This window comes from Ambystoma mexicanum, chromosome 4p (assembly GCF_040938575.1).
Source record: "Ambystoma mexicanum isolate Mex_15411 chromosome 4p, UKY_AmexF1_1, whole genome shotgun sequence".
Classification (NCBI taxonomy): domain Eukaryota; kingdom Metazoa; phylum Chordata; class Amphibia; order Caudata; family Ambystomatidae; genus Ambystoma; species Ambystoma mexicanum.
This window is the reverse complement of record NC_090927.1, coordinates 474,711,036-474,782,839: the sequence shown is the minus strand read 5'-3', so window position 1 is coordinate 474,782,839 and position 71,804 is coordinate 474,711,036. Positions and strand designations below refer to the sequence as shown.

At 51.4% G+C, this 71,804-nt stretch overlaps 1 protein-coding gene and 1 non-coding gene across 4 annotated transcripts; one reads left to right on the top strand and one right to left on the bottom strand.

Annotated features, from left to right (window-relative positions):
• Positions 1-24,153: 24,153 nt before the first annotated feature.
• LOC138453308 (uncharacterized) lies at positions 24,154-46,004 on the bottom strand. Of its 3 annotated transcripts, XM_069606007.1 has the most exons (8): positions 45,854-45,975; positions 29,532-29,610; positions 28,549-28,651; positions 28,117-28,231; positions 27,556-27,810; positions 27,111-27,253; positions 26,328-26,574; positions 24,154-24,389 (listed from the first exon to the last, which is right to left on the bottom strand). In XM_069606007.1, exons 2-8 carry the CDS (start codon positions 29,552-29,554, stop codon positions 24,250-24,252), a joined length of 1,026 nt encoding a protein of 341 aa, XP_069462108.1. In that variant the 5' UTR covers positions 29,555-29,610; positions 45,854-45,975; the 3' UTR covers positions 24,154-24,249. The 3 variants fall into 3 exon arrangements, with proteins under 3 accessions (XP_069462108.1, XP_069462109.1, XP_069462110.1); XM_069606008.1 differs by lacking the exon at positions 29,532-29,610 and having other exon boundaries at positions 45,854-45,982; XM_069606009.1 differs by lacking the exons at positions 28,549-28,651; positions 29,532-29,610 and having other exon boundaries at positions 45,854-46,004.
• Positions 46,005-54,595: 8,591 nt separating this feature from the next.
• LOC138459965 (5.8S ribosomal RNA) lies at positions 54,596-54,746 on the top strand. Its single transcript, XR_011262744.1, has one exon. It is a non-coding gene; the product is annotated as a 5.8S ribosomal RNA (ribosomal RNA).
• The last annotated feature ends 17,058 nt before the right edge of the window (positions 54,747-71,804 follow it).

Here is a 71,804-nt window from a genome sequence, read left to right as displayed (position 1 = left end):
CTATTGCAGGGCTATTATGGCCAACAAAAATTCTTGAGAAAGTTGTAACCATACAACTTCAAGATCATCTGGAAGCTAACAATATTTTAGATCTCCACCAGTCTGGCTTTAGACCAGGCCATGGAACAGAGACCGATTTACTAACGGTCTGTGATGATCTACTCAAAAATGCCAACAAGTGGGATATCAGCATGCTAGTCATGCTTGACTTGTCGGCAGCTTTCGATACTGTGGACTTTAATATACTTAGCTCTGGGCTAACTTCTTTGGCACAGGTATTGGAAAAAGCAATGAAATGGTTCAACTCATTTCTAACTAACTGATTCCAACAAATAAAAACAGGCCCGTACCTTTCTGAAATGCTGACAGTACCCTGTGGAGTACTGCAGGGGTCATCTTTGTCACCCGTACTGTTTAATCTATATATCTGCCCATTGTTAAAAATCTTTGCTGTTTGACCTTCAGTATCACTCCTATGCAGATGCTATCCAGATCATGTTACCTTAAAGCAACCGTTGGAGGCAGCAGAGCGTATCTTGGCGTGTGAGGAAAGAATCCGACTGGATGCTTAAGAATAAACTTCAGTTGAATCCAACCAAGACGGAAATCATTATATTTGGCTCAAAAAACTAATTGGCAAATCTTTTTCCAATAATCCCTTGTCCATTTATTTATTTATTTTTTACTTGTTTTACAGCCAATTAAGGCTTTTACAAGACATAGAAAGAAAGAAATAGAAGAGTCTGAGGTTTACATGACTTATTCTGTATGTCTAAAACGCAGAAGGACAATTGGACTGAAAAGTTGAAAGTTGGTATAAAAAAAAAGAGAGATCTGGAAAATCGGAAGAGAAGAAGAGTGCTTATGCGTAATTTGCAGTAGAAGATACGTGTTAAAGATATGCAATTTTGTCCATTGCCAATTTTAGAATTTTAGCCGCTGCGATTGTCCATTTAGTGTTGTCACCAGCCAGAAGGCGAGTCCACCAAAGGTCCTCCTCCCGGAAATCAATGTCCAAGAACAATGGCGAAAGATAGGTCTTTCTAAGAGTTAGCGTAGCTGGACATTTCATCATTAAGTGGTAGATAGTTTCCAGCTGATTACTGTCCAGTCAAGGTCTGTATGCGTTTGTTACCACTTGGGACCGAATTTTCAAAATTTCCCCTGTGGGTAAAAGATTGAAACATGCTCTAAGGAAAGTGCCTCTCAGGGTCTTGTTCGGGAATTTTTTTACATATTCCGGGACTTCCTTTCTTTTACGCACTATTTGGGGTAAATGAGCCAAAAGTTTGTTTGAAGACGCCTGCTCGAGGGTTGTGATCCAGTCTAGATCCTCCATCTTAGTTTTTATCCTCAGCGGGTTGGCCATCAGCTCCTCTTCTGTGCACGCTATTGAATCCAGCAGAGCAATGTTTCTTTCACACCAGCCAGATAGTTGGGGACAGGTCCCTTTTATGGCTTCCTCTATGATCTTGTGATAGAGAGTCGGACTGGCCAGAAGCAGGAGTTTTCTAAACAGTTGGATTCTGCTGTTTAGTAACGCCAATAGAGAAAGCAGACCAAGTTCACGTCTAAGCACAGAAACAGCTGTTGACTTAGGGATTTTCAAGACTGAGCGCCAAAAAAAGCCCTCCATTTTTGGCCAAATAGTCTCTGGCATTGACAGAGAAGCATCCATGCCATATATCATTGACGCAATGACTTTTGTTTTGTTAAATTGGATGGCCGGCAACAGGGAAAACCTTCCATACTTCTTGTCGAGCGTTCTTGCTTGGGTGGCGAGATTGCGGATCTTAGACCAGAGCACTCGCTGCATCTGGGACTCGGATTTGGAGCAGTCGAAGGTGACACCCAAGTATTTAAAATGGTTGACTGACTCTAGCTTTGAACCTTCCAGGAACCAGACCGATTTTGTTTTTTTTTAGCGGGGCTTTTTCAGGATTTTAGTTTTGTTCTTGTTGATCTCCAGATTGTTTTGAGATAAATATGCCGCCAAATTGTCGAGCTTACGCTAGAGCCCGATCGGGGTTTGATCGATCAGGATCACATCATCCACGTACATTAAGTACAGGATCTCCGACCCGCCAATTTTTGGCGGAAAAGCCCGAACTTGAAGAGCCGAGTCCTTATAATCCCCCAGAAAGGCAGTGAAAAGTGCAGGAGCAGAGGGCAACCCTGTTTAACCCCTCTGAATGATGGAATCTCTGCAGACAACAAGCCATTTTGGCTTAGGTGGACTTGCATACTAGTTCCTGTATGGAGAGCTCTGATAGGGGCCAAGATGGATGGAGGGCAATTCCGTACTGCTAATTTCTCCCATAGCTTGTGGTGATCGACCCGGTCAAATGCTTGGGTTAAGTCCACAAAGGCGAGGTACACTCGCGAAGCACCTGCTCGAACTTTGCTTTTCAGAATGTTGAGAGTCATGATGTTGGCCGATGTATTGGCATTTTTCAAAAAGCCAGTTTGGAGCGGGTCCGCAAAGGCTGCCGATTTGGCCCAATGTTGGAACTTTCCAAGCAGTAGCGAGGCAAAGATCTTACCGATGATATCCAAAAGTGCTATTGGCCGACAGTTGGATGGATCCTCTTTCAGGCCCTTTTTAAAAATGGGCACCACCACCGCCGTCATCCAAGATGGAGGAATGGTTTTAAATTCAATACAACGTGCGAAGATTTGACTGATCAAAGGTGCCCATTCCTCCGGGTACTGCTTCAGGTCCAAGGAGGCCGTCTGGGCCCGGTGCTCTGGAGACTTAACTTCTGGATCTTCCTAAGGATATCCTCCTTGTCTGTTACCTCTTCCCACTGGACCAAGATGGATTAATTGGACCATGTAGGGACGTCTGAGATTTGGGCAAAAAGATTTTTGAAGTGAAGCACCCACTTCTCTTCGCTTACAGAATTGGTAAGGATCTCTTCATTTGAAGGCCCGAGGGCCTATCCAGCGACCAAAATTCCCTAGTTTTATTTTTTAGCGACAACCTGGAGCATAAGTTCGGCATCTTGGGGGCGTGGCCAACCGCCATGTGAGGAAGCCGTACCTTGGTAGAGCTCCGAGTAATACGCTCAACGATCCGCCGCCAACTGAAGATTAAAATTGCAAAATACTTGAGAATAGCCTCATCGGACCGTGAATGACTGGGGAACTGGCAGCTGCGGCTTGGAGCAGATCCGTTCCCTTATTCCGACACTGCGACGCATGAGAGGGGAGAGACGCCGACGCCGGAAAATGGCGGCCGCATAGATGTCCGCCGCGCTGTGAAAATCAGCGGCCCGAATCGAGCCACCACCAGATCCGAGGAGCCCGGCTGTTGCCGGGGGGGAACGGGTGTCGAGCGATCGGCACTGGCGTGCTGAGGTGGGGGACCGGCGCTCCGGTGCACCCGGTCGGCGGAGCGGAGGAAGGAGCGTGGGGCCGGCCGGCGCTCCCCTGATCCCCCGGCACCCCGAGACGAGGCTCCGGGAGGCATTACGGAGCGGCCAAGGGGCCCGGGGGTGAGAGGTGCTGCTTACGCCGGCTGGGGCGCCCCGCCACTGGACGTCCTGTTGGGCGCCGCGGCCCCCACAACAAGGTCCCCGGAGGAGACAGCGGAACGATCGAAGAAGGGCGGTAAGGAGTCGTGGGGGGAGCGGAGATCTCTATCCCCCCAGCTCCCAAAGCCGAGGGCCCGGCGCCGGGGGGTTGAGTGGTGCGCTGGTGGGGGACGCCAACAGGGCCCAGAGTGAAGAGCGGCCTACACAGGGTGTGGGCTCCCCTAGTGACTGGAGTGGAGCGGAGAGTCAAGGGAACGGAAACAAACGAGAACCCCCGGGGCGCCCTGGCTGTAGCAGAGGGCCTTTTCCCAGGACTTATACCCAAGCCCAACCCCTGAACGGCTGCTTAAACCAGCCTGCAGAGGCCTCCGCGCCACAAGCGCCCTAACGCCCTGACTTTGCCTCGGAGCACCCCTACCCCCTTAGGGATAGAGGGCAATGCACTCGGTCATATAGCGCAGCGCTGCGCTCCCACGAGACGGACCACCCCGACCACCACCTGGGGCCAGCAGAGCACTCGGCGGGCCGCCACATCATTTAAACCATGTCGGTGAAAAACGCCAGAGGCAAACATAGACAGACCACTATGGAATCCTTTGCCGCCTCCGGGGCACCCGGCCCGGACGCCACCCACGCCACCCACGCCAGCAATAAGGCACCAGACGCAGAAGCGCCTGAACCATCGAATTCGCAACTCCTGGAGGCCATCATGACACTCCAGAAAACCATGGAAAACAAGATAGACGCTGTGGCCATAGACGTGAATCTGTTACGTCAGGATGTGCGATCCATTGCCGATAGAACAGACACCCTAGAAACCCAAATAAAGGAACACTATGAGTCCAAAGCTAAGCTCTCAAAGGAAGTGGACGTCCTTGTACAGAAGGTAAAGAACCTCGAAGATAGAGCCGAGGAGGCAGAGGGAAGGGCCCGCAGGAGTAACATCAGGATCATCGGCCTACCCGAGGGAATCGAAGGCAATGACCCCACGAACTACGTCGAAAACCTACTTATACACGAGATCGGCGCGGGGAAGCTGTCCCAAGGCTTTACTATTGAGAGAGCCCACCGATCCCTAGCCAGACGGCCGCCACCTGGAAATCCGCCCAGGCCTATAATAGCCAAAGTACTGAATTATAAAGACAGGGAGGCAATCCTGGCATTCTCCAGGCTGGGCGGTTCCATACAGCGAGACTCCGCCAAGGTCACCATTTACCCCGACTACACCCTACAGGTCCAGAGAAGCAGGGCTATGTTCAACCACACCAAAGCCAGACTAAAAAATGCTGGATTGCGATACATGCTCCTATACCCGGCCAGATTGAAGGTCCTTCACAACAACAAGGCCCATTTATTCGACACTCCCGCTGAAGCGACTGATTGGATGGACAGAGCACAGGTCCCAGACTGGGAACCGAAACAGCACAAGCCTAAACCGCCCATCCCATGAGATCGCTCATACCATTCCCAAGCAACACCTGCCACATACTCAGAACTACCAGATGAAGAGCGGCAACCCAGATGCGACCGGAGCCACACTCACCACGGAAGTACTTCACACTTGTTACAATCAGGAGGTGAAGCCACACCCGCCCCAGAACTATCTCTGTTTTTTCGGGTAATTACCCACCCGTAGGGCACCTAGGGACTTAGGTCCATGGAGCAGAAACGGGAATGTCAGAACGGGGGATACCCCGCTAGACGAGTTATGTTACAAGTTCAGTTAACAGTTAATGTTTATGGGGACAAAGAAGATCAAGACCAACGAACACACCGCAAACCAATCATACACCCAAAGATGCCAATGGAACTGATCAGATTCACTTGCCATATGATAGGCCGCCGAACTAAGAGCCAGACGCTGCTGGACGGCCCACCCAGGTACTCTCACCCACACCACATTCATGGCTAATGCGATCAGAGTAATGACATGGAACGTTAGAGGATTGAACAGTTACATTAAGCAACACAGAGTCTACACCTTCCTCAAACGCCATAAGATAGGCATTGCCTTATTACAAGAGACCCACCTGAACGCACGGAAATTAGCAGGGCTGGCCGGGGTGTGGAGGGGGACCCTAATAGGCACCAAGTACTCCAGCTACGCCAGAGGGGTGCTAATATGGATAGCCCCTAACATGCCTATCAAGGTGATGCACACTAACATAGATGACGAAGGTAGAATGGTCCAGATACGTTGCACTATAGAAGGCAAGGAACTATGCTTGGTGAACACTTATGCCCCCAACCATGACGCCACGGTCTTCTTTAGATCATTGTATAACCGATTGAGCCCAAGCCGGAATGGCACGGTCATATGGGGGGGGGATCACAACTGTACTCTAGAGCCGCGCATGGATAGATCAGACAGTAAACACTCACAGCCCTCCCCGCCTGCAAAAATATTAAAGGCCCTTACACAACAATATGCCCTATGCGACCTCTGGAGAGCACAGCACCCCGAGGGTAGAGCCTACTCCTTTTATTCACCACCGCATGCAGTGCACACTAGAATAGATAGCATACTGGTTAGCGACGAACACTTAGACGCGTTTGAAGACACCCAATACCTGGCCAGAGTGCTGTCGGACCACTCCCCTCTGATGACCACATGGTCCCTAACTGCGCCCAGACCCCCTATACCCACATGGAGGCTCCGGAGTGAAGCGTTACTAGACAAGGCATTCTGTGAACAGATAGGGCAATGCACATCCACCTACTGGCAAATAAATAGAGACAGTGTCCAGCATATCAACACTGCCTGGGAGGCATACAAAGTAGTGATAAGGGGGGACATGATAGCCGCCGCAGGGGGCGCCCAAAAATCCATCACCTCCCAGCTAACGCGTGCAGAGGACGAGCTACAACACCTAGAGGCTGCAGCCTCATCGGACCCTGCCCAAATATGCAGAGCAGTCGAACTAAAGCAGGCCTGCCTGCTGCACTGGGAGGCGCTCGGGAGGCTCAGCTATGCCAAACACATAGAAAGAAGCCATGCCCTAGGCGACAAACCTGGGAAGTTGCTAGCGTGGCTATATAAACGAGAGGCCCCTAGACAACCCATCTGCCAAATCCGGGATGCAGCAGGGCTAGAAACATACTCACAAATAGATATCAACCGCACTTTTGCAGAATACTACCAGAAACTATACACTGACCCCTCACCCCCCACTGACATGGCAATAGAGGATGTGTTAGACATCATTAGGCTACCACACCTCGAGGAACAAATGGCAGAGTCCCTGGAAGGACCTGTCACCCCTGAGGAGGTAGCGACCGCCATCAGATCGCTGCCCTCCGGGAAAGCACCTGGACCAGACGGACTCCCAGGAGAGTTCTATAAGACCTACGAAGATACACTGGCCCCGTTATTGTCCCAGGTGTTCAATGAGGCGTATGAGTTAGGCTACCTCCCGGACACCATGAGAGAAGCAACCATCATCCCATTGCTAAAGCCCAACAGGGATGCCACAGACTGTGGGTCATACAGGCCCTTGTCCCTATTAAATGTGGACAGCAAGATTCTGACGGCAATATTGGCCATGAGGTTGCGCAGAGCCATCCCGATCCTGATCCACCAAGACCAGACAGGGTACGTGCCGGGTAGAACCATCACGGAAAACCTGCGCAAACTGCACCATGTCATTTACAGTACCGAGGGTAGACGAGAGAAATACGCAGTAGCGTCCCTAGACGCCTCAAAAGCGTTTGACTCGGTTCGCTGGAGGTGGCTCCTAGCTACCTTGTCCAAAATGGGGATGGGGCCCAGCTTTATTAAATGGGTTACACTCATTTACACTAACCCAGAGGCCAGAGTGCGCACCAATAAAACTTATTCGGACAAATGGAGGTTATCCCGAGGTACTAGACAGGGCTGCCCCCTGTCCACCATGCTATACATCCTCGCCATCGAACCCGTGGCAGCATACCTCAGACAGGAATATGAGGACGTTGGCATCGAGATAGATGGTGTATCCCACCTGCTCTCTTTGTACGCAGATGATATGCTCCTCTATCTGAGGAACCCAGAACACACACTGCCCTACATCCTAGAGACACTGGAGGGGTTTCACAGAGTCACTGGCATTCACATCAACCATAGCAAATCCTGCTTGTTCCCCCTGGCGGCCTTGAGCGAGCTTGCAGCCGACGAGCTCCCTACACTAGAATTGAAATGGGAACCCACCTCCTTTAAATACCTGGGCATCGTGATCCACAGAGACCCTAAAACGGAACACATCCTTAACACAGTCAGGGCAAAGGAAAGCCTAGTGAAATCAATGAACTTTTGGAGCAGGCTGCCGCTTTCGGTGGCTGGCAGGGTGGGGCTGCTCAAGATGGTAGCATTACCCAGGCTTCTTTACCACTTTACCAACGTGCCATACAACATCCCACATCAATTCTTTAACGACCTACATAAGCTCTGCAGGAAATTCCTGTGGCAAGAAGGAAGGCACAGAGTGGCCCTAGACACGATGCCAAGACCCTATGACAAGGGAGGCCTGAGGGTCCCCAACCTTGAACTGTACTATTTAGCCGGTCAGCTAAAACATGTGATCCAGTGGATGGCGCTTCCACAGACACCCGCCTGCTGCAGCCAAGCATCGCCCCATCACTACTGAGAGACCTGCTGTGGGTCGAGCCATGCCAAAAACAACGATACCCATACTTAGTCCAACTCGGAACTCAGATTTGGAAAAGAGCCAGCAAATCCATGAGCCTCAAGGACCCCTACTCCCCACAGATCCCGATAGCTGCACTCATGGCAAACAGACCGGGGAGTCGGAAAATAATAAGAGACACATGGGAGCTGTGCGGCGTTGCCACCCTGGGGGACCTAGTGGATGACCAGGGCATCCTGACATTTGCTGAACTGCAGGAAATCTCTGGCCTACACACGGGTCAATTCCTGCTGCACAATGCTGTAGCGAAGGGGGTGGCTGCCCGCTGGCCATCTGTAGAAAACTTGGACACAGGACATGAAGGGATCGAGAGCCTGCTGGCGGCGGCGGAAGGGGGCCATGAGACCTCCAGGGTTTACGAAACGTTGCTAGACAGTACTACCCAGCACAGCCTCAAGTGCAAGGCAAAGTGGGAAATGGAACTTGGACAGCAATTTGAAGATGCTGAATGGGAATCCATTACAAGATACCACAAAAAGGTATCCAGAAACGCCAGATTTCAGCTCATACAGTTCTACATAACAAACAGAGCATATCTCACCCCGGCAATCATTTCCAGATTCAACGAAGTCAACAGCAGGGGATGCCCCAAGTGTAACGAACCCCACGCAGATATGACACACATGTTCTGGGGGTGCCCCGCAATACAAACCTTCTGGACACTAATCAAAACCAAAGTGGCGGAGGCTGACGTCACCCTGGAGGTGCATACGCCCACAGCATGCATCCTGGGAAGATACCCCAGGAACCGGAAGAACAAGCCACTGAATAAGCTAAAAGACCTAATGTACATTCTTGCGAAGCGACGCATCGCCATGTGCTGGAAACGCCCCCAGGCCCTGTGTTTAGTGACATGGTGGGAAGACCTCCGGAGATGGACACAGGCTGAAACGGAGGCCTGGGAAAACGCCCGAAGCCAGCAAAGGCTGGACACCTCGGCCGACCTACTCCAATGGGTGGAGCTCACGGTGACGCTGTTCAGCCCCAAGATGGTGGACTCAGCGAGCGACAGTATGATCACTGTGGAATAAAGCGGAAAGGACCTTGCGGTGCAGAGCGAAATGGTCTTGCGAGTTGGGAGGGAGGGAGGGAGGTGCAGGGTAGGGGCGGGGAGTTCAAAAGGTGTTGTATGCGGCCAATTCAAGGCCCCACTGTTTGTATGTTTAACTAAATGTAATAAACAAATATTAAAAAAAAAAAAAAAAAAGTTCGGCATCTTGTTGATATAAGATGATCCTGTGAAATTTAAGCCAGGAGCTGTAACTCTTCCGTTCAGTGGCAAATTGGCACCAAGCTTCAGCAGTGTTCAGTTTCAGAGTAAGTCTTTTAAGCTGTTTTAGCTTGCGACGTCGTTCCACAAGAATAGTATTGTAGACGTGCAAGTTGATGATGGTAGCTGATGATAGCTTGAGTCTTGTTTGTTGGCGATTAGGTTTTATGGTAATGTTCCATGAAGGGTTTTGGCTACGCCAAGCAGACCAGGTTATGGACACCAGGTTATGGTCACTTCATCCATCCTCAGCACTTTAATCGAGTCCAGTCTGGCCAATAAAGCTGTAGAGACAAATATATAGTCCAAGGTTGCAGAAGAAGCTGCTCATTCCCATGTAGGAATCATTTGGTCGGCTCGGGAAATGGACGAGGCATTGTGCAGAGATCTAGAGCTCATAAGCAACTGCCATTCAGTGCCTCTTTCATCTGATGCTGACCTTGCTGATGTTGGTGTTGGTCTAATGCATGAATTGGCGCAGGTAGCGTTCAAGTCGCCACAGATGAGGATATTGGATAGTTGGTGCTTAGACAAGAAGTCGTCAATCACTTCTCCTACGGTTGCACAAAAAGCTTCAGTAGTTGTTCTCTGGGGTTTCCAATAAACGGTGATTACCCCCAATTTTATTTTCCTAGGCTCCATTTTCAGATTGTCCTAGGCATCCCAGGTTAAGAGGGCGGCTAAGTGGCTGTAGGATTCTGATGTTTTCTCGATCAGGGTTATCCCCGAGCCATTGCGAACAGCTAGAAGCAGGCCAGACGAGGGTCTGCCCATGAAGGCCTCTGGTTGCCAGAGAAGTGATTACTGTGAAGCCATTGAGGAGAGGGATCCCTTCCAACCAAGTTTCTTGAAGGCATATTACACCAAGGTCCATTCCACCTGGTTGCGTGAGGTGTTGGTGTCCTCTTGTGTTCCATGATCCGAGCTTTAGTCGTGACTGCTTTATTTGGTCTTTGTATTTGTCAAGATTTTTGGCGAGGGGGTGACGCAGCAGCAGTGACTGCTATTTCTTGATCGTTGGGTCAAGTGATTTCGGAAGCCATGCCCATATTCCTTTCCTTGAGCTTACTTCTCGATGATTTTCTGGAGACGTTGGTTCTAAAACCTTCTGGTCCATGGACCTGTCTGATCTTTTACGCAGGTACGGGCTCCTATTCCGACGTGTTTGTGGGGATCTTGACAAATGATCAAAGACCTCAGGTTTTGTGCACGGAGTAGAAGGGACCTGCAACTCACGATAGTCTACATCGCTGTGGTTGATCTCTGTTGGCTTAGAGACTTCTCATTGATTTATAGAAGACTTGGAGTCCTTTGTGGCTCTATGGGGGCCTCTTGGAAGTCTTCCCCACCTTGAGTTCCTGTATAGCTCTTCAGTCTTTAAAACGAACCGGTTGTTTGTTCCACTTTTGGGGGTGTCGTCTCTTCCACATGTCGTAATCAATCTGCTGTTTTGTAGCTCAGTGAGTCAGAAACCTCGGGATTCACAGTCATGATAGGCATCCGAATATTTGCTAACAAGAGATGAAGCTTTAATGTGTAGATATGCTTTGGCTCGCTCTTCTCTGTGGTAAGGTTCGATAAGCATGAAAATCCTCCGTTTTCAAAGTCTTCATCTTGGCTGTTTTGGAAAGGATGCATAGAATAGTCTGCCTATTGAGAATCTAATTCTCCTTTATCTTTGGGGTTTGTTCCAATTTAAAAAGGCGAGTCGTAGGATTAATCTTTTCGCCCTGCTTTCGGTCCTTATGTGTTTTTGAAGTCTCATAGGTTCTATTGGGATGGTGGTCGTAATTTGATCTGTCTTCTTTCCAGAAGGTTCCATAAATTGATATTTTTTTTCCATATCGGTCTCTCATGGGCGATCTTCGTTGCTCAGCCTTCGGTGAGCTCTCTGTAGTAGAGGAGTGGCATCTTCGGTGGACGGTTGAAGTGTGGGCAGATGGTCTCCAAGGAGTTTCTTTATTGTGCTTCTCAGGGAGCGCTGGGGTTGAACCTTTGAGAGTTGGACCCGGAAGGAGAGGAGCTCCCTGTTGCTCACAGTCTTTGCCCTTGGTGTTAGACCGAAGTTCAGAGATTGGCGTCTTCTGTGCTGATTTCGGGCTTTCAGCAGATTCGAGATGGGTGGTTAAATCCATTCAGTCGGTCCTCCAAGAAGTCATTTATTGTAACAGGCGAAGATGACAGTGATCCCCTGTTGGGGGCAGAGGCTATGGCCTTTGCAGGGTCTTGTCGATTAGTGGTTGAAGGAAAAAGGTTGAATGTTAGAGGCTCCTGGCCACAGAAGGTCCTTTCTGAGGGTGGCAGGAGTTTTGTAGGAATTTGCAACACCACTTGTCTCAGGTTTTCAGTAGGTTTTTTCAAGTTGGCATTTGCCTTTTCAAAGATAGAGTAGCCTGCAGAGAGACCACTAGATAGAGCCAAGTCAGAAGGGTGGGCCCTCGGCGGTCCATCCTCAAAGGTTTCCGTGGCAGGGCAAGGCATTGGTGGTGCGTTGGTTAGGTCAATTGTCATGACCGACTGCTGTTTAACTTTTGAAAACTTTGGAAGGGTAGGGCCAAAACCTGCCTTCTCCTCCAAGGACAGATTGCATTGCGTGCCTTTAGAGGACTGACAGCTGTGGGTAGAGACGTTGCAGGATTTCTTTAAGTCAGCCATTTTGAGGTTGAAGGTGGTCAAATGTTCTTTCGACTTCGATTCCATTGCAGTAATATAGCCTTCCAGGTAGATCATTTTGGAGTGGGTCATCGCAATAATAGTGGTCTGATCTTTAAGTGAGTCATTTAGGGCTGCGTACAACTTACTGAATGGTGCTAGGGCTACAGTTACCGTTGCCATTATCGACATAAGGGCCGGTTTCTTGTTTGGTGTAGAACTTGGCGTAGCAGAATTGAAATCGCTTACACGTCTGGCAGATTTTGGGCTGGAGCCACGAGACAGCCGCCTGGGTGGTGAAGAGAAGGGGAAGTCTACATGTCCTTTTCTGGTTGATTGCCCCTGGGTCGGCACTCTATTGGAAGTAGGTTCGTATTCCAACAGCTGCGGAATGACAGTCTTGTTGTTGAGGGTCCAGAGACTCTTGCGACATCTGTACTTCCTGCCTTTCTGAAGGATGGGTTGGATCTAAAGGCCTTTGCACTCCTTGGCTTTGTGAAGAGATGGGAGATCTAGGCCGGAAGGAACCTCCCTCGCCGTTAACCTCTGCGATCCTCGTCTTAGGAGAGGGGGGCTCATGGGTAGGTGCAACCGGGCTATGCATGTCCCGAGAGTCCACAGATGTTTTTGAGGCAAGGGGAAGGACGCCAGCACTGGGCACGGCCAGCGTTTCCAAGTTTGAGTCATTGGTAATCTGGCCTATTGTTTGGTTGTTGGCTTCCAATGGACGTGAAGCACCTAGTGCTGGAGAAGGTTGAACAGGTGTAGGCGAAAGGCTAATCATATTTGTTGGATGTGGTTCGACTCTACACTCTTTTGAGAGGTGGTAGGTCTTGAATAACATCCAGTATTTCGCTGTCTGAGAGTTCCGAAGAAGAATCGAATTTCCTCTTGCATTGTTTTTGGAAAAAAAATTCAAAGCCTTTGACAGTAGTGGTGTCGGTAGGGATTTTGCTTTGGGGCCACCTGTTTTTCTTCGCTGGACAGTGGAGCCTTTGGTGGAAGTTTTCTTACCATCCAAAACTTGTCGAGTTTCCACTGAGTGGTTCGTGGTCTTCGGGTTTCTACTGGCTCTTGGCTTGATTTTTACTAAGGGCAGTTACCCCTTGTGATCTTAAGGATGGTAAATGTTTCTGTTTTGTTGGTGGCATACTTGAAGAGGTGTCAAAGGGTACTGCCAAGATCGAGGCTGGGGAGAGCTGCAGATCATTGGTAGGCTGCGGATGTGGATCTGTACTGCCACACGGCATGGGATCTTTGTCTGAAGAATCCGTGCAGTGAGCATGCAAGGATGCAGGTTCAGGCATAGCGTGGATCATCGCTGTTGTCTTGAGAGTCTTTGTCCCACCCGCTCCAGCGGGAAGATTGTTTCTGTCGAGCGGAGGCGGAGCAGGGGGCGGAGTTTCACAGCTCTGTGGTGTGCTTTCGCTTTTGTCGTGATATGGAAGGTGGATGCCAGAGACGGGCTGGTCAGGCTCACCGGACTCGAGGATGCCTCACTCAACGTCAGCCGGGGCCGAAGAGGGCCGCGAGAGCCCCATAGCTGCTCGGGGCACAGAGAGCACCAGGACACTCCAGACCACCTCAGAGGAGCCCATCAGGAGCACCCACGGAGATGGGCTCAACGGCCGTCCCCAAGCCCGCCCCCAAATCCCGTGCAGACAGGCCACCATCAAAGTCAAACTCGACCAGGGTGGGGGGCAGGAGCAACACAGTCCCACCACAAAGAGGCGCCGACTCCATCCCCGGTGGTGAGTTCAATATATTCGTACAAAAATCCTCTGAAAGAAGTCTGATGGGAGTACGGTGGCTTCTTAGACGCCGCCCTTCTCCCTCATCAGAGGGTTTATTGACTTTGCGAACGTGGGGGTCCATGTCCTTGAGTTGAGTTAGGGCAAAGTGCTTGGTGTAGCGAGGCGAGGCAAAGTCCGGAGCTTTTCCGGTATTGTACGTTTTGGTGATTTGAGGATTGTTGGCTAATTGGAATATGTGGTAAGGCGGGGGGGAGAAAGTGACCTGCGGCTCTCGGCTCCCTCGAGTCGCGAGATCACTGACTGTTGCACCATATTCTCTACTCTTAAATGACAAGATCCGCGCCTAGATGCAGCTTGCTTCCTTAGGGATACGCGCAATACAAATTTCAAATCAAAATCAAAACAATGCCACCTCGTCAGTCTTCTGGCTCTACCACACATCTTTGCAATTGAACCCCATAAACATACATATTCCTTTCTCCACAATACAGCATTCATTCGGGGCTCCCCAACAATGGAGTGTTAGTGGAACCAGGGAAGACACTCCAAGATTGCTCCTCTCCAAATGTTTCCAGAGCCAGCTTTCAGAGACTCCCATAGGCAGGATGGTTCTAAATGACATGAGGTGGTGACAGGAAAGAGATGCATGGGTGTAACGCTGCCCTTGAGAAGGATCTGTTGTCCGCTCTTACACTCCTCATTCCCAGGCACGACCAACAGCCTGTTTGTGGATGAGCTCAGTGTGTGGGTTGACTCAGATGAAAACCCAGCAAAGCAGCCCATCCCGGTGCAGTGAGCCACAGTCGATAGAGAGCACACACAACCAATCCAATCTGAGAAAAGTAAGGTCAAATGTGTTACTCTTGGTTACTATTAATTGGGATACAGAACCAGATCTCCCACTACTCGTGTGCAAGATAGTACATGGCTCTAGTGATTCCCTGAACTCAAAATGACATTGTAAATGAACAACATTTACATTCTGAATACAAAATACCACACACTCAACCACACAAGTGTGCTTTGTGTAAGTATATAGTTGAGCCACTCGTGGGAAATCAGGCTTTTTAAATATGGTCACTGGTGAGGACGGACATGTCGTTTTCGTGCTTGAACGAAGCAGCCAGCCTGCCATACATGAAAACCGCTTTAGGAATGTGATTTTAAAATAGATCCTGCTGGGTTATGTAATAATAATAAAAGCATGTTGCATAAACCATACACGCCCTTTCGCTTCGCTTGTATTGTCAACAGGCTTTACACAAACCGGTTTCCACTAAACCAGAGGTCCAGGTCCTAGTTTGCCAATGTGCTTGCCGATGCAAGTGTTTGCAATGAGACACTTAACCCACAAGCACAGTGAGCAAAGGAAAGAAAGAGGAAGGGATCAGCACAATTGTACAGCTAGACTAAACTTTACTAAGGCGGCACTTTCCGCCCACAACATGCACCTGGCAGTCTCAAAGAGGACTAGTGGGCTTTCATTACACAAATGGCCGGGGCACTAGCAAAGGATTGTTGTTCGCCAATGCTACAAATTGGCACTGATGGCACATGTAATGGGGGTGCGGGGGGGGGGTGAAGGCAATTACGATGCACAGCTGTTCACATCACAAATATGTGCAACATCCGTGTGCACTGCGTCATCACTTCAGATGTGTTTGCTTTGAGTCAGGCCAAGCCAGATTCTGAAAATGGTTTAAAATCAGTGCTAAGGAGCCCAACGGCAAGAATGTGTGCAATTAAATGAGTGCACCAATTAACGAAATAGCATTGTTGGCGCCTAAAACACTGCATGTTTTATTTACATACCCCTCTCCCCCCAGGATTGCAACTGGGGTGATACTGTAGGCTTATATTTAGTTTGGGCCATTAGATTGTGAAACTGTTGCATTAGAGTATAGATAGGGAGAAATGCATAGGAGGCGGGACACACAGATTGTAGGAGTTGGTTAGTGATTTGCTCACCCACTGACTGACCATGGCCAGGCTAATCCCTATGGCCATTCCCACCCAGTTCCTACCCAAAACCACCTCATTGAGCTCGCTTTAATGAAGCCTTACCATCAAACGTTTCACTCGAAGTGCCTGCCAGTGTTTTCTCAAAGCAGGCTTCTGAGATGTAATGATTTAATTGGAGTTTTAAACGCGCTACTGGTGTAATATAAATGTATTAAAAAAGGTCCGCCTTTAGCCACTTGTTTCCTAAGCACTATGCGTGTCCTTCACTGAAGTCCTGTTTTAGCGTGTATATAAGTATTTTGGTATTTTTCAGACGCTTCTATTAGATGCACAGGTAGTCAAACCATTTTGCACTGCTACCATCAAAAGCCAGTAAATACCACTACAGTAGTTCATGCCTACTCAAAAACACAAACTGTTGTCATTGCCAATGCTTGTTAACTTGAGGAATGGCCTGAAGAAAAAAATCTCCATTTCTTAATAAACACAGCACATGAAAGTGAATTCCTTTCCCAACAGACTCGGAACGGAGAAGCATTGACCACCTTCCCCCACCCTGTAAATTAAGAACGGACTTCAACCTGCACACCCACGCGATGGCCACACTTGCAGTCTGGACCCTTTCTTGCGGTAGCAATGAGTGTGGGGTTTGACGAAGCGTCCTACGGGACGTGGTGTAGCTTCAGCTCGGCCCCTCTGCTTGAGTCATGCTGGAGGATTGAAGATACTCTGGCGGCTAGATTGCCTGTGTCTAGACGCCACTCATGGCATAATTTTAGGGCGGGGGATAGGGGTGTTTGTCCTCCCCAACTTTCATGGCACACAATTTTTTCCCCATTCATTTGGCGGGGCACTTTTTTTTCAGATGTCATGTCCCCCCCAACATTTTCAGCAAAGTTACTCCACTGACATCACTCACCTCACTCTCTATAAGCCAGAACGAGCGAGCTGCTGGAGCGCTTCACGTCTCATTGGTCTAGCCATCAGTAAAATGCACGCAGATTTATTTCCAGTACTTCCAGAACTATGGAATCGCTCTAGTCACTCCCAGGAAACTCCCCAGTGTATAGAACTGCATTTGAAGGGGTAACCTAGAGCGCATTGATTTCCACACCCCACTTGAGTTGGCCATTCCATTTAGCCCCCTTTCTCCATTGTGAATTTTTTTCACCCGCCTTACCATCACCAAAAGGCAATTTCATGATGTGTCCTAAACAAAGACCTTTCTGCCCAGATAACCCATTTTCTCCGTCTCCAAGTCTCTGGTGACTCTAGCCCCCTTGCAATCTCAATCTGTGTCGGGCACCTGCCTCCACTCTGCTTTGTGTGTACACTGGTCTTTAGACTATTGCTTTTTTCATCTTCGAAGGCCCAACTAGACGTTGAACGAATGCCCACTATTACTGGCAAACACCACATGGGGCTAGAAAACAACATGGAAGTCAGATTTCTGTAACCCACACCACTTTTAGTTTCTTTGAAATAAACACGTGCCCAAATAACTCTGTTCACGGCTAATAGTTCTAGTTTTTCTGATCCTAGGACCCATCCTCGGGCCATACGGTATAGGACGATTTTACGGACATCCAGTGGTATTAACTGTACAAAGCATACATTACATGTCCATGTATTGCGCTGCAACAGACTGTTGATTTAAAATGAGTGCTATTTAAAATGGATCACAATCCCAAAATGTTTGTCAATTCATCAAACCGAGCTGCAACACAAAGGCAGCTCAGCCAGCACATGTTGCTCCCAACTCTATAGCCTGATTCATGGAATTATGTGCGTGAAAAACGCAGAATTACGCGCCTTTCTGCCCGAAAATCCCCATACTTCAAACAGGGATTTTCGGGCAGAAAGGCGAGCAAATCTGTGTTCTTCAACACTAATTCATGAATCAGGCCGTTAGTCTTTCTGGTAAATCCGCCTCTGCATAGCACTGCCAAATTGACCGACCTGCATGCCATTTTTGACTCTGCCCATAAAATGTACTGCGCCACGCCATGCACCGGTATTTCAGACAACTAGCTTTATCGAAGAGCAGGCCACGTGCAGGGTACAGTTCTCCTTGCCTCAAGAATATCCTGGCCAATTCAGCAGACCCAACATACTTCTGCAAAAAAGATAGCCAAAACGGATGGGGCTGTCTCTTTGCTGCTCAGGACTCAGCACATGCGCTGCAGGCCTAAAGACAGAGTGTGCACTGATCTCCTTCCTGTACAATCTGAGCAGCCAACCTGTAGGAACCTGGGTCTTCAATCACCTAGACATATCCTCCCTAGAACACTCAATCCCCAGTCAAAAAAGATCATCATCCAGGACTCATTCTGAAGTCATCCGATGACTCCATCCTAGAGTCATCCATGGATAGTTGAGGAAGATCATCCAAAATCATCCTGAAGTATGTGTGTAGGCCGAAATATTTAAATGAGATTACTCTAGAGCAGGGGTGCACAACTGATTTTGACAGAGGGCCGAAAGTACCCTACATGATGGCTATAGTGGGCCGAAAAGTAAATGTGGGTGGGGCGGTAGGCGCGGTGGGGCGTGGCGTGGCAGGAGGCTTTTTCAACCCCTAATTTTTATTAAACACTATGGCCCATGGCTCCCACCCCTCATGCAAACACTATGCCTCATGGCCCCCACTCCCCAACCAAACACTATGCCCCATGGCCCCCACTCCCCAACCAAACACTATGCCCCATGGCCCCCACCCCTCATGCAAACACTATGTCCCAAGACACCCACCCCTCAAGCAAACACTATGTACCATGGCCCCCACCCCTCATGCAAACACTATGCCCAAAGGCCCCCACCCCTCAAGCAAACACTATGCCCCATGGCCCCCACTCCCCAACCAAACACTATGCCCCATGGCCCCCACCCATCAAGCAAACACTATGCCCCATGGCCCCCACCCCTCATGCAAACACTTTGCCCCAAGACACCCCCCCAACCAAACACTATGCCCCATGGCCCCCACCCCTCATGCAAACACTAGGCCCCAAGACACCCACCCCTCATGCAAACACTATGCCCCATGGCCCCCACTCCCCAACCAAACACTATGCCCCATGACACCCACCCCTCATGCAAACACTATGCCCCAAGACACCCACCCCTCATGCAAACACTATGCCCCATAGCCCCCACTCCCCGACCAAACACTATGCCCCATGACACCCACCCCTCATGCAAACACTATGCCCCAAGACACCCACCCCTCATGCAAACACTATGTCCCAAGATACCCACCCCTCATGCAAACACTATGCCCCATGCCACCCACCCCTCATGCAAACACTATGCCCCAAGACACCCACCCTCATGCAAACACTATGCCCCAACATACCCACCCTCATGCACACACTATTCCCCAAGACACCCACTCCTCATGCAAACACTATGCCCCATGCCACCCACCCCTCATGCAAACACTATGCCCCATGCCACCCACCTCTCATGCAAACACTATGCCCCAAGACACCCACCCTCATGCAAACACTATGCCCCAAGACACCCACCCCTCATGCAAACACTATGCCCCAAGACACCCACCCTCATGCAAACACTATTCCCCAAGACACCCACCCCTCATGCAAACACTATGCCCCAAGACACCCACCCCTCATGCAAACACTATGCCCCAAGACACCCACAGCTCATGCAAACACTATGCCCCAAGACACCCACCCCTCAAGCAAACACTATGTACCATGGCCCCCGCCCCTCATGCAAACACTATGCCCCAAGGCCCCCACCCCTCAAGCAAACACTATGCCCCATGGCCCCCACTCCCCAACCAAACACTATGCCCCATGGCCCCCACCCCTCAAGCAAACACTATGCCCCATGGCCCCCACTCCCCAACCAAACACTAAGCCCCATGGCCCCCACCCCTCAAGCAAACACTATGCCCCATGACCCCCCCAACCAACCACTATGCCCCATGGCCCCCACCCCTCATGCAAACACTAGGCCCCCAAGACATCCACCCCTCATGCAAACACTATGCCCCAAGACACCCACCCCTCATGCAAACACTACGCCCCATGCCACCCACCCCTCATGCAAACGGTATGCCCCAAGACACCCACCCTCATGCAAACGCTATGCCTCAAGACACCCACCCCTCATGCAAACACTATGCCCCAAGACACCCACCCCTCATGCAAACATTATGCCCCAAGACACCCACCCCTCAAGCAAACACTATGCCCCAAGGCCCCCACCCCACAAGCAAACACTATGCCCCATGGCCCCCACTCCCCAACCAAACACTATGCCCCATGGTCCCCACTCCCCAACCAAACACTATGCCGCATGGCCCCCACTCCCCAACCAAACACTATGCCGCATGGCCCCCACCCCTCATGCAAACACTATGCCCCAAGACAACCCCCCAACCAAACACTGTGCCCCATGGCCCCCACCCCTCATGCAAACACTAGGCCCCAAGACACCCACCCCTCATGCAAACACTATGCCCCATGGCCCCCACACTCCAACCAAACACTATGCCCCAAGACACCCACCCCTCATGCAAACACTATGCCCCAAGACACTCACCCCTCATGCAAACACTATGCCCCAAGACACCCACCCCTCATGCAAACACTATGCCCCAAGGCCCCCACCCCGCAAGCAAACACTATGCCCCAAGACACCCACCCCTCATGCAAACACTATGCCCCAAGGCCCCCACCCTGCAAGCAAACACTATGCCCCAAGGCCGCCACTCCGCAAGCAAACACTATGCCCCATGGCCCCCACTCCCCAACCAAACACTATGCCCCATGGCCCCCACTCCCCAATCAAACACTATGCCGCATGGCCCCCACCCCTCATGCAAACACTATGCCCCCAAGACACCCCCCCAACCAAACACTATGCCCCATGGCCCCCACCCCTCATGCACACTAGGCCCCAAGACACCCACCCCTCATGCAAACACTATGCCCCATGGCCCCCACTCCCCCATGCAAACACTATGCCCCAAGACACCCCCCCTCATGCAAACACTGTGCCCAAAGACACCCACCCCTCATGCAAACACTGTGCCCCAAGACACCCACCCCTCATGCAAACGCTATGCCCCATGCCACCAACCCTCATGCAAACACTATGCCCCATGCCACCCACCCCTCATGCAAACACTATGCCCCAAGACACCCACCCTCATGCAAACACTATGCCCCAAGACACCCACCCCTCATGCACACACTATGCCCCAAGACACCCACCCCTCATGCAAACACTATGTACCATGGCCCCACCCCTCATGCAAACACTATGCCCCATAGCCCCCACCCCTCATGCAAACACTATGCCCCCAAGACACCCACCCCTCAAGCAAACACTATGCCCCAAGGCCCCGACCCCACAAGCAAACACTATGCCCCATGGCCCCCACTCCCCAACCAAACACTATGCCCCAAGGCCCCCACTCCCCAACCAAACACTATGCGCATGGCCCCCACCCCTCATGCACACTGGGCCCCAAGACACCCACCCCTCATGCAAACACTATGCCCTATGGCCCCCACTCCCCAATCAAACACTACACCCCAAGACACCCACCCCTCATGCAAACACTATGCCCCAAGACACCCACCCCTCATGCAAACACTATGCTCCAAGACACCCACCCCTCATGCAAACGCTATGCCCCATGCCACCCACCCCTCATGCAAACACTATGCCCCATGCCACCCACCCCTCATGCAAACACTATGCCCCAAGACACCCACCCCTCATGCAAACACTATGCCCCAAGACACCCACCCCTCATGCAAACACTATGCCCCATAGCCCCCACCCCTCATGCAAACACTATACCCCAAGACCCCCACCCTCATGCAAACACTATGCCCCTTAGCCCCCACCAAACACTATGCCCCATGACACCCACCCTTCATGCAAACACTATGCCCCAAGACACCCACCCCTCATGCAAACACTATGCCCCAAGACACCCACCCCTCATGCAAACACTATGCCCCAAGACACCCACCCCTCAAGCAAACACTATGCCCCAAGACACCCACCCCTCAAGCAAACACTATGCCCCATGCCACCAAGCATGCAACATGCATACATACTCATACATACCCCAACCCCCCCCCACCCCTGCATACAAACTAACAAGCATGCAACATGCACCCATACAGACCCGGAACCCCCACCCCCAACTCAGCAAACAAACCCACAAGCATACACCATGCACCCATACAGACCCGAACCCACCCACCCCCAACTCAGCACACAAACCCACAAGCTTACACCATGCACCCATACAGACCCGAACCCCCCACCCCCAACTCAGCACACAAACTCACAAGCATACACCATGCACCCATACAGACCCCACCCCCAACTCACCATACAAACTCACATGCATACACCATGCATCCATACAGACCTGAACCCCCCAACTCACCAAACAAACTCACAAGCATGCACGCATACAGACCCGGACCCCCCCACCCCCACATCTCAACATACACTGAACGTGCACACAACAGCAACAAACATTCAGGCAGACCCGACGCCTCCAACCCCCCCCCCCCCCAGCATCTCAACATACACTTCACTTGCACACAAACACATTCAGGCAGACCTGACACACACCCCACCCCTGCATCTCAACACACTGCACTTGCACACCAACACATTCAAGCATACCCGAGACACACGCCACCCCCACATCTCAACATACATTGAACTTGCACAGAAACACATTCAGGCAGACCCGACACACCCCACCCCGCATCTCAACATACACTGAACTTGCACACAAACACATTCAGGCAGACCCGACACACACACACCTCCCCTCCGCATCTCAACACACAATCCACTTGCACACAAACACATTCAGGCAGACCCGACACACACCCCACCCCCGCATCTCAACACACGCTGCACTTGCACATAAACACATTCAAGCAGACCCGACACCCCCCCACCCCGCATCTCAACATACACTGAACTTGCACACACACACATTCAGGCAGACCCGACACCCCCCCGACCCCCGCATCTCAACATACACTGCAGACATACAAATACAAACACACCCGACACACCCGCCCCACCTCCGCATCTCAACATACATACAAAATCAAAAAACACAGGACGGACCCGAGACAGACACACACACACTAAACATACAGCCCCCCCGCCCCATAATGTACTTACCCAGACGTGCTGGAACGCTGGCGAGGCTTCTGGCACTACGGGTGGCGTGGGTGTGACAAGGCTGAAATGCCTTCCGGCTTCAAGCCTTACTGGCCACGCCAGCCGTAGTGCTGGCACTCCATTGGTGCAGCACACATGCACTACGCAGCTCGTAGGAGCTGCGTGGTTTGTGTGCACTGAACCAATGAGGGCCAGTGTTTTGTCCGGCCCGGAAGACAACAAAGACTTTCCTAATGGAGGGGCGGCCGATGCTGCTTGCGGGCCGCCCTCCATTAGGAAAGTGTTTGTGCCTCGCGGGCCGGACAAAACAGCATGGCGGGCCGCAAATGGCCCCCGGGCCGTATGTTGTGCACCCATGCTCTAGAGTCATCACAGAAACTACTCCAGGATAAGTTCTGATTACTTCCAGTGATGATCTTGTATTACTCCAGGATGACTCCATGACAACTTCAGGATGGGTGGGGATTACTCAAGGATGGTTCCATGAGAACTTTAGGATGGGTTTGGAATTGTGAATGATTGTTGCAGACAACTCCAGGATGAGTTTAAATTATTTCAGCATGCTTCCTAAAGATTTCTGAAACGGGTTTTGATTACCCCAGGATGTATCCCTTTCAAGGCTGGTGGTATTACTTTAGGATCAGTCTAGTTAGATTTCAGAATAGTGTACTGGAAAACCGTAAGGGAATTTTACAGCTGTCACTTTCCATCTTTGCCTTCCATGATAGAGCACCCAAATGTTGTTAACTAAGTTGGCCGATTTAGTGTACAAAACTACAAATCCCCACCACTCGCCATGTCACAAACCAACCTGTAAACTCCTTCATTTCAGTTCCCACCTGGAACTAACATGGCCTTACACCCAATAAACTCCCACAATTACAAAGCACTGCACTACAATGCACACTGTCAGAGACATAAACAGAATCTGTTAAAGGTCTACCTGCACGACAGACTGCTGACAGTCACTTCACCCAATAGCACTAAGAGCCGCTAACAATTACCTAGTTTATATTATGCAGGTATAAATTGTTGACTTTTTAATATAGTATTGATGTGGCTATAAGAGGTCTTCAATCAAACATAGGCTCAGAAAGAGTTCAACCTTTTTTATTTAACAAATGCAGTATAACGGCATAGCTGTATTCTATAAGAATCAATAGGTTTGCAAAAAAACAAACAAATAAAAATCATCCATTCTGCATTTCAGAAGGTGCAGTCTTCTTTAGGCCTCTTCTGGCATTGCAAATTTTGGTGGCAAGTTTCCGTTTTATCACCCGGTAGTCCATAGTAGGCCACCTGTTGGCCTTGCAGACAGATCTCAAAAATTCTACAAAAAAAGAAAGTATATATGAATATAAATGGACATCTGAACAAGCATTGTTAAATTCCTTATAGTAGAATACATACAGGATTAACAAATGTTAAAATGTCAATTTACAAAGGTGTCACTATATTTAAATGTATTTGTACACAAAGGATGAAACGGGCTTAAAAGATAGATTTGAACTGAAAATGAATCATGGTGGTCTGTGGCTGCATTTAGAAGATTTATGGTCTTTAGTGGTCAAAGGGGTTAATATGTCTGAGATGTGGAGTCAAGCAGTGAGTCGATGGAAGATGGGGCAATCATGCAGAAACAAGATTGTCAGGTTGTGTAGATACAATTGTTTGATTTGTAAATTAGAAAATATCACACAGTTAGAAATAGAAAGCATAAGTGGATATGGGGAAATCGTTTTTTAAACACTTTCCTAATGAACAAAACCAGAAGATCCGGAAACACATGAGCCCAGAGATGCCAAAGCGCACCCTGCTTACATGGGTGACGCAACACCTCCTGCCTGAAAACCATGCATCACTGATTCGTTGAATTCTCGGATGGACTAACAAATATACAACACCCCAAAGTTAATACCATCATCCTGACTTTAATTACCCTTATTCTGCTTGGAAACCAGGAATGGGCAATGTGCAATGAATATGAGGGACGGGTTTTAAAATGTATTAGAAACAAATTACTTATTAGTCTAGAATAGAAGCAGTAGCGAACTGATACACCAACAGCTCTCGCGTAATGGCCACCATGTAGAAGTTAGTTAACTATAGTTTTCAAATTGGGAACGGTTCTGTTATGAGGGGGGGGCATAGTGTGGCTTTGGTGTCACAATAGGTCCATCCTATGGAACAATGTCTTTAAGATTTAAAAACTATACAACAAAAATGATCAGGGTGACTGAACTTACGTATACTCATAAAATTGACCCTACACAAAGAAGAACATTGCTCTAGGTCGAAGTATGAACAATTTGGCTTTTTGCCCAATTATTTTAATGCATAACATGTCATTTTCAAAGTAGTTTTTTAGAGCAGGACACAAATTCATAACATAATATCTGTGAACACTACATTTATGTTCTTCTTAGTCAAATTAGCTGTATCTAACTGCAAATAAACATGTATAATCCCTTACAGATTCTAGGGATTTTGGTGAACAAATAACATGTGAACATAGTACATAACAGTACACAATTTACAGTGTTGATACTGCAAAACGAAGGAAAGGAGTCAACACTACTGCGTTTCAGCCATTCATCAGCTGATCAGTAAAGCTGACAAGTGGTTGGCCTTCATCAGGACAGGAAACAAGTTGAACTGGAGGTGTCCTACTGCTCTCTGTCGGAAAATGACAAGAGATGTGTGGTTCAGAGTGTATACTAATACAGTGATTCATTATATTAATTTTAGGATGCATTTAATGCTAATTCATTATGTGTACTTCGTGTAGGGTCAATTTTATGAGTGCAAGTAAGTTCAGTCACCCTGATAATTTTTTGTATAGTATCAAAGTGACCTGGATAGAATAGGGCCAAGCAAGGAGCCCTTTGTTTTCCCATTTAAGGTTTAAAAGGATAACTCCATTTGTGGATTTTTTTTTGTCCCTTTGGTGTCCGGTCAATGCAGTCCCAAAATGTAAAGCAAGGGAAAGTTGGTTCAGGTTGGTTATGATTTAGGTAGAATCGCAAAATTCACGCGTTTAGTTTGCAATTTGGCTAGAACTACTCTTTAGCAGACATTTGAATGCTTAGATACTCAACAATGTATCACACTTGAAGGATTAGGCTTTATTTGCTTGATACTGGTATTTATTTCTCATTTGTGTGCACACAATTTTCTTGTACAGTTTTCAAAATGAATTAAACTAATATGTCAAAGTGATGATTAAACATTAGCTTTGGAAAAAGAATGAGACTCTTCAATGACCTACCATGTAAAGCATCAACCTTTTCTACATCAAGGACATCCCTGCCAGCTCTGGCTGCTGTTAATCCTTTAGCAGCAGCAAACTCATTCGGGGAAAAGAGAAGCTCACTGACACCATTCAAAAGGAAGCTTGCACCATCCCGAGAAGCTTTAGCCCTCTCCAAAAGTTTGTAGAGCTCTCGCTTTGATACAATTATATGTTTAAATCTGGTGGGGTCATTGGCATCCTTAACCAGTTGTTGCATATCCGCCTGGAAATATAGCACAATATTAACACAAACATTCATGACATACAAGTGCAGACGGTTTTATAAGCAATGATGGTTTGGTACAAAACCTGGGAGGGGAATTCCCTGCATAAGAAATGGGATTCCTAAACAGTGGGATTGATTTAAATCATAACATTTTTACTTTATGAGTCAAAGACCCTCTCGGCTGCTTTCTAGACTTGCACTTTGGCCGCTATGAATTAACTGTAGGAGAAGAACGTTCCACTGCTAGGATACATATATTGTATATGGAGTGGTTGCTGGTGTAAAAGCAGGAGAGTAGAGGCAAACAATCGAGTGCAAACATTTCTAATACAGCTATGTCTACACTACCACTATGGTGCAAATATCCATCATCTAGGTGATGTTTTATTTTTTAAGCTATAAATGGAATAATTGGCCTGGCCTGAATCTGTGCAGAATATTGCCTCTGAATTAATATTTACGCAAAGATTTGGTTATACACTGCAAGAGACCAATACATTAAGGAATAGAAACATGTTACAAAGGAATATCACCTCTTGTGTGGATGTTGTAGTGACCATTTCCAATAACTTCTCGGCTGATTCCGGGAATGAATCGGTACTCGTCAGAGCTGCCAGCGATGCCTGCAAATGATGTATTGCCAACTGATTGATTCTTTGCGTGGCTTGTAACTGTTCTACAATAAAGAAAATTTAAAAACTAGAGTTAAGGCACTTACTTTCTGGCCATCACATATACACTAAAACAGTGGATGAGGGGTGAATGGGCCAACATCAGCATTATTAAGCGAAAAAAGTTACAAATTGTGTTATGCAGATGAAACAAAACTGGAATGGAAAGTGAAAGGTAGTGCTGCAATTTAGCCCAGTCCACCTTCCCGTCAACCTTTTTCGCGGTTCCCACTTTTCTGATGTACTGTTAGAGGCGCTTGCCTTATAGATTGGTTACTAGACATTGGTCAATTACTGCACTAGTTACCTTTTAAGCAACGGTTCTCTGCACGTAGAGATGTTATTTCTGCCAGCAATTGTGCTTTATCTTCAGTATGATTATTTATAGGGCAATCCGATGAATAGAAGTCTTCATCAGCTTGTGGTGTATAATCTGGTAAGGTTGTAAAGTCACTCTCATCCAATTCCTCAGACACACCAATGGAAGCTGTGTGTGTGCTTCTACCAATGATGTTCTCTTCAATCTGGGTATGCTGCTCTTCACAGTATGCGGTAGAAGGATCTACAATGCAATACAATATCAGGTCACACACAGGTCAAATTAAATACTTATACTAGTACAAATTTGCATAGGTACAAATAGAAAGTAAACGTGTGGTATAAGAATAAACTAGCATCAGTTTAAACTAGTTTGTCACTTCAGATCATTCATTGTAAGTGGGCCAGGGAGTAAATTCTCCAAAGCGTTACGGAGTACCAATAGATGTTTGTGTGCAGTGAATTCTTTAACTGAATGCATCAATAAAAATGTTTTGTGGATATGTGCAACAAAATACTACAATGTACATTTAGAATGATCATAATGTACCTTGGAAGAAAAGTTCATCTGCTCTGTTTAAAGTCTCGGCATGGTCTTCCATCGCCTTCTTGGATGTTCCATATAGAGTGTTTGAATAATCTGTTTCTTCAATGAAATGCTCAGACTACAGCCAAACATAAAACCAGTGTTAGAATTGCATAATTGTCATACAGGTCTTGCTTTAAGAGACAGAGTGTAAAGTATGAATGCACAGAGTAGAAAAAACAAACATTTAATGACATCAGACTTAATTTCCCAACTTTAGAGGTAATCTGGTGGGTAGGAAGCAAGTCGAAAACATCCGTTTATTTTTGGAGCACTTTCACTCCTTTTTGTTTTTGGAATATTTGATTGTTTTTAGGAAGAATTGAGCTTTGGGGAGTGAAAGCATCTAGGAGACCTCTTATCAATAGAGTTGTATTGAGCATTAATATATTCTACCTCTGAAATCCATTTTTTGTAAGGTCCTCGTTTCTTTCCTTTTCTCCCAGGGCGCCTTACATCCATTTCTATTGTTATGGCTGTGTCGGTTGACAGAAATACCCTAATCAGATTACAAAGCAATTCAAAGTTAGTCAAATAATTAAGATAACAGAATACTCACTTTGAGATCAGTAAATCCCCAATGTGTCAAGGGTAAAGCCTGAGACTATGCTGGCCGAAAGTGGAAGCCAGAGGCCTAAACATAGCATGAACCCCTGGGTGAGAATGTTTGCCATCCCAGTCAAAAGCAGGTACCCAGCACCCTCAAAATCCCCAATGTGGCATGGGTAAAGCCTGAGACCATGCTGGCCGAAAGTGCAAGGCAGAGGCCTAAACATAGCATGCACTCCCTGGGTGAGAATGTTTGCCGTCCCAGTCAAAAGCAGGTACCCAGCACCCTCACAATCCGAAATGTGGCATGGGTAAAGCTTGAGACTATGTTGGGCCAAAGTGGAAACCAGAGGCCTAAACATAGCATGCACCACCTGGGTGAGAATCATTTGCCATCCCAGTCAAAAGCAGGAATCCAGCACCCTCACAATCAATACATTTCCATGCTGACTGCACCAATATATGCCAGTATTCACATGTATTCCTTCACACTCTATTCATGTTTGCTTTGCGCATAACCCAATAATCAACAACCATAACCAAAAGAATCTCTAGGATAAAAACCAAAAGAAAAACATAGGATCCAAAAAAGAAAGAAGCAATACAACAAACAGAACCACATCCCATCAACCATGGTCTCAACTACCCACAACCTACCAAATACAAGCAACAACAAACCACAAACAGCAAAGACTAAACCCACAAGACCAGGAAAAACACCAATTGAAAGAGGACGCCACTCAAAGGAACACAACCCACACACCAAGCTTCGCCATAAGAAAGACAAAAAAGCCAGAACAGACAAGAGAAATAAGGAACAAGTTACTTACCTGTAACTGTTGTTCTCCAGCATGGGTCTGGCATGGATTCACATGCTCATGAATATTCCTCGTCGTCATGCTGGGAATCCTAGGTAAACAAAAAAATGAGTATCAGTTTCGTTTCCGATCTGTCTTTCTTAGTAGTAACCAATCACTGGTCTCTGGGTCATACTGCCCCAGCCAATGACTGCCCTCTCCCTAAGCCCCGCCCCTGGTAGCCATCCTCAGATTTGGTAGCACGTAAAGTGGCAGTATGACCAAGTGAAGAGCCGCAGAGGGGTAGGAGGGAGGGTTCGCATGTGAATCCATGCCAGACCCATGCTGGAGAACAACAGTTACAGGTAAGTAACTTGTTCCTTCTCCAGCATGGGGTCTGGCATGGATTCACATGCTCATGAATATAAGAATACATAGCAGTACACACATGCACAACCACGGGAGGTGGCAAGGCTCTACATTAAGCATTACAAAAACTCAACATTAAGCACTCTTACCTCCTCACCAGGCCTACCTTCAGGTGAACAGGTTGCGCAGCACTGCTTGGCCGGCCCTGGACTCCTCCCTGGAATCCCGGTCGACGCAGCAGAATTTCTTGAAGGTGTGCATAGACCTCCACGTAGCAGCCCTGCAGATGTCCAGCAGGGGCACACCAGACAAGAACGCCGTAGTAGCAGCGATCGCTCTGGTCGAATGGGCTTCGGACGGTCGGGCAACGGTCGGTTTGCCAACCGATGACAGTGCATGATGTAGCCGAAGAGCCATCTGGAAATGGAAGCCTTTGAGAGGGCCTTCCCTTGATTCACAGGTCCAAAATTCACAAAAAGCTGTGATGTCTTCCGAAAACTCTTTGTGCGGTCCACGTAGAACTTCAGCGCTCTAGCTACATCCAGCGAGTGCAAAGTCCTTTCGTCCGGCGACAAAGGAGACGGGAAGAAAACTGGCAACACCAAGGGCTCGTTGAGGTGGAAGTCTGACGGCACCTTGGGCATGAAGGAGGGGTGCATCCTTAGCACCACCCTCGTCTCGTGGAGAGTCAAGTATGGAGGCTTGCAGGAAAGAGCCTGGATCCCTCCCACTCATCGTGCGGAGGCGATGGCCACAAGGAACGCTGTTTTCCACGACAGAAATTTCAACGGTGCCGAATGTAGAGGCTCGAATGGCGGCCCCATGAGCCTGGCCAGCACCACGTTGAGCTCCCACGCCGGGGCCGGAGCCTTCGCCGGCGGAAACGATCGGAACAGTCCCTTCATAAATTCTTTCACCAGGCGATGAGACCACAGGGATGACCGTCCCGTAGTTCTGGTGTAACGGGAAATCGCTGCAAGATGGATCTTGATGAAAGCATGAGCTAGCCCCGCGTTGGCCAGCGACAGCAGGTACGGCAGAACTTGAGGGGCTGTAATTCGCAAAGGGTTGATCTTCTGTGCACGGCACCAGACAGAGAACCTCTTCCACTTGTGTCCGTAGCACTTTAGAGTGGAGGACGCCCTGGCCTTTGCAAGCACCTCCTTGCAGTCCGCCGGGATATCATACCCTCCAAACTCTAGTGCTGCAGGAGCCAGGCCTGTAAATTCAGCGACTCCGGGTCGTGATGGAGAATGGCGCCTCCTTCTCTGGAGAGAAGATCTGCGTCCGTCGACAGTTTGACTGGTGGGGACGCTGACAAGTCCGGGAACCAGATCTGTCTCGGCCATGCCATTGCGACGAGGATCATCCTGCACCGGGACCTCTTGAGTTGGTTAACGAGTTGCAGTAGCAACGGCAACGGAGGGAACGCATACAGGAACAGGCCGTCCAAGGGAAACGAGACAGCATCGCCATGCTCCTCGGCTGGGGAAACCTGCTGGCGAACCTCTGGCACTTGGAGTTCATTGCCATCGTGAACAGGTCGATCTGGGGTTTGCCCCATCGTTGGAAGAGTCGATCCACTTGGTCCTGACGTAGTTCCCACTCGTGGCACGAGCGCAGCTCCCTGCTGAGTGAGTCGGCGATGGTGTTCTTTATCCCTGCCAGATGAAAGGGTACCAGAAACATCCCCTGGGCCACTGCCCAATGCCACAGACCCTGGGCTTCCTTGGGTAGGGCTGGGGATCTGGTTCCTCCCTGCTTCCGGATGTAGAACATCGTGGTGGTGTTGTCGGTGACGATCCTCACCACTTTGCCCTTGAGGGACGGGAGAAACGGCCTGAGGGCCCAGAACACTGCTCGGAGTTCCAGGATGTCGATGTGGAGTGGCCTCTCCTCCGGAAGCCAAAGGCCCTCGCGTGAAGATCTCCGGTGTGCGCTCCCCATCCTTCCAGGGAATCATCCGTCGTCACCGTCAACTGGTGTGCTGGGGTCTGAAAGTCTGTGCCCACCGCGAGATGCGCGCGGTTGCCCACCACCGAATTGCTTGGCGGAAAACTTAGTTGAGCGAGATCTTGTCCTCGAAACTGCCCACCGCTTGCATCCAATGGGCGTCGAGGAACTCCTGAGCTTCCCTTTTCCCGGGCCATGTCCACGAGGTAGGCCTCAGAAACTTCTGGAATCCTCCAAGAAGTGTAACTCGACGAAACAAACACCCTTGAGGGGCGTAGAAAATTCCAAAACGGGTCCCCGTTGATCGGAAGTAGAAACGGTGGCGCTTGAGGCTCGATTGACTGAAAAAATGCAAAACGCAGTAAAAGCTTGAGAGCTAAAGCACGAGGACTCCCAACACTTGAACGTGCGGTAAAAATCTGAGGATGGCTGACAGGGGCGAGGCTTAGGAAGAGGGTAGTCATTGGCTGGGGGCAGTATGACTCAGAGACCAGTGATTGGTTACTACTAAGAAAAACAGATCAAAAACAAAACTGATACTGATTTTTTCTTTACCAACGATTCCCAGCCTGACAACGGGGAATATTCATGAGCATGTGAATCCATGCCAGACCCCATGCTGGAGAATAAGAAAACCCAAACCACTCTGGGAAGGCACCGACCAGCATGATCCCACAACCCCCAAAAACTCGACAAACACCTCTGATGGCCCAATGAGACATTCAAATAACAGAGCAAAGACAGACTACATCGCTCTGTCCACATACAACAACGTGGTAAACAAAAACAGCACTGCAAGAACGAACCAACAGCCAACAAGTGTCACAAATGCAGACCCAACCAGAACACCAAACGTATGCGACAACTAATAAACCATCCCAATCCTGTTTCCACCATGGACAATACCCCAACCAGAACAAGCAACAAATTGGAATCCATCACACTCTACAGCCCCTATATCAACAAGAATGGAACAACAGAGGGGTAGGTACCCCATTTACCATCCGGAACGAACCAACCCGGCCATAAACTTCATCAATTTACTCTACAAAAAGGGACTGACCAACAAGGAACCACCCCACCCAAAAGACTCAACTGGGAAAAACCCACCTGGAATAGAAACCTAACCAGCAACACACCGGTCAGAACAAACAATACTAACAACAAAACAAAAGGGAAATCAAGCAACCTACACTGCAGCCTCCTCAACGTTACATCCATGGCAAAACACTCAACAGAAATCAATGATCTCCTAAGTGAAGGAGGCACAGACGTGCTCTTCCTTAAAGAAACCTGGCTATCAGACAACTATAAAGCCATTGCGAACAAAGCAATACCCAACAATTATAAATTAATGCACGCCAACAGAGAAAACCGAAGAGCTGGAATCGCAAATATACACAAAAAACACGGCTGAGCATCTCGAATCATAAAATCGCGGAAGACTATGGGCCTCATTCCGAGATTGGTGGTAGTCATGGCGCTATTTGCGCCATGACTGCCACCAATAACGGGTCTGGCACCTGTGTAGTTCAATGGGGACTTACCGATGTAGTCTGACCCTGGCGGGACCGGTAAATCCCCATTGAATATGCCATTCCCCATTCCCATTTGAGCTCCCATAGGGCTTAATGGGAATGGGGAAGGCGCTATTTATGGGCCTGCTAATGGCAGGCCCGTAATTAGCAGCTTGGTCCCCTAACGGGACCCGTAAGGGACGTGTGGTCCGACCAAACGTACCTTACGGGTCCTGTTAGGGGGATCTCGGAATCGGGCGGTAGGGGATTACCGGCACCGGTCTCCTTACCGGTGCCCGGTATCCGCTACTGCCCGACTTTGAATGACCCCCTATGAATCCCTCCTAATCGCGATAACGACCAATCCGACAGTGTTCCTCCGCTTTGCATGCAATTGTTGGACATTGCTTTTCCTGTTTTCTGTGCCAGCTTCGCTCCCCTCTCCCATTGGTTGCCTTTGGCCCTTAAGTTAATGGCAACAACCAAGAGGCGGGAGCCAGCCTCACCACCTAAGGCCCACAACGAAGGCCCTGTCTACCCCGGTCCACCACGGTATGCCACAAGCCACCCTTCTTATGATTCGTGAGTGTGCCCTCTCACTCCCCCTGCCAGTGTCTCCTTGCTCCCCCTGCCCCCCGCCAGTGTCTCCTTACTCCCCCTGCCCCCGCCAGTGTCTCCTTGCTCCCCCTGCCAGTGTCTCCTTGCTCCCTCTGCCTGCCACCAGTGTCTCCTTCTTTGCCCCCCTGTACACCGCCAATGTCTCCTTACTCCCCCGGCCCCCCGCCAGCGTCTCCTTGCTCCCCCTTGCCCCCCGCCAGCACCACCTTGCTCCCCCTGCTCCCACCAGTGTCTCATTGCTCCCCCTGCCCCTGCCAGTGTCTCCCTGCTCCCCTGTCAGTGTCTTCTAGCTCCCCCTGCCCTCCGCCAGTGTCTCCTTGTTCCCCCTGCCAGTGACTCCTTCCTTGCTCCCGCTACCCCTGCCAGTGTCTCCTTGCTCCCCCTGCCAGTGTCTCCTTACTCCCCCTGCCCCCCGCCAGTGTCTCCTTGCTCCCCCGCCAGTGTCTCCTTGCTTCCCCCTCCAGTGTCTCCTTGCTCCCCCCGCCAGTGTCTCCTTGCTCTCCCTGCCCCCGCCAGTGTCTCCTTGCTCCCCTTGCCTCCCGCAGTGTCTCCTTGCTCCCGCTGGCCCCCGCCAGTGTCTCCTTGCTCCCGCTGGCCCCCGCCAGTGTCTCCTTGCTCCCGCTGGCCCCCGCCAGTATCTAATTATTCCCCCTAGCAGTGTCGCCTTCCTTACTCCCCCTGCCAGTGTATCCTTGCTGCCCCTGCCCCCCGCTAGTGTCACCTAGTTCCCCCTGCCCCCTTTACCAGTGCCTTTTCGCACCCCTCACTCCCTACCCCCTGCTACGATCTCTTGCCCCCTCTCTCCCTTATCTTGCCTTACACCTCTCGCCCCCCTCACACCCTCTTCTTTCTCTCCTCCTTCCCTTCACTCCCTCTGTCAAATTCCGGTACTACCCCAATTGCCTTTCAGGCATATTAATTTGCAGCCGCCTGCCTGGTCAGCCGCCGTCGTCCCGCCCCCCCCCCTCTAGACTATTTCTTAGCACCATCTTCAACAGTCATTGACCTCTAATGGATAGTCACTTGTTTTGTTCCTCACCTTACCCTTGCTCTCCTCTCCCTTTACCTCCCCTCCTTCCCCCTCCTCTTGTCACTCTTGCACTGCAACAATTGTCATCAGACATAGTAATGTTACCGCTAGTTTTGTCTCCTTTTTTTCCTCCTTATCCTCTCCCTTTTGGCTACATGCACTTGTACCATCTGTTATGATTTGATAGTTATTTTTCACATTCTGTACTGTTTCAAAAACTTGTAAGAATGTAACTGTATTCTCCCATGTTCCCTCCCTCCTTGAAGCACTTTGAAACACATTGTGTATAGGCGCTATACAAATAAACTATCAATCTACAGACCCCCTTCTTACAACCCCAATTTAGCAACAAAACTAGCGGAAGAAGCCACCATACTATCAACCCGCCATAACAACCTAGTCATACTAGGAGATTGCAACATATGGTTCGAAAAAGAAAATGTGTACACAACAACTCTGCGCACTCCTACAAACCTTGCAGTTCAAGCAAATAGTAAATGGATCCACCCACGATGCCGGACAAAGCCTGGATGCAATTTTCTGCATGGAAGAACTAGGCGCTTCAGCGCCACCTACACCAACTGTGTGGAGTGACCACTACTCGATACCATTCTACATCACACCCCAAACCCGCCTACTAGCCTGGAAGGAAATACTCCACACCAGTAAGAAAATAAAACGATAAGAACTTGGGCCTAGAGGCCATAACAAAACTTCTAGACGCAACTGTCCCAAGCAAAAGAGATACCACTGATACAAACATAGATACAACAGAAGACACACAACAATTGGATCACCAAGGCCCTTGACCAATTAGCACCAGCTAAAACATTCAAAGCAATACCAACATTTTTTTTACAAATGCCAGAAAAATGGTTCACAGAAGAACTGAATAAACTCCAAAAAAAACAACTGCAAAATGGAAACAAAATGGAGAGAATACACCAGACAAGACAAAATAAAATACCACAGACAACTCAAACTGTACAAAGTAACAGACCTCAAAGCAAAACAAACTGTACCACGCCACAAGAATAGAATCAGCAAACAATCCACAGAAAGAACTCTTCCTGCATAAATTCCATCACCCCTACACAAACACTTTGTTACAAAATCACCAACCACCTGAGAGCAAAAATAGACAATACAAGAGACCAACAACCTAGCAGGGGCAAATACAACAACTGGACCAAAAACACCCGAAAAAACACAGATTACAGCAAAACTCATCTGCCTAGAACCAATCACAAAGGAAACATTTGCCAGACTGGTCAATGACACCAATCACCAAGGGACCCCTGCCCCCCAGACGTCTTCAAAGCAATCCTCAGCCACAGAACCCCAGCAACACGCTTCTGCAACCTAATGAACCTATCACTCAACAGAGGAATAGTACCGTCCTCCTTCAAATCAGAGTACATCAAGCCACTCATAAAAAAGGTCCATAAGTGCAGAAGACCCAAGCAACTACAGAACGATGTCTAAACTGCCCCACCCAGCGAAGATCCCGGAGAACCACATCTACAAAATCCATCAAACACGTCGAAACAAACCGAGTACTCGACCAATCACAAGTTGGCTTCAGACCTATGAAAGGAACAGAATCAGCACTCCAATCGATATAGGACGACCCGAAAATAAATGCAGACAACACCCAATCGGCCCTCCTTCTACTGGACATTTCAGCAGCTTTTGACAATCAGCCACGCAAGATGAATAAAAAAACTGATGCAATGTGGCAGGAATCCGCCCTGGAGTGGCTTACCTTATTTGTAACAAACCGAACCAAAAGAACCTACCTACTATCGTTCATCTCAAACACCAAAAATAAATCATGCAGAGTCCCAGAGGGTTGCAACCTCTCCCCTCTATTTTTCAACATATACATGTGCCCACTGATGAAAATCATTTGATCCCACCGACTTACCACCTACAACTATGCAGACGACAAAACTGATTGTGAAAACAAAAAGAACACATGAACAAAATAACAACCCTCAACAACTGCCTCAAAGACATATACAACTGGATGACAACAAACAATCTCAAACTGAACCCGGCAATAACTAAAATAATTCTCTCACCCGCAGGGTTCAACAGAGGGAACCCACAGTTGGTCTGGCCAATCGGCATGGGAACGCAACCAGAGACTACCAATATAGTAAACAACCTAGGAATACTCACGGACAACAGACTATAACAAGAACCGCAGGTCAAGTCACAGGAAATGCTTTTTCCTCCTACAACTATTCAGAGGATTACTTGCTACCTCTCCTTCCACAGAATCCTCACAATCATATCCCTGATGCTCACAGGAATTATCTACACAAACAGCCTGTATGTAGGAATGCCAGAAAGAAAGACTCATGAAACTCCAAAGGGTGTAAAATACAGCAGCCAGGATCCTACTAAGACTAAACAGAAGAGACCACATCACTCCAGCACTGAAAGCCCTACACTGGTTACCAGTAAAAAAGCACATCAAATTCAAAGCACTCTGCATCGCCCACAAAGCATTGCACAGACAAGGAGCGGAACTCCCCCAAGACAAGATTAGCCCGTATTGCACAGGAAGGGAACTAAGATTCAACACCTACAATTAGAAGCAAAACATAACGAAAAAAGGAAATTTCGGCGGCACAGCGTTCAAACGTCTAATAGCCAACACCTGGAACAACATGGCCAAAGTAATTAGAACCACAGAAGACCACATCACCTTCAGGAAAATGCTCAAAACATGGCGATCAAGCAGATAATGACAACCTAGAAGGGACACCAGCAACAACAACAACGCAGAGACAAACAACTAGAGAGGAGACGAGAGGGTCCAAAGAACCGCAAACAAGAACCTGGCTAGATACCGTCAAGCGGCATCCAAAGGGGAGCCCAGAGAGAGACCACAACAAACTGACCAACTTTACTAACCCTCTACCCTTCATGCTTCTACATAACTGACACCTCTACACCAGATCTTGGACTAGCCACACTCAAAGATACAGAGAACCATTACAATGCCGACATCCAGAGTGAACTACCCACATAGCCCAATACCATGTAAAATGCAGCAACTCACCAAGATGCCCGACTGTCTTACAGCTACGACCACCTGTGACTGAATCCCTTATATACACTATCTAACCAGTGCACACAACCAACCCATCATATTCACACAACACTAACACCAACACAAAACACTGCCACACACCCGAGGCATGAAATCGTACTCATACGATTACAATACGTGAAGCGGCTCATAAGTTTCCACATGCAAAACACTCACAGGCGCCAGCTTCACCTGGTTCTGAACCTATCCTCTCATCCTTTTCTCCACTAAGCCCCCACCACACATTTTTGCAGAGCCACGCAAGCACTTGTAGACTGCCCCTGGGTGGTAGTGGTGCAGTACATATCAACTTAACATAATGGCAGTAATGATACTATAAGAAAACCAATAAAAAAACTATAAGAAAACATTCCCACCATGGCTCTCCCACACACTCCTGTTGGCTTCGCCTTTAAAAATGTCTTGTCACAAGAAAGCATGTCCAAACTAGCTGCACAATGCAGGTGATTTCAGATGCGTTATAATGCTTACCATGTTTGCTTTACCCTGGATACCCAGAAAAAAAAGCCACAGCACAGTAAGAAATGGCTTGACTGGCTGCCCTAGATGCCAGTCTAGACACATAACACTCATCATGCTTGCTGTCATAGAATCCCAGTAAAAAAATATATCATACCACAGCAAAGAATGGCTAGAATGGGTGCCCTAAAATGCCAGCACAGCCACATAAAAGCGCTAATTAAAACCATTTTTTTTCTAACCAGCATTTTGTACTGGCTTCTATGATGGATGACCATTAAAATGTGCATCGCGATTGGGATTCCAAGATTGTCGCAGAGGGGAAAGCAGCGGGATAGTGGATCTCTGACCCCACAGGACCAAAGACAATAAAGATAGATTAAATGAGCCTTCCCCAGCCAGGGATTTATCAATGTAGGCTGAGGCGGTGGAGTGCAACAGCCTGGATCGCTGGGAGGACTTTGGCAGAGGCGGGTGTGCAGCCTTAGTCTCTGCGGTATCTGAGGTGTGGGGGCCCTGCGCCTGCGGCTGGCCCAGCTGCGAGACACGCTGGTAGACTACGAGCAAGAAGAACCATTCGGGGAGACCCAAGGTGGCAAAGGATCTAGTGCGGCTGCGAGGCAGGGTGGTGTAAAGCATCCGCTGTTGGACGGCAGAGGAGCCCGTCAGGAAGGAGCTGCCTGCGATATTGGAGGCACACCAGGGCTGGATTCGTGGAGCAGGGGCTCCCCTGCAGGCGAGCACCAGCAGGAAGATAGAGGCACGACCGAGCCGTCCCCGTGCCGGAGATGCAGCACCTCATCAGAGAGATCAGGAGGATCCAGAGGGGCTATACCCGTAGGCCACTGCTGAAAGCTGCGTAGAAGAGAAGAGCACCTGGAGCGGCCGAGAAGAGCCGCACAGTGAAAGTCAAGAAGCAGGAAGCTGGCGACCTTGAGGGGCTAGACTCCCCCTTGCACCTGCTTGGGGGAAAACCATCACAGCAGCAGTGATCGTCATATCAGACCAGGTGCCCATAACGATTACCTTAAATATGGGGCAGAACCAACTAGGCCTATGACAGTGGAAGTTCCCTAGCCACAGCCTTACGGGTGGAGTCCTATGTGAGGACAAACAAAATCTTGGATTACTTTGCACTTAATGCAACAAAGGGTGTATGGGACATGTTGGTGTGGGACGCGTTTACGGCTATGTTGAAAGGGGAGCTCATTTTGATGAAGTGCCAGAGGGACAAACAACTAGGTCTCTTACAGGAGGAATTGGAAGCGAAACTTAAACAAATAATGGCTCAAATGGCAAATAACACGGGAAGTACGGTGCTACAGGAATATCGGCTGATTGGGGCCAATTGGATGTTTTAAAGACTAGAGCTGCAGAGCGTTCATTGCTTTACCTCCAACAGAGGTATTATGTCAAAGCTAATAATGCAGATCACCGGTCAGCAAGGTTGATTAGGAAAATAGAAGCGTCAAGGACAATCCTTAAAATAAATGTGCCGGGGGGAAGAGGCAAAGAAAGCACTGCTCTACCCGACATAATATAAGTCTTCACAGAATCCGGTCTTCTACACATCAGATTCCCCTGAGGAGGGAGCCCAAAGAGAATACCTTTCCCAGTGCCCTTTCCGTAAGATCACTCCTGAAGGATGGGAAGAACTTGAGGGAGCCATTACTCCCAGAGAAGTAAGGGCGGCTATAGTTGCCTTGCCACCAGGAAAGGGTAAGGGCCCTGACGGCTTTCCAGCAGGCTTCTACAAAACCTTTAGAGAGGCCCTGATACTGCACTTCGTCCAGCTCTTCAACTCTTTTTGAGGGGGAGGGTGGGAGTATCACCCGACAACAGAAGAAGCCATGGCTGTGCTGCTCCCAAAGCCAGGTAAGGATATCACTATGCGGTTGCCCATATTAATCTAGACATAAAGATCTACACCAAGGTTCTGGTGTCACGCCTGTATAAGCTCCTCCCCAAACTGATTGGTTCCGACTAGTCAAGATTTATTAGGCATAGGCAGACCTCAAATAACATTCAGCGGTTCTGTCATCTGATTGAAAAAGTAAATTAATTGAGAACCCCTGCACGTACACTAGCGTTGGATGCTGAGAAGGCATTCGACCGGGTCGAATGGAAATTCCTCTTCCAAACCATGGAGGTTAAGGGATTTGGTTCTAAATTCATTTCAATGGTAAGAGCTAACTAACAAACTCCCTTCTTACGCCTGGCAATCAACAGGCAACTTTCCCCCGAGGATCACGGTCTCACGAGGCACTAAGCAGGGTTGCCTGCTCTCCCCGCTCTTATGCGCCATCCACCTGGAGCCAGCATCACACCCCCCCCCTGTATATTAGGGGGATTCCCTTTGGGGGTGAGGAGCATAGAGTTGCAGCGTTTGCTGATGACATGCTCCTGTTGATCAGAGAACAAAAACCCTCATTTGCAGGGGACCGTACAAGACCTTCTATTTGGGGCGGTGGCAGGGTTAAAAATAAATGCCCACAAGTCAGAGTTATCAAATGTGACCACCACCTCAGAAAAGGTTCAGGAATTGTGGCGTATAGTACCTATAGATGGGCAGAAACTGGCATTAGATATTTCGGGGTCCAGAGTACTGGTTCTCTGGGCGCTCTTTATCGTGCCAACTACCTGCCCTTAGTGGAAAAGCTGCTCCAGCTGCTGGCAGAATGGGTGCCCTTATCAATATTCTGGATGGGGAAGATAAATGCCCTTAAAATGGTGATTTTGCCAAAAATCATGTATTGTTCCACGGCCCTGCAAGTGAGGGTTCCCAAGGTTTCTTCAGGACCATTCAAAAACACATGTGGTCATTTATTTGGAACTGCAAGAGAACAAGGATAGCTATGCAAATGCTAATGTCTCCCAGAAGCAAAGGAGGGCTGTGAGCGCCAAACTTCCACCTCCATTTCCTTGTGGCTCAAATCAGAGTGAGCCAGGATTGGTTTAGAGGTGACGGTGGGAAGGTCTGGTGTCAAATGGACAAAACGACATTGGGCTTGCTGCTGTGTTTTGGTGACCCAAGGGGGATAGTCATGAAAACATGTACCATAGCAGAACAGAGGCCCTAGTGGGGGACACATGGTATTAGCTAGTGCGGAGGGTGAACTTTACCACCTTCCCCTCCCCACAGATGTCGATGTTTAGGAATCCCCAGTTCACACCGGGTATGGAAAGGGGTGTCTTCAATGGGTGGAGGCAGCAGGGTGCTGCAAACTACGTGTCATATTCTCGGGTCAGCACATTGAATCCTTTGCACAGTGCATGCAGGACTTCGGGCTAGAAGAGGGGGAGAGGTATAAATACTCTCAACTGAGGCACTGGCTTAAGAACCCACTGGTCAGGTCAGTGGCCACCAGGGATCTCACACCCTTTGAATGGTTCATAACGGTAAACACAGGGACAGGCATTTGATAGGAGCGTTATATGGGATTATAGCAAAAGGGACAAGGAGCCAGGCATGGCACTATATGGAGCGACGGGAAACTGCAATGGGGAAGCCGCTGGAGGGGGAACTTTGCACTTAGTTATGGGCAGATATCCACAAGCTCAGGCAGGCCATCCAGATTCAGGAGATGTGTTATGTTATGTTATTTTGCATTTATATAGTGCCTTATATACCATTGGTATGGTCTGAAGGCGCTGGTAGGTTGAACGCCCTTGGGAACCGAAGTTCATATCAGTAGAGGGAGTAGAGAGGGTCAAAAGGTGCGTGTGAGCACCGGGTATCTGTGCAGCTTGTGCGGTATCCGTGTAATAGCTGCTTTCTAGCGGTAGGTGTGATGGTTGAGAGGTCAGGAGTATGTGTTCGTTCTGGCAGGATTTATCCAGATCGGATGTGGCTGCGTTAGGCCTGAGGAGAACGCCTGGCTGGGGGGTGTGTAACCAGCAGTGTTTACTTAGAATGATGTGGAGTGAGCGGCGGATGTTGATACGAGAACAGTTATACCGAATGGTGTCATAGTATCCCTGTGTTCTAGTTGAGTGGTGATGTAAAGGGGAGAGTAAGCATGATGGGTTATATGCTCTTTCAAACGTTATCTGCATTTCAGACCATAGTATACACGTCACGCAATTCTATGCGCTCCTGTCCGTTCCATGCACCCCAGTTTGCTCTATACATTCCGGTCCGCTCCATGCACTCATGCATTCCGGCCTGCCCTGCGCGCTCGGGTCCGCCCTGCGTACTCTAGTCTGCCCCAACATTCACAACTCTGTCTAGGTGTGGACATGCTAACATTCAAAGTCCCATCTAGAAGCAACGCAGTCCAATATTCACAATTCTGTCTAGGTGTGGACATGCTAACAATCACAATTCTGTCTCCAAGTGTGGACATGCTAACAATCACAATTCAATCTAGATGCGACGCAGGCCAATGTTCACAATTCTATCTAAGAGTGGGCATGGAAGTATTATGGCACTCTATGTTATTGGTAGATAAGATAGAGTGGCAGGGGTTTTCTGGAGTAGAGTAATTGCTCTACTCCCCACCCATGCCACACTCACGGTTTTTGTTGGTGTCTGTTGGCTGCTGGCTTCCTTGGCGTCCCCTTGCGGACACCTGCTGACACTTCCTGGAGCCGCCTCTGTTGGAGCCGCCCTTGGCTTTGGGGCCCTTAGCCGGGGGCTGCACGGGCAGAGGGCTGCCCTGGGAGGACCAGTGATGAAGGGTGAGAGGACCAATGAGAACGGGCCTGAGCGGGTTGGAAGGCGGGAGGGAAGGGAGAGCAGGAAGAGGGTGCGGAGTGGGAGCAGGCTGCTGGGGGATCAGAAAGGCCTCTGGATATGGGGTCAGCCACAAAAGCCTGCTGCCTCTGGGTGTGAAGGAGGCAGGCAGGGGGCACTGCAGCCGCTAGGCCCAACGAGGAGTCAGGCTCCACCAATCACGGGAGGGGGTGGGCCAGGAGGCGGGAGGAGGGACGCGAGAAAAAGGCAGGGGAAGCAGGATGGCGATCGGGGGCAGGGGGTCAGCCACACAGGCCGAGATGTTGCTCCCCAGGGCCCAGGAGGGTCCTGGGGGGGGGTGCACTCACCTGCTGCCTCTGGGTGTGAAGGAGCCACACACATGTGGGTTAAGATAATGGTCCAATGGCATCTCACCACAGAAAAACAACACATTCTACCCAACTGCGTCAGCGCTCTGCTGGAGGGGCTGTGAGGAACTGGGATTGTGGAAGCATATCTGGTGGGAATGCCCAGTCATACCGCCTTATTGGGACATGACCTGTGCAGCAATTAATAGTATTTTTGGGAGTCAGATACCAGAGAACACAATGATGGCCATCCTGGGAATGGGGGTGGGGGGTGGTTCTGGAACATCTACCCTACAAAGCTTAAAGAAAGACATACATCATCCCGACAGTGGCAGCAACGCTTGTGGTGGCACACAAATGGAAACAAAAAGCTGCTCACACAGAACAGGAATGGGTTAGTAAAATCTGGAACTTTGTGGCACTGGAGCGGGTGACCCATTCGATTCAAGGGGATCACCAAAGGTTTCTCTCAGATTGGGACATTGTCCTGCATCACATGCAGCGGTACTCGCAGGCCACATGGTGCCCGAGGAAAATGAGATTGCTGGGGCTGTTTTAAGTACTCGCTCAACTTTGGGTGGGCGCCTTCACAGGAAGCTGAAAGGAGTTATGGCTGAAGTTTCTGGGGAGATGAGGAATGGGGGGTGGAAGACTTTTTTCTCAAACGGTGCAGGGGCCCATACACCGACTAGCGAGAGAGCCGGCCACTCACAGAAACTTGGGTAAGGGAGCGATCTATACAGTGTATGGACTCGGGTAAGGAGACAGGACTGGGTGCGTTGTTGGTTACATGTGTTGGGATCAAGGGGGAAGAGGGGAGAAGGTGGGGGCGAGAAGGGAACGGGAGGGGGTTACATGTGTTTTTACTGTTTTTTAAAAAAGTGCCTTGTTACTGTGCTGCCCTGACCAGCCAAAATCAGCTCCCTGGCCCAGCATGAACACACCCACATTATTTAACTCACCGTTCAGTCGCTTATTCACACACAGCATTCACTCACTCATTGCATGAGAGGATCATTAAGTGACCTACCCGTACAGTTTATACCCCCCCAGCACTTGAAAATGCCCAATACTCCTTTCCACCCTCTGGAAAGGGGTATTGGGCATTTGCGCAGTTGTGCATTTGGCGGGAAAAGAGCACCTCAATGTGCACAACTCTGATGGACACATTTAAATATCCTTTGTGTACGGTTAACCACCTTTTTGGCGCAAGTGAAGTGAATGAGCATCCCATCAACTGCTCCAAACACGTTTAGAAAATCGTGGCACACTGGTTTATCCTTACCGATCACTTCTTTATGCTATACGTTCATTTCAGAGTGTGTGGTTCGAGGTGTCAGAGGTGAATTAGGAAAGGACACACAAGAAGGAAAGAGTGAATGGGTTTTTTACTGTTCCTGCAGTCATTAACCTCAGATTTGCTCATGAGCAGGTATTGTGTTAAATACCACTAGCTCCAGAGCAGATACTGTGACTGGAATCGTTAGTCCCACCGTACATACTGTGCAGAGCAGGTATTGTGTCTGTAGTTTTAGCGACCATGGCAGGTATTCTGTCATATTTAACGGATTAGGAGGTACTGGCATCGGTATCCCAGATCCGGTACTGTTTCTGTCATTATTACCCTCAGGTCAGGTATTGATGTAGCCGATGATCAGGTCCGCGTACTGTATCGGAAGTAATTGCAGGTATTGTCTCTGCACTCATTCGCTCCAGCCATCATAGGATGTGACCTCCACCATTAGCGCTAGAGAAGGTACTGTCTGCTACTATTCATCAGAGCGTTGTGTCTGAGGCCATTAGACCTAGAATAGCCACTGTGCCTGCAGTTCTTATCCACAGACGGGTCATTAGACCCAGGGAAAGTACCGATCTGCAGCCATTAGCCCTGAGGAATCATTGCTTTCAGAGAAGGCACAGGGTCCACTCGACATAGTACAAATCTGCGATCATTAGCCAGCGCAGGTATTATTATATATGTAGTCACTTACACCAGAGCAGTGGATGCACAACAGTTATTGCATTGCGAGCATCCCAGAGCCTGAACTGTACGTAAATTTGCTTCGGAGCTGCCGCCCTTTGTAATTTCAAAACCGGATGTTTACTAAGTCACGTACTTACAATGTTTAATAAAGGGCTCCTCTTGCCAATAAAACAACAAAGGGGTGAGAACGTCTAAGCTAATGGATGCTAAAAAAATGCATATACAATTCATTACACGAGCTAGATCGCATACACTCACCTGATGCTGCCTGGAAACAGGAAGTTCTTCTTCTTCTAAATTATCGAAAGCGAGAAACAGAAAGGGTAGCGACTAGTTCCCATCCGAGAAAAGGGCCATAGCAACGGCCCGCCCACTCTTCAACACGTGGTCTGTGATGTCATCCCTGCGATTTCCGTCGGAGCAATGAAGCGGTTCCGGGGCACTTTCTTGCTCGGGATGCAGCGGGATTTGGGAAGCGGGAAAGCTGTCGCTGCTGGTGCAAGGGCACTGAATGCTTTCGGCTTGTAGCGGGCATTTTATTTTGAATACCGGAACGTTTCTATGAGATCCTGGAGCGTCGGACTTCGTCTGGGCAAGGCTCAAGCTGCAGGAGCAGCTGCAATCCGTGTGCTGTTGGCTGGCTGCAAATACAATTAGCATTTTCATTCGAAATACCATGAACGTTCCTGCAAACCACCAGATTTCCTCAGGGAAGCGGGAAATTGCATTTATTTTAAAAATCACGTTTAGCTATTCACCATGGAAGGTATGGAGGGCTAAGAAAAGGAACAGGGAGACAGTGGATTGTGGTGTTTATCTAATCAAAGGGGACTAATAGAGTAATTTAATCTTTCATGAGGGTGTGTTTAGGATGGGTGGTTTTAGAGGGGTCGACTGCGGCTGAGCATCTGTTGCAAGGGGAAGGAGCATCTTGTTATGAAGGGAGGTTGGGGCATTATGGTATTGGTCTAGACTAGAGGGAGGGATGGGGCATCTTGGTTGGGCCTGAATGGTTGGATAGGGCACGCTGGTGTAGGTCTGGTGGGATGGGGCACATTGTTGTGGTTCTGGAGGAAGGGGGCACATTGGTGTGTGTCTGGAGTGAGGGATAGGAACATAGTGGTGTGGATCTGGGGGGAGGGATAGGGACAGTGGTATGGGTTTGCAGGGAGGGTTGGGGTACATTGGTGTGTGTCTGAGGAGGGATGGGTGTGGGTCTGGAGGGTGGTATGGGCCATCTAGGTGTGGGTTGGGAGGGTAGGATGGGGCATCTTGGTGTGGCTTTGGAGGGAGGTGGTGGAGCACATTCATGTGGGTTTGATGGGAGGGATGGAGCACATTGGTGTGGGTTTAGGGGGAGGCATGTGGCACATGGGTGTGTTTCCAGAGGGAGAGATGGGGCTCAGTGGGTCTTGAGGGTGGCATTGTTCATCTAGGTGTGGGTTGGGAGGGTGGCATGGGGCATCTTGGTGTGGCTCTAGAGGGATGGGGTGGGGGCACATTGGTATGGGTTTGATGGGAGGGATTGAGCACATTGGTGTGGGTCTGGGGGTAGGGACTGGGCACCTGGGTGTGTTTCCGGAGGGAGAGATGGGGCACAGTGGGTCTGGAGGGTGGCATGGGTCATCTAGGTGTGGCTCTGGAGGGAGGGGGTGGGGCCACATTGGTGTGGGTTTGATGGGAGGGATGGGGCACATTGATGTGGGCTAGGGGCAGGGATGGGACACATGGGTATGTTTCCGAGGGAGAGATGGGGGACAGTGGATATGTTTCCGAGGGAGAGATGGGGCACAGTGGGTCTGGAGGGTGGCATGGGTCATCTAGGTGTGGGTTGGACGGGGCATCTTGGTGTGGCTTTGGATGGGGGCACATTGTGGGATTGGGGGGTGGTTCATCTAGGTGTAGGTCTGGTGGGCAGGATGGGGGCATCTTGCTGTGTGAATGGAGGGATGGTGGCATCTTGGTGGGGTCTGCAATGCATAGGGGCACGTTGGTGTTGGTCTTGTGGCACATTGGTGTGGGTTTGATGTGGGGGCTGGGCACATTTTTTTTGGGTTTGATGGGAGGGACGGGGACATTGGTCTGGGGAGGGATGGCCGCATATTGGTGTGGGTCTGGAAGGAGAGGATGGGGCACATTGGTCTGGGGCATACTAGGATGGGTGGTTTTAGAGGGGGTTGGCTGGGGCTATCTGCGTGTGATTCAGTATCGGCACATGGGCATCTGTTGCAAGGGGAAGGGGCATCTTGCTATGTGTAGGGAGGATGGGGCATTATGGTATTGGTATAGAGGGAGGGATGGGGCATCTTGGGGTCTGGATGGATAGGGGCATGCTTGTGTGGGTCTGGCAGGAAGCGGCACATTGGTGTGGGTCTGGTGGAAGGGGCACATTGGTGTAGGGCTGGAGGGATAGGAACGTGTGGGTCTGAGCAGAGGGATAGGGACAGTAGTGTGGGTTTGGGGGACATGGGTGTGGGTCTGGAGGGAGAGATGGGGCTCAGTGTGTCTGGAGGGTGTCATGGTCATCTAGGGTTGGGAGGGTAGGATGGGGCATATTGGTGTGGCTCTGGAGGGAGTTGGTGGGGGGCACATTCGTATGGGTTTGATGGGAGGGATGAGGCACATTGGTGTGGGTCTGGGGGGGATGGATGGGGCACATGGGCGGGTTTCAGAAGGGAGAGATGGGGCACAGTTGGTCTGGATGTGGCATGGGTAATCTAGGTGAGGGTTGGGAGGGTGGGATGGTGCATCTTGGTGTGGCTCTGGAGGGAGGGGGTGAGGGCACATTGGTGTGGCTCTGGAGGGAGGTGGTGGGGGCACATTGGTGTGACTCTGGAGGGAGGTGGTGGGGCACATTGGTGTGGATCTTGGTGGAAGGATGGTGCACATGGGTGTGTTTCTGGAGGGATAGATGGGGCACAGTGGGTCTGGTGGGTAGCATGGGTCATCTAGGTGTAGGTTAGGATGTTGGGCGGGGCATCTTGGTGTGGCTCTGGAGGGAGGTGGTGGGGCACAAGGGTTTGTTTCTGGAGGGAGAGATGGGGCACAGTGTGTCTGGAGGGTGGCATGGGTCATCTAGGTGTGGGTTGGGAAGTGGGACGGGGTATTTTGGTGTGGCTCTGGAGGGAGGTGGTGGGGGCACATTGGTGTGGCTCTCGAGGGAGGTGGTCGGGCACATTGGTGTGGATCTTGGCGGAGGTATGGTGCACATGGGTGTGTTTCTGGAGGGAGAGATGGGGCACAGTGTGTCTGGAGGGTGGCATGGGTCATCTAGGTGTGGGTTGGGAAGTGGGACGCGGTATTTTGGTGTGGCTCTGGAGGGAGGTGGTGGGGGCACATTGGTGTGGCTCTCGAGGGAGGTGGTCGGGCACATTGGTGTGGATCTTGGCGGAAGGATGGTGCACATGGGTGTGTTTCTGGAGGGAGAGATGGGGCACAGTGGGTCTGGTGGGTAGCATGGGTCATCTAGGTGTGGGTTAGGAAGTTGGACGGGGCACATTGGTGTGGCTCTGGAGGGAGGTGATGGGGCACATTGGTGTGGATCTTGGCGGAGGGATGGTGCACATGGGTGTGTTTCTGGAGGGAGAGATGGGGGAACAGTGTGTCTGGAGGGTGGCATGGGTCATCTAGGTGTGGGTTGGGAAGTGGGACGGGGCATTTTGGTGTGGCTCTGGAGGGAGGTGGGGCACATTGGTGTGGATCTTGGCGGGGGGATGGTGCACATGGGTGTGTTTCTGGAGGGGGAGATGGGGCACAGTGGGTCTGGTGGGTAGCATGGGTCATCTAGGTGTGGGTTACGAAGTTGGACGGGGCATCTTGGTGTGGCTCTGGAGGGAGGTGGTGGGGCACATTGGTGTGGCTCTGGGGGGAGGTGGATGGGGCACATGGGTGTGTTTCTGGAGGGAGAAATGGGGCACAGTGGGTTTGGAGGGTGGTATGGGTCATCTAGGTGTGGGTTGGGAAGTTGGACAGGGCATCTTGGTGTGGCTCTGGAGGGAGGTGGTGGGGGCACATTGGTGTGGATCTGGGTGGAGGGATGGTGCACATGGGTGTGTTTCTGGAGGAAGAGATGGGGCACAGTGCGTCTGGAGGGTGGCATGGGTCATCTAGGTGTGGATTGGGAAGTGGGACGGGGCATTTTGGTTTGGCTCTGGAGGGAGGTGGTTGAGGCACATTGGTGTGGCTCTGGAGGGAGGTGGTGGGGCACATTGGTGTGGATCTTGGCGGAAGGATGGTGCACATGGGTGTTTCTGGAGGGAGAGATGGGGCACAGTGGGTCTGGTGGGTAGCATGGGTCATCTAGGTGTGGGTTAGGAAGTTGGGTGGGGCATCTTGGTGTGGCTCTGGAGGGAGGTGGTGGGGCACATTGGTGTGGCTCTGGAGGGAGGTGGTGGGGCACATTGGTGTGGCTCTGGAGGGAGGTGGTGGGGCACATGGGTGTTTCTGGAGGAAGAGATGGGGCACAGTGGGTCTGGAGGGTGGCATGGGTCATCTAGGTGTGGGTTGGGAAGTTGGACGGGGCATCTTGGTGTGGCTCTGGAGGGAGGTGGTGGGGCACATTGGTGTGGCTCTGGAGGGAGGGGGATGGGGCACATGGGCGTGTTTCTGGAGGGAGAGATGGGGCACAGTGGGTCTGGGGGGTGGCATGGGTCATCTAGGTGTGGGTTGGGAAGTGGAACGGGGCATTTTGGTGTGGCTCTGGAGGGAGGTGGTGGGGGCACATTGGTGTGGATCTTGGCGGAGGGATGGTGCACATGGGTGTGTTTCTGGAGGGAGAGATGTGGGAACAGTGTGTCTGGAGGGTGGCATGGGTCATCTAGGTGTGGGTTGGGAAGTGGAACAGGGCATTTTGGTGTGGCTCTGGAGGGAGGTGGTGGGGACACATGGGTGTGTTCCTGGAGGGAGAGATTGGGCACAGCGGGTCTGGAGGGTAGCATGGGTAATCTAAGTGTGGGTTGCGAAGTTGGATGGGGCATCTTGGTGTGGCTCTGGGGGGAGGTGGTGGGGGCACATTGGCGTGGATCTGGGCGGAGGGATGGTGCACATGCGTGTGTTTCTGGAGGGAGTGATGGGGCACAGTGGGTCTGTAGGGTGGCATGGGTCATCTAGGTGTGGGTTGGGAAGTGGTACGGGCATCTTGGTGTGGCTCTGGAGGGAGGTGGTGGGGGCCCATTGGTGTGGCTCTGGAGGGAAGTGGTGGGGGCCCATTGGTGTGGCTCTGGAGGGAGGTGGTGGGGCACATTGGTGTGTTTCTGGAGGGAGGTGGTGGGGCACATTGGTGTGGCTCTGGAGGGAGGTGGATGGGGCACATGGGCGTTTTTCTGGAAGGAGAGATGGGGCACAGTGGGTCTGGAGGGTGGCATGGGTCATCTAGGTGTGGGTTGGGAAGTTGGACGGGGCATCTTGGTGTGGCTCTGGAGGGAGGTGGTGGGGCACATTGGTGTGGATCTTGGCGGAGGGATGGTGCACATGGGTGTGTTTCTGGAGGGAGAGATGGGCCACAGTGGGTCTGGTGGGTAGCATGGGTCATCTAGGTGTGGGTTAGGAAGTTGGACGGGGCATCTTGGTGTGGCTCTAGGGGGAGGTGGTGGGGTACATTGGTGTGGCTCTGGAGGGAGGTGGTGCGGCACATTGGTGTGGATCTTGGCAGAAGGATGGTGGCACATGGGTGTTTCTGGAGGGAGAGATGGGGCACAGTGGGTCTGGTGGGTAGCATGGGTCATCTAGGTGTGGGTTAGGAAGTTGGGCGGGGCATCTTGGTGTGGCTCTGGAGGGAGGTGGTGGGGCACATTGGTGTGGCTCTGGAGGGAGGTGGTGGGGCACATGGGTGTTTCTGGAGGAAGAGATGGGGCACAGTGGGTCTGGAGGGTGGCATGGGTCATCTAGGTGTGGGTTGGGAAGTTGGACGGGGCACCTTGGTGGGGCTCTGGAGGGAGGTGGTGGGGCACATTGGTGTGGCTCTGGAGGGAGGGGGATGGGGCACATGGGCGTGTTTCTGGAGGGAGAGATGGGGCACAGTGGGTCTGGAGGGTGGCATGGGTCATCTAAGTGTGGGTTGGGAAGTGGAACGGGGCATTTTGGTGTGGCTCTGGAGGGAGGTGGTGGGGGCACATCGGTGTGGCTCTGGAGGGAGGTGGTGGGGCACATTGGTGTGGATCTTGTCAGAGGGATGGTGCACATGGGTGTGTTTCTGGAGGGAGAGATGTGGGAACAGTGTGTCTGGAGGGTGGCATGGGTCATCTAGGTGTGGGTTGGGAAGTGGAACGGGGCATTTTGGTGTGGCTCTGGAGGGAGGTGGTGGGGGCACATGGGTGTGTTCCTGGAGGGAGAGATTGGGCACAGCGGGTCTGGAGGGTGGCATGGGTCATCTAGGTGTGGGTTGTGAAGTTGGATGGGGCATCTTGGTGTGGCTCTGGGGGGAGGTGGTGGGGGCACATTGGCGTGGATCTGGGCAGAGGGATGGTGCACATGCGTGTGTTTCTGGAGGGAGAGATGGGGCACAGTGGGTCTGGAGGGTGGCATGGGTCATCTAGGTGTGGGTTGGGAAGTGGTACGGGCATCTTGGTGTGGCTCTGGAGGGAGGTGGTGGGGGCCCATTGGTGTGGCTCTGGAGGGAGGTGGTGGGGGCCCATTGGTGTGGCTCTGGAGGGAGGTGGTGGGGCACATTGGTGTGGCTCTGGAGGGAGGTGGATGGGGCACATGGGCGTTTTTCCGGAGGGAGAGATGGGGCACAGTGGGTCTGGAGGGTGGCATGGGTCATCTAGGTGTGGGTTGGGAAGTTGGACGGGGCATCTTGGTGTGGCTCTGGAGGGAGGTGGTGGGGCACATTGGTGTGGATCTTGGCGGAGGGATGGTGCACATGGGTGTGTTTCTGGATGGAGAGCTGGGCCACAGTGGGTCTGGTGGGTAGCATGGGTCATCTAGGTGTGGGTTAGGAAGTTGGACGGGGCATCTTGGTGTGGCTCTGGGGGGAGGTGGTGGGGGTACATTGGTGTGGAGGGATGGTGCACATGGGTGTGTTTCTGGAGGGAGAGATGGGGCACAGTGGTTCTGGAGGGTGGCATGGGTCATCTAGGTGTGGGTTGGGAAGTTGGACTGGGCATCTTGGTGTGGCTCTGTAGGGAGGTGTTGGGGGCACATTGGTGTGGGTTTGATGGGAGGGATGGGGACATTGGTCTGGGGAGGGATGACCGCATATTGGTGTGGGTCTGGAAGGAGGGGACGGGGCACATTGGTGTGGGTCTGGGCGGATGGGGGCATACTAGGATGGGTGGTTTTAGAGGGGGTTGGCTATGGCTATCTGCATGTGATTCAGGATCGGCACATGGGCATCTGATGCAAGGGGAAGGGGCATCTTGCTATGTGGAGGGAGGATGGGGCATTGTGGTATTGGTCTAGAGGGAGGCATGGGGCATCTTGGTGTGGTTCTGAGAGGAAGGGATGGTGCACATGGGTGTGGGTCTGTAGGGAGGGATGGGGACATTGCTGTGGGTATGAAGGGAGGCATAGGACACATTGGTGTGCATCTGGAGGGAGGGATGGGGCACATTGGTGTGGGTCTGGAGAGAAGGATTGGGGCTCATTGGTCGGAGGACGGATAGGGGCATCTTTCTGTGTGGAGGGAGCATGGGCCATCATGGTACGGGTCTTGAGGAAGGGATTGGGCATTGTGGCGTCTGGATCGGAGGGGGCATTGTTGATCTGGAATGGAGGGACAGGGCATATAATGGGGGCATGTCAGGGAATGGTGGAGCATGTGGGTCAGGGCTAGAGCGCTCTGGTGGGAAGGAAGGGGGCATCTGGGTGTGAATGGAGGGATATGGGGTATGTTTGTCTGGAGAGAAGGATGTTGGTTTATTGGAGTGGTGGGAGCATGTGTGTGTCGAAGGGATGGGGTAATCGGGTGTGGGTATAGAAAGAGGGCGAATGGCGCCATCTGAGTGTGGAGGTAGAGATGAAGCATATGGGTGTGGCTCTGAGGGGTGAAGCATCTTGGTGTAGGTATGGAGGGACGGATGTTGGTGTCTTTGTGTGGGTTCAGGTGGAGGGATGGTGGCATGTAGGTCAGGAGGGAGGTGGCATTTGAATCTGGAACGTGTTTGGAAGGAGAAATGGGGCATTTGAGTATGAATGGTTTCTGCTTGTGGGTGGGGGCATAAAGGATCATTAACAGCGGAGCAGCGGGAGGGAGAGCTGTGGGCCCGACCTCGGTTGCATCCCAGACGTGCACACCCAAAGCCCGGGGCACCTCTCGCAGAGCGGTCCGGTGCGCGTGGTCAACCAGCCCCCTCTCCTCACTGAGCCCGCATCTGCGCTGGCCGGGGGCGCACACTCCTCTCTCTGACCTGCCAGCGGCTGGGCATTGGTGGGCACACCCCGGTCACCAGGGAAGCCCTGAGTGGGGGCAGCCGGGAGCCGAGGGAAACCTGACTGCTCTCGAGGGGTGCCTCCCCAGGCAGAGAGGAGCCCGGCACGCCAGGCATGAGCCCCAAGCCATGGTGCAGCTGGCTCACTTGACGGTGGGCGCCAAGGTTCCAGCCGCCCACATCTGTGTGTGAGCAATGGCCAGGCCCGCTGGCACAGTGGGTGACCTTCCCTCTTGCCCAAGTACCTGGAGCTGGGCCCTATGCAGCCGGGCTGGGGTTTGAAGACTCTAGTGGTCCCACCCGACCCCCCTGTCTGTGCTGTCTCTGGCCTGCCTCGTTGTCCATCTCCCAGCCCCTCCCAAAAGGGAAGGGGTCAGGGAAGGATGAGTGGATCGGGCCGTGTGGGCAGGTGGCAGAGCGGCCTACCTCCATCCCCCTGGGAAGCGCTGTGCTGCTGCAGCTGGCGGTCAGGCTGAGCACCTGGATTATTATTATTATTTTTTTTAAAACCACAATGGTTTCGGCCGAGCTAGACAGGGAGCTGGGCTGTCCTGCCACAGCCAGCGCTGCCTCCCCCAACCTCTCCTGCACCGGCAGGGTCAGGCCGACGTCTAGGACAAAAAAAGTTGCCTGTGGCTCTTGGCGGTGGATCACTCGACTCGTGCATCGATGAAGAACGCAGCTAGCTGCGAGAATTAGTGTGAATTGCAGGACACATTGATCAACACGTCGAACGCACCATGTGGCCCTGGGTTTTTCCCGGGACTACGCCTGTCTGAGGGTCGCTTGTACATGAATCGCCCCGGGGTTCACTCCCAGGGTCATGGCTGGGGCTGTCGCAGGGACCCCATTCCATTCATCCCCCTAAGGTCAGACCCCGATCAGCACCGTCGCTGGATCCTTGGATCTGGCGCGCAAGCTCATTGCCGACGCGTCCTGGCTTCCCCAGTTTCCCCTTCTCATGCTGGTTTCGGGAGGGCCGGGTGGCCGACGTGCCCTGGATGTGGTGGTGGCGGCGGCAGCAGGCTTTAAAAAAGCCTGGCGCACCTTCACCCCACCCCGGGGCACCTGGCCGTGCTGTGTGTGTGGCTGTCTTTGGTGTCCCACGGCTGCCGGCGCAGGATGACCATGGAGCGCGGACCTCTTGACCATGTGGGCTTCGGTCACAGATTGGGACAGAATACACTCTCCTGCGCCAAGGGCTGGGGCAACCCCCCCCCCCGTACGGGCATGAGGCCAGCTGCCCTGAGCTTTGTGCTCCCCGACCACGGCCTCAGATCAGACGTGGTGACCTGCTGAATTTAAGCATATTACTAAGCAGAGGAAAAGGAACTAACCCAAGATTCCCTCAGTAAAGGCCAGTGAAAAGGGAAGAGCCCAGCGCCGAATCCCCATTCAGCAGCAGGCGTGGGAAATGTGGCGTACAGAAGACCGACTCCCCGGCATCGCTCAGGGGGCTCAAGTCCTTCTGATCGAGTCTCCCCACGCAGATGGCGTTAGGCCGATAGCGGCCTCTTGCCCACCGGGATCAGGTCTTCTTGGAGTCAGGTTGCTTGGGAATGCAGCCCAAAGCGTGTGGTAAACTCTAAGGCTAAATACGGGCGCAAGACTGGTGGCCAACAAGTACCGTAAGGGAAAGTTGAAGAGAGTTCAAGAGGGTGTGAAACGGTTGAGCTGTAAACTGGTGGGGTCTGTGCAGTCCACCCACAGGATTAAACACGGCAGGCAGGTTGGTCACCTGGAACGGTGGAGGCCCTTGCAGGTCTGCAGCCCGGGCACATCCAGCCCCAGCAGGCCGCATTTCCTCTGTATCGGTGCAACACGACCGGCTGGGAAGGCCCCAGGGGGCAGGTGGCTCTCTGCTCCAGCAGAGTGTAACAGCCCCCTGACAGCAGTTTTGCTGTGTCCACAGGGCTGAGGGAGATAGACCGCCACCGGGCCCTTATCCGGCAACTGTCCTGGCCCCTCTTGGGGGTTGCTAGAGTGGCCACGGGAGACAGGGCTCCCGATGTGACTGTGGTGGACTGCCCTCAATACGCCCCAACCACGTCGTGCTGCCGGGCGGGGAGGCCCACAAAGGGCGCCAGGGGTCTGAGGTGATGTCGGTTAACCACCCAACCTGTCTGGAAACACTAAGGGTATAACGCCTGCCCGAGTCAGAGGGATGAATGAAACCCTGTGATGTAATGATGTTGAGGGCCGGTGCCCGGCAATTGCAGTGGCATCCTGTCGCGGTGGGCCCTCCACCGACCCGTCTCGCCCGCGCTGTCAGAGAGATGATGCATGAGCGTGTGTGATGGGACCCGAAAGATGGTGAACTCGGCCTGGTGGAGGTCCGTAGCGGTCCTGATGTGTAAATCGGTCATCCAACCTGGGGATAGGGGAAAAAGACTAATCGAATGATATAGTAGCTGGTTCTCTCCGAAGTTTCACTCCGGATAGCTGTCGCACGGAAACCCCAGTTTTATCTAGCAAAGCGAATGATTAGATGTCTTGGGGCCAAAATTATCTCAACCTGCTCTCAAACTTTAAATGGGTATGAAGCCCGGCTTGCTGGCGTGGAGCCGGGTATTGTATGAAAGTGCTCAGTGGGCAACTTTTGGTAAGCAGAACAGGCGCTGCGGGATGAACCGCACCCGGGGTTAAGGCGCATGATGCAGATGCTCATGAGTCCCCAGAAACGGTGTTGGTTGATATAGACAGCAGGATGGTGGCCATGGTAGTCGGAATCCGCTAAGGAGTGTGTAACAACTCACCTGTACTAGCCCTGAAAAAGGATGGCCCTGGAGCATCAGGCCCATACCAGGCCGGCGTTGAGAGCCGCGGGGGCCAAGTCAGGCGAGTAGGAGGGCTGCTGCAGTACGCACAGAAGCCCGGGGCGAGGGCCCGCGTGGAGCCGCCGCAGGTGCAGATCTTGGTTGCAGTAGCAAATATTAAAACGAGAACTTTGAAGGATGAAGTGGAGAAGGGTTCCATGTGAACAGAAGTTGAACATGGGTCAGTCAGTCCTAAGAGATGGGCGAGCGCCGTTCGGAAGGGATGGGCTATGGCCTCCATTGCCCTCAGCCGATCGACAGGAAGTCGGGTTCAGATCCCCGAACCCAGAGTGGCAGGGACGGGCGCCCTTGCGGCGTCCAGTGCGGTAATGCAAATGATCTCAGAGAAGCCGGCGGGAGGCGCAGTTTTTTTAAATTTTTTTTTATTTATTATTATTTTTTTTTAAAACTATTTTTATTTTATATAACACACCAAACATTAAACATTACAATACTTGGGACTTCCATCTTCAGATTCAGCGTCAGAGTGTTACAATCAGCATTGTCCAGTCCCATTCCCTCCCTCCCCCCTAACCTGAGCCAATACGTCCATGTCATCATCCTGTGATTTTTCAGGCGGGTTTATCGTCGTCTCTTTATCCGTTTCATCTATCGTCGTCTCTTTATCCGTTTCATCATCGCTCTGATCAGACTGTGGGGGACACTCATGGTAGCCACCAGCTGCCTCCATTCAATTAGGGGTCCTACCTCCTCCTCCCCTCCCCTACAAACCGTGTCCCACCAAACAGCCGTTTCTGCCTCTGCCCATTTTAAGAGGTCAGCCCACCACAACTCTATCCTTGGCCTCTGGGCTGCCTTCCAGCACATTGCTATCCTTCGTTTGGCCAGGACATATGCTAGATCTTTCATTTTGCTTATGTGCCTTAAGTTACATGGCCTAGGGAATCCCCCCCAAGCATGCATGCCCAGGCCGACTCCACCTCCAGTGTAATACCGGTTCCTGCTAAGCGTGTCTTCACTTCTTGCCAAAACCGCCCCACCTCAGGGCAGGCCCAAAACATGTGGAGTAGCCCAGCCTCCTCCACCCTACACGTAGGGCATTTCTGAGTCGTATGGCCACCAAACCTAGCGATCTTACTGGGGGTGAGATATGCTCTATGTGTGACATATAGTTGGATCTGCTGGAGCCTTGCGTTCCGGGACACTTTTTTATGATATCTTTGGGCTCTTTTCCAGAGCCCATCCGACATAGGCTCTCCCACCTCATCCTCCCAAAGTTGTCTCAGTTGGATCAAGTCCTTCCCCACCTTGGACCCCAACAGCTCGTATATGCGGGAAATCTCATGCCCACCCTCTGAAATATCATATATAGCCTCCATGGTGGCGTCCGGTGAGCACCTCTGTTGGCCACTTCGCTCGTACTCTCTTGACAATTCTGGTGTAAGTTATATACTGCCCTTTATGCACCCCAGTATCTTCGATCAGGTTCGGGAACTCTAATGCCTCCCCTTCCAGCCATATGTCTCCCAGGGTGGCCAGGCCCACTGGTTCCCAGTACTTGCGGACCCCTTGTATCAGCTGGGGATCCTCTCCACATAGTGCTGCAAGCGGCACCTGCATAGAGTACGGAACCAGGTGTACCGCAATCTGCCACGTTCTGTGCCATATCTCCCATCCCAGTACCAGCAGCCCGCCATCCCCCGGACCTTCGACTTGGACAGCCACACCACTTCTTTGAGGAAGAAGGGGAGCGGTTCCCTGCACAGCAGCCTGGTTTCTGCCGTCTCCTCGTCAGACAGCCATCTTGTTACATACTGCAGCTGCCCTGCCAGATAGTATAGCTCAAAATTTGGCAGGTTGATACCTCCCCTATCAGACGAGTTCTGTAGTTTCCAGAGGGCCACCCTGTTCCTGGAGTTGCCCCAGATGAAGCCCCTACACAGGCTATGGAGGCTAGCGAAAAAGCGCCTCGGGATCCCATGCGGGATGTTAACAAAGAAATGCAACAGTCTGGGCAAAACTACCGTTTTTAGCAGAGCAGCCCTCCCCACCATAGCCAGGGGTAACCTGGACCAGAATCCCATGCTGTTCTTAATTCCTTCTACTGCTTTAACCGTGTTGCGTGCATGTTCTTCTTCTGCCGTATGGTATATGTCAATTCCGAGATATCGGAACGACTTTGTGTGCCAGGGTATCGGCAACACTGGCAGACTCACGGGCAAGACAAGCTTGTATCTCCCCAGAGGGAACACGCAAGACTTTTTGGGGTTAACCGCTATGCCAGAGAGAACGGCAAATTGCTCCATCATGTCTGGAATATATTTCATGTTCTCTTATGGGTAGCATAAATATAACAGTATGTCGTCCGCATATAAAGAAACCAGGTGCATGCCACCCGCAGTGCGAATACCTATCCCCTCGTATTGCTGTCTCAGGCAGGTGGCCAATGGCTCCAGTGCCAATATGTATAACATGGGCGACCACGGGCAGCCCTGTCTAGTGCCTCTGCTTAGTTGCCATTTGTCCGAAATGATAGCACCCGTTTTGACCCTGGCGATCGGGGAGCTGTATAACATTGTCACCCACCTGAGGTACCCCGGTCCCATTCCATAGCCCTCTAAGGTTGCGATCAACCAGGGCCATCTCACTCGTCGAAGGCCTTGACCGCGTCTAGTGAAACTATTGCCTGTTCACCTGGGTCATTTTTTGTCTGGTCAAGGATGTGATGCAGTCTTCTGAGATTATCAGTTATGTTCCTGCCCGGGACATAGCCCGTTTGGTCGGCGTGTATCAGTTTACCAATGACAGCCTTAAGCCTATTTGCCAGTACAGCAGTGAGGATCTTACTATCTGATTGAGCCTGTACGACCCACAATCAGTGCTAGGCTTGCCCGGCTTCAGAAGCGGGATAATCACTGCCTCTCGCAGGGTCTCTGGTAGCCTGCCTTGCTCATACGACTCGTTAAGCATGGCCAGCAGCGGGGGAAGCAACTCTTGTTTATAGGTTTTATAAAATTCACTTGGAAACCCATCGGACCCGGGGACCTTACAGGTGGGCAAGTAGCGAACCACTAATTTGAGTTTTTCCTTCATAATAGGGGCATCTAGGTCTGCGCGTTCTGCCTCATCTAAGGTGGATAGGCCCATGTCTTCCAATGTTACCCGAATTTCGTGGTCTCTAGCGCCACCTGGGTCCCCATAAAGATGTTTATAGAATCTCAGGAACTCCTCATTTACCCCCTCCTGGGTATTCTGAGTCCACCCTCCCTTGCCTTTAATTTCCCTGATCACCGTTCGCGGCGTCTCACTCTTTTATAGCCAGGCCAGCAACCTGCCCGGCTTATCTCCCCCTGCGTGCTGTCTCTCCACGTATTTCTTATAGCTTAGTTTACATGACCTGTCCCAGCAGTCCCCACTGGCCTGTTGTAATTGCCTTATCCTGTCTCTGTCCTCATCAGCGGTGCCTTCCGTACACATCCTGCCCTCCAACTCCTCCTCAATTCCCTTCAACTCCTGCTCTATGCCCCCCTGGAGCCCCCTAGACTTCGAAATGGCAACCCCCCGCAAAACCACCTTAAACGCCTCCCAAACAGTTCCCATAGAGCTTACACTACCAGTATTTATCTCGAAGTACTCAGTGATCGCCTCTCTTAAATCCTCCCTGAATCCCGGGTCCTGCAGAGCCTCGTCTCTGAGTTTCCAAGTGGGAATCCGTGCCCTGGGAGGTTGATGCCGCCACTCCAGGACCAGGGGGGAGTGGTCCAAAAGCACCCTAGCTTTGTATTCCGCACCTTCCATCTCTCCTGCCAACTCCGTGGAGGCGGAGGCGAACACATAGTCTAATCTTGTATGAAGGGCGTGTGGTGCCGTATAGTGCGAGTATTGTCTATCCACTGGATGCAACTGCCTCCAGACATCCACTAGGTCGAAGTCCCTCAGGAGGGCCTGTAGCACCTTTGCTGCTGGGGTTGGTTTGTCTATCTTACTATCCGATCTGACAACATTAGGGTTAAGTACACAGTTACAATCAACAACCCAAATAATCCCACCACCCAGCAGAGGGCCGGCTCTACCGTACAGGGTCCTAATGTAAGCCGCTGTGTCCTGGTTAGGGGCATATAAATTTACAATACACACTTCTCGGTTTTCCAATATACCCTTCACAACAATCAATCTGCCATCTGGGTCACCCGTGACCTGAAGCGGCTGAAATGGCACCTGCGGCGCCACCCAGATGATAACTCCTCTAGCGTAGGCCGAGTATGTGGCTCCCACCAGGCACCCCCTCCACTTCTTCTTAACCACCTCCAATTTCTCCCTAGTGAGGTGGGTCTCTTGCAATAATGCTATGTCGGTCCTCATCCTTTTCAGATACATCATCACCTTGTTACGTTTCAAATAGCTGTTGAGGCCTCTGACATTCCAGGTAACCGCTCTAAGGCACCCTGGCGCCATCACCATGATATCCTGCACTCCTTCCCCGCCTCTTATCCCGCCTGTAAAGGGTCACGTTTTGGCTCAATACCCTTTCCCTCCCATCAAACTTCCCTCCAACCCCCCTCCCAACTCCCCATTCCCCAACTTCAAACCACTGCACACCCCCCCCCCTTCGTCTACCCCAACCCCAACAAGTGCCCAGCTCCATCCCTGGATCTCTGCCCCCCCCCCCCACGTTTGGTTCTGCCCTAAAAGGCCCCGGCCCAGAACCCAGCAGGGTGTCACCGAACTACCAGTGACCTAACTAAACTATTCGCTATGGGGTTGTGAGGTCATGCTCCGTATAGCTCCTATATCTATATCAAGGTTTCCATTGCCACCGTATCATATTTATAATTGTAGCTCTGAACACACTCCTCTGCCGGCATATGCAATGCTATATTCAAGTCCCATTGTCATGAGCTGCAGCAACTAGGGCGCTTTACCGACGCATGTTACTTATCTCCACCTTCTGTTCCCTGGATGTCCGGTTCCTGGGGACAGCTCTGCGCGTCTAACCAGCCCATGGCATCCTCTGGGGTGTCAAAAAACAAGGTTCTGCTCTTGTAGAAAACCTTCAGTTTAGCTGGATAAAGCAGCATGTACCTATGGCCCGCATCCCACAATCTTCTTTTCACGGACCCAAAGTTCAAGCGGCTGCGCTGTACTTGCAAGGTATAATCTGGGTATGCCGTTATGTTTGCAGCACCTCTTTGTATCGTGCCGCCCTTCCGAAAGTGTTTTTAAGGATTTTTTCCCTGTAGTTTTGGATCTTCGCTATCACCGGCCTGGGGGTGTTCCCCGGCGGTGGCTTCCTCATCAGGGCCCTGTGTGCCCTCTCTGCAGCGAACCCCTAGGACAGGGCTCCCCCGGTTATCTCCTGTAATAGCATAGACTCGATGTATTCCATAGGGTTAGTTCCCTCAGCTCCTTCCGACAATGCAAATATTGTTCCTTCGGGCGCGTCCCTCCGCCTCTTCCGCCCTGCTCTCCAGATTGCCCACACGTTGTACCAAGGCGTGAAGTTCAGATTTATGGGCAGCACAGGCTGCTGTGTTCGGGGCCACCTCTTTTTCCAGGTCCTCCGTGCGCTCAGCCAACAATCGTACGTCTTGCCGGAGAAGATTTACGTCCTCCTGCACCGCTCCAACTTTGAACTCAAGTGCAGCTTTCAATTCACTGATTGCCAGTCCCAGTTTGGTCTCCAAGGCCACTTTCAGGTCAGCAATCACCGCAAGTACCTCATGGTTGCCCATAATGTCTGGGCCCCCAGCGGGGGTCCTGTCTTTCTTCCTGGCCCCTTCAGCACCTGGCAAAATCATCCAGTGTGGGCTGCTTGCCTTTCTGTCTGATGGGTTTGTAAAGTGAGTCGGCCCCAACGTGCTGTCCTCTTTTAGAACGTGCTAAGTTGCCAAAAATGTCTAGGCCCGGCCTGATCATTTCAGGGGTGTCCTCCAGCGACCTCCCCTATTTCTAGAATGGACAGTGTCCTCCCACGTACCCATGTGGGTTCATTCCTCCTTCACAGGACTAAGGACCCTGCCCCAGTCGATCTGGCTCTCCGGGCTGTCTGCCTGGCGCTGGTGTGGTCTGCGGGCTTCGGTGGCCACTCTTGCCGGTCCCCACTTTCATGGGGCAACTCCGTACACCTTCATCTGCAGTTACCTCTTGCGGCCACCTCGGGCACGTTGTGTGCGTCTCTTTGTTCCCACTTCAGGCGGCTGCAAGTCTCTGTTTTTCTGTCTATGCCTGTCTGTGCCCCTCGGGTGGCTGGATCAGCATTCGTAAATCAATCATAGGCATGTCTTGTGCTTCGTTGTGCTATTGTGTTTACTAGCCTCCACAGGTTGGTTTAGTGGAGTTTGTTGCAGGTTGGGTTGCAGATGTATGCCTGCGCCTCTTCGTCTCATGGTGCGGCGCTGGGTTTATTGTGTCATGGGCATTTCAGTTTATCATCGGCTGTCTGTGAGCAGCTACGGTGCTCTTTTCTCTCCTCCCGTCACCTCGTTAAAGGAGACGGACGCTCCCAGCGTCGCCTCCCTCTGAGCGATCCGCTTGGTGCACAGCGTACCGGGCAGCTCCCCGCGTCTATATACACGCGTGCATTGGCGCAATTTTGAATGCGCTATCCAAGCTCCGCATCGCAGCCCATTCAAAGAATTGCTTGGCAACGTGATAGTTAGTTCAATATAAGTCAGTAGTGCTCTGGTCGCCACCGGTTCATTCTAGTTACTTGTTCCACATTCCACCATGCAATAGTTTCATGTTTGCAGGGTCAGCGCTGTGCATGACCCTGCCCTGTGCTACAATTGCAAGATAAACTCCCTTGTCCCCGGTGGATGCGTGAACTTCTACACGTTGCAAAGGGTAATATGATTAAGCTGACATCTGTTTTGCTAGGAGCTGCTATCACATCTAATCAGGGTCCCCCTGTGTGCCTCCGTCAGGTCTCAGGCAACCCTTAGGCTGTTCTCGGCTTTATTATCAGTGAAACTTGATTGCATCCGTTTCAGGGTCTTCCTGTGTGGCACTCCGTATACTAAGGTGGCCCTGTACCTCCGTCCGGATGGCCGCAACACAGAGCCTGCAGCCGTGGGCACCATGCGCGACCCGAAAGGCTGCCCCGTCATAGGCCTGTCTAATGGCCAAGTCTCCACTGCGGCTGCAAGCGAACCCGCCCATAATGCTTGGACGGCTCACACGCCATCACTTCGCTACAGCTGCTTGAGGGCACGCCGGTGCCTCATATGTGTTGCGCATACACTGCCGAGTATAGCAGTGTATATTGTACTGTCACTTATTCGTGGGTGAGCAGCCTCGTAGTCTATCACGCATACACGCGGACTGCTTGGGGTTCCAGTCCCGTTTCGTCGCGCACCAGGCATGCGCTTTTCAATCATGGCACTGTTCGTTTGCCGTTTTACTCCGACATCGGGCTTCTCCCCCGGGTCCCGCGCTGTGGCCACAGAGGGTCTTCACAGCTCCGCTCTACTCACGGCCCCTTCTGGCAGACCCGATCTGAGCGCAGCTCGCTCTCCTACAACGGGCAGCTCGCGAGTCAGCTGTCCTCCACATCTTTGTTGTTGGCGGATCACCATTTTGGATTCCTCACAAGCGCACAGCCACAAAATTCTTCTGGCTGATTTCGCTCGCATCACAGCGCTGATCCTCACCATCTCCAGCTCCGGTTGAGCAGTGTTAGTTCATGAACTCGGGCAAACGATGTATTCAGACCAGGATGGTTTCAATGTGTCACATTTTCTCGGATCATTTCAGGATCATCAGGAGCCTCCTTGGAAACACGTCCTCCTACATGGCTCTGTAGCCACGCCCCCAGCCGCACGCACAGAGTTCTTTTCTTTGTGAAGGGCAGGGCACCCTGGAATGGGTTTGCCCCGAGAAAGGGGCCCGAGCTTTGCAAAGCGTCGCTGTTCCGGTGGCGTCTGGTGAGCTCCCGCTGGTCCTTAAAAATCTGGGTGAGATTTTGTAAATCTCGCGCCAGGCCGTACCCATAACCGCAGCATGTCTCCAAGGCGGGCCACCTCTGGCATGTCAGAACAATGTAGGTAAGGGAAGTCAGCAAGTTAGATCCGTAACTTCGGGAAAAGGATTGGCTCTAAGGGCTGGGTCGGTCGGGATGGGGCGCGAAGCAGGGCTGGGTGCGCACCATGGCTGGATGAGGCGTCTTCCCCACCCACCCCCGGGGGGCGGCAAAGTGAAGAAATTCAAAGAAGCGTGGGTAAACGGCTGGGGTAACTATGACCTTTAAGGTAGCCACATGCCTCGTCATCTAATTAGTGATGTGCATGAATGGATGAATGAGATTCCCACTGTCCCTATCTACTATCTAGCGAAACCACAGCCAAGGGAACAAGCTTGACAGAATCGCCGGGGAAAGAAGACCCGGTTGAGTTTGACTCTAGTCTGGCACTGTGAAGAGACTTGAGGTAGGATAAGTGGGAGGCCCTCGAGCCGCTGGTGAAATACCACTACTCTTGTTTTTCCACTTACCCGGTGAGGCGGGGGGCGAGCCCCGTGGGGCTCTCGCTTCTTGCTCCAAGCACCCGGCACCTGCCGGGCACGACCCGCTCCGGGGACAGTGGCAGGTGGGTAGTTTGACTGGGGTGGTGTACCCTGTCAAAGGATCACGCAGGTGTCCTAAGGCGAACTCAAGGAGGACAGAAACCTCCTGCAGAAGGGCAAAAGCAAGCTTGACCTCGATTTTTCAGTATGAATACAGACCGTCAAAGCAGGGCTTCACGATCCTGCTGACTTTTTGGGTTTCAAGCAGGAGGTATCATAAAGGTTACCACAGGGATAACTGGCTTGTGGCGGCCAAGCCTTCATAGCGACGTCGCTTTTTGATCCTTCGATGTCGACTCTTCCTATCATTGTGAAACAGAATTCACCAAGCATCGGATTGTTCACCCACTAATAGGGAACGTGAGGTGGATTTAGACCGTTGTGAGACAGGTTAGTTTTACCCTACTGATGATGTGTTGTTGCAATAGTAATCCTGTTCAGTACGAGAGGAACCGCAGGTTCAGACATCTGGTGTGCATGCTTGGCTGAGGAGCCAATGGGGTGAAGCTACCATCTGTGGGATTATGACTGAACGCCTCTACGTCCGAAATCCCCCCTCCACCTCAGACCATGATACTGCAGCGCTGTCGAGCATCGGTTAGCTTAGGATAGCCGGCCTCGGGGGCCGGTGTGTAGAGCCGCTTGCCTCAGGACTTGAGTGTGGACAGAAGGGGGCCACCTCTCTCACCCATAGTGCACTGCATGTTTGTGGGGAATCTGGTGCTAAATCATTCATCGACAACCTGATTCTGGTTCAGGGTTTCGTAAGTAGCAGAGCAGCTACGTCGCTGCGATCTATTGGAAGTCATCCTCTGAGCCAAGCTTTTGTTGCAAGGCGGCAGCACTGCCAAGGTTCTCCATCCTTCCTCCTGGGGCCTGCGGGGTGCACAGGAAAATACCACCCACCCTAGGGGCGCACCCGCGGGGTGTGCGGGCTGGGTGGGGAGCACTCTTCTCACCTTTCCTGGTCAGCCTGGCAGACCAGATGGCCTTGGGCCCGGGCCTTCGAGGTGGTGCCTTAAGCCCCCGGACAGGGCAGGGGAAGAGAGGGTGCAGCCACCCCAGGCCGCGGGGTTGTAGCTAAAGCCTGTGCCCCTGGACAGTGGGGTTGGGGCATGCCCGGCTGGCCACTGGGCCACCTGGCCTGGTAGTAGGTCCAGATGGCCCAAGTTGTGGCTGCTGGACCAGATGGCCCGAGTTGCGGCCGACTCCTGCATTTGTCTCCGGTCAGGTTCCGTAAGCTTAATAGTCGGCGTGGAAGTGTCTTCCCGGCCCGAGAGCACTGAGGTGGTGCCTTAAGCCCAGGGCGGGGAAGAGAGGCAGCAGCTTAAGCACCCACCCCAGAGCACGCAGGGTGGTACCTTAAGCCTGTGCCCCTGGGCGGTGGGGGCAGGTACGGCCGCTGGGCCATCTGGCCCGGAGAGTAGGCCCAGATGGCCCGAGTTGTGGTTGCCGCGGCTGACTCCTGCATTTGTCTACGGTTGGCATGGAAGTGCCACCTTGCGGCCTTCAGGGCGGCCGTGGCGCAATTACCGGCTTTAGTTCAATGGCGTTCGTGGGTTGCTCCCGGTCCTCTGGCAAGTATCAACCAAGTGTGGTCAGGTCCAAGACGAGGTGCATGTGTCAAGGGGCGCCCTGAGCGGGTCCCTTTCCTCTGGTGGGGGTAAATGCGCTCACAGTGGCTGGGGCTGCTGCCCCCACTGGCCTTGGGTGCCAGCCTTGTGCGTGTGGGTGGAGTCCCCAAGCCTTGCGGTAGTTGCGGGGAGCCCTGGAAAGAGAAGCTCTAAATGGGCCCTGTTAAAGCTCCAGGATGGCTGGGGGGTGCAGGTCCCCCCCAAGCGCCCAGCCTTGGGTACCTGTCTCACATGTGGGGCGACTGTCCCTCCCCAGAGGGATAAGCTCCGGGGTGGATCAAAAACCTCTTACGTGGAGGGGGGGGGGGGAGAAAAACTCTAAGGTGGCCTTGCCAGAGCTCAAGGATGACGATTGGTGCTGGCCCATGCCTTTGGGCACCTGCCGGTGCCCTGTCCTTTGTCAGGTGGGGGGGCCAAAGGCCCTTCCCATCCAGGCCCATTGGAATGCTTTGACCTACCAGATGGCCGCTCTCCGAGCCCGGTCATCTGGTTATTGGCCAGAGGAATGTCTGCAAGGACCAGGCGGCTTGGCTGCTCTGTAAGTTCTGATGGGCGTCAGTTTAAAATGTTTCTCCAGTTGGGTCTATAAGGAGCCCGCCGCTTTTGCCGAGAGGTCCCACTCTGTCACTCTGGGTACACAGATGACAAAACCTAGTCTCCTTCCTCCGGATTACTATAGACTGGGTGAGAGGGACCTGTCTGCGCTCCTCTTGGTTCTCGTTGCCCAACCCAGGCTCTATGGTGAAAACCCGGGCCAGCCGGGGGGCGTGCCCCACGCAATGCCCCAGCAGAGACTGGCCTGCTGGGGGTGCTCTTACGAGCACTCCATGGGATCGATTTGGTGCACTTGGTCTGTCTAGGGTTGGACTGCTTGGCCATCCTCGGCTGTTTCAAGCAATTTGCTTCCACCCGCCTTGGGACCGTGTCAAGGGTTTGCTTCGCTCGGGGAGGGCCCCCTCGTGTGGGCAGCTCTAGAGTGAAGGCCAAGCAGCCCGGCAACTCCCCAGTGGTCAGATCAGACGGGATCCCCTCGCAAGCCACGAGGCGGCCCCTCCTCCACCAAGTACGTTTCTCCAGCAGTTCGGAACACACAATGGCTGCTGACCCCCTCTGTCGCCATACCAGTGGCAGCGTGTTGGCAAACCCCCCCCATACCAGTTCAAGTTGTGCCTGGTCTCTCCCACCCACCCTGTGGCATGGCTGAGCAGGCCCGGCCGCCGGCACCCGCCTGACCAACCTGCCCACCCGACACGCACACGTCTAGGGATGCTCTTTGGGGCTCGGGTCCTGCAGATAGCCCCAGGGGGTGCGAAGGTTGGCTCTGAGGCAGTCGCGCGGCTCCCCCCGTTGCCACCCTGCATCAGGTGCGGCTACCTCATTGATCCTGCCAGTAGCATATGCGTGTCTGAAAGATTAAGCCATGCACGTGTAAGTACAAACGACTGGTACAGTGAAACTGCAAATGACTCATTAAATCAGTTATGGTTCCATTGATCGCGCCATCTGTTACTTGGATAACTGGTAATTCTAGAGCTAATACATGTCGACGAGCGCGGACCTCCCGGGATGCATGCACTTATCAGACCAAGACCAATCCGGGCTCGCCCGGCCGCTTTGGTGACTCTAAATAACCTCATGCCGATCGCACATCCATGTGATCGCAACAATGCATTCAGATCAACTTTCGATGGTACTTTGGTGACCACGGGCAATGGGGAATCGGGGTTTGATTCTGGAGAGGAAGCCTGAGAAACGGCTACCACATCAAGGAATGCAGCAGGCGCCGAAATTACCCAATCCCGACTCCTGGAGTTAGTGACGAAAAATAACAGTACAGGACTCTTTCGAGGCACTGTAATTGGAATGAGTACAATTTTTAAATCCTTTAACGAGTACCCATTGGTGGGCAAGTCTGGTGCCAGCAGCCACAGTAATTCCAGCTCCAATAGCATATATTAAAGTTGCTGCAGTTAAAAAGCTTGTAGTTGGATCTTGGGATTGAGCTGGCGGTCTGCCGTGAGGCGAGCTACCACTGCCTGTCCCAGCCCCTGCCTGAACGTCCTGGGGGTTTGAATCGTTTACTTTGAAAAAAGTACAGTGTTCAAAGCAGGCTAGTCGCCTGAATACTTAAACTAGGAATAATGGAATAGGACACTGGTTCTATTTTGTTGTTTTTCGGAACTGGGGCCTTGATTAAGAGGGACGGCCGGGGGCATTCGTATTGTGCCGCTAGAGGTGACATTCTTGGACCAGCGCAAGACGAACCAAAGTGAAAGCATTAGCCAATAATGTTTTCATTAATCGACTGTTGTTTTTGGTTGTTGGTCTTCAGGTCTGCCACTCTGCCAAAGGAGTGCTATTAATTTCCCGAGGGAAGTGTCCATGTCTGTTAGCACGACTAGGAGGTCGTCGGCAAAGGCCATTGACTTATGGTCTTCCCCACCGAATGTAATCCCTTTTATTCCCCTCTCCTGTCTAATTCTAGCTAGGAAGGGTTCGGGAAAGTTTGCGTACAGGAATGGTGACATGGGCAGCCCTGCTTAGTACCCCTAGTGATCCTTATCGCCTGGGAGACATTCCTATTGATAGCCAGCCTGATAAGTGGTGCTCCATAGTTGACTTTGACCAGGTGGACAAGGCCCGGGCCAAACCCCATAACCATCATGGTAGCAAACAAGAATGACCATTTGACTCAGTCAAATGCCTTCTCTGCATCTAGTGCTAACACTCCCTGCCCTCAGGACTGCCCTGTTTGACTTCTCTATCAGGTGGGCTATTCGCCTAATGTTGACAAACGTTTGTCGCCCCTTGACAAAGCCTGCTTGATCCAGGTGGATCAGGTCAGTGATTACTTTATCCATTCTAGATGTTAGAATTTTTTGTAAAGATTTTGGCATCAAGGTTTATTAGGGCGGTAGGAGCTACAGAGGGTTTGTTTCTTGTTTGGCTTAGGGAAGAGGATTACCTTGGCCTCCTCCATGGACTGGGAGATGCGGCCCGTATCGGAGAAGGAGTTGAACAGGGATGTCATTAACGGGACTAATGTATGGAATGCTGTATAGAATGTGGCGGGGTACCCGTCCGGGCCTAGGGCTTTATTTGGTTGTAGCGATTGGATCGCTGCACGCACCTCGTCTTAGGTAATCGTCCCTTCTAAAGCGTCACGCTGGGTTTAGTCATAATCCTGAATTTAGAAATCCCAAAAAAATTTAGAATAAAAAAGGCAGGAAAAACAAATATCGAAATTTTTTTTTACGTTTTTTGTCGAAATGGGTGGGGATCCCCTCCCCCCCCCCCCCTTTTTTTTTTTTTTTTTTTACTTATTTTAATTATATAACTAGAGCCAAAAAAAAAATATGAAAATTCGATATTTTTTTTTCGGGATTCTGAATTCAGGATTATGACTGACCACCGTCACGCTGGCTCTGTTCTAATCTTTTAGCCAGCAAGATTTTAAGAAGGCCTTTTGGAGGTCACTCTCCGGTGCCTCCGCAGAGTAGAGGCTTGTATAGAACTCTGTGAACGCCTGAAGGATCTCTTCTGTACGTGTGGTTTCCTGTCCCTGCACCATCTGAATATGGCGTATTGTACCTGCCGCCTCCTTCTGCTTAACCTACCTATCTAAGAGCCGGCCTGTCTTGTTTGCCTGGAGGTAATAATTCTGCCTCAAGAATCGGAGCAATTTTACTGCTTCTTTAGCTAGAAGGATATTGATTTGCCCTTTGATATGCCTATACTCCCTCCTGATCATTACCCCCACTATCGGTCTCCATTACCCCTGTTCTAGGTACACCTGAAGGGCCTTCTCCTGTTTGGCTCAAGATGCCTGCTTTGCTATGAGCATCCCCCACATGGTTGCCTTAAAGGCGTCCCATACCACATGTTCTTGCACCTCCGGGGTCTTATTTTCCCCAAAGAAGTTGCGGATGGACTTGTGTATCTCGTCGCAAATTACTGCATCTCTCAGCAGATGTCAGGGGAACCGCCACTTCCAGAGGTTCCCCCCTCCCCTCCCATTGGATTTGTAGCTGCAGGGGAGTGTGGTCGGGCATGGCTATGGTTTCCCTTTCTATGATCCATACTTGGTAAAGCATTGTCTCCGAAACCAATATGTAATCAATTCTTGAGAATGTTCGGTGCACATGTGAGTAGTAAGTATACCCCTTGGAGTCCCCTTTTAGTTCATGCCATATATCTGCTAATGCCATTCTGTTATGCTAGCCTGTAGTTTACTAGATGGACCTTCAGATGTGGGTGTCCTGTCTGCGCTTCTGTCCGTGGATGGGCGCCACGCCAAGTTAAAATCCCGTCAGTATTAGCTGGCTTGTTGTTAATTGGTTTAGCTTCTCCAAAACCCCCTGCAAGTATTCGTCCTGCCCGGAGTTGGGGGCGTACACTGTGGCGATTGTGAGAGGCCACCCCCCATTGTAGCTGGACGAAGAGGAATCTACCTTTCTTGTCGACTTTTGTGCCTATTCTTTCGACGTCGGGTAGGTGTCTAAACGCTATGAGGACCCCTCAAGCTTTGCTCTTGTCGTTGGCCTGCAGAACCTGGGGTTATCCTCAACTTCATTCTGTATCTGTCTTGCTTACGGATATCGGTCCCCTGGCGCGTCACAATGTCGGGCTTGGTATCCTGGAGGAGGTTCTCCAGTTTCTGTCTCTTTAGTCGGTGTGTTTAGTCCTCTAACGTTGAGTTTTAGTATTTGGATCCCTACCCATACCCCGTTACGTTCTGAGAGTAACCATGTCGAAACGATCCCCCTCCGACTGGACTCGGCTCAACTTCCCCAGGCCGTAACATCGCCCCTTCCGGCTGGACTCGGCTCAACATCCCCAGGCCGTAACGTCATCCTAGGTTGCTGGATCTCGT

Bases quoted from the DNA above. Each gene is read 5' to 3' on its own strand.
- LOC138453308 (XM_069606007.1), bottom strand. From the start codon at position 29,554: ATGCTGGAGAACAACAGTTACAG. The intron at 28,232-28,548 runs GTAGAATATATT...GTTTGGCTGTAG, and splicing joins ACAAAAAATGGATTTCAGAG to TCTGAGCATTTCATTGAAGA. The intron at 24,390-26,327 runs GTAGGTCATTGA...CTTTTTTTGTAG, and splicing joins AAAGGTTGATGCTTTACATG to AATTTTTGAGATCTGTCTGC.